Genomic DNA, 72089 nt, shown 5'->3' with positions numbered 1-72089 from the left:
TGCTTCTAAGCATTATGGACAACCTGCATTGGAAAAAGATAGCAGATATAAAGAAGTCATGGAATTTTGAAAGCCTAAGAATGATGCTTGGTCAACTAAGGTATTTTTTACAAAAAGAATACAACCTACAAAAGGCGACAGAGGTGAAAATGTCCTTGAAGACAAACTGGATCGAACAAGTGATGCAAGCCACCAAAGTGAAACAAGAAGAGTAGAAATAAAACAAATATTGGCAAAGGAAGGTACACCCATTGAAAGCATGAAGTCATCAGCAGGTTATGCATATTTACCAGCATTATTCTACATTCCATAAAGAGTTCCCCTTGAGACTAAAGAAAAAGCTGAACCATCAGCTCCAAGAAGTATCAGCCCAAGCCAGAGGAGTATCAGCTAGAGCCAGAGTAACATTATACCCATCTCGGTCAGAATCTTATTTTATGCCAAATCTCAAGTAGTAAATCATAAAGAATAAAGAACTAGATTATATATGTATATAATTGGCTTTTATGGCAGTATGGGCCAGATCTAAGCCATGCATCCAAGCAACAAGTAGAAGGTCAGATTATATTGTTAGTCAAAGCAAATAGTAAAGTATCTAAACCAGAGTATATTTTATGGTAGCGTCATCACTTGATGTAGTGGAATATGTATATACAAAACCAGATCTAAGCAAGATATCCAAGCAACAGGTGAAGGTTAGATAAAGGATCCCCTTTCAGAGACGTAAAAGCTAGGTTAGAAAAGTTTTTAGCCAGAGCTAGAGCAGAGCCATAGTCAAAGCTAGCCATAAAGCAGGCTACTTCAAGCTTTTACTAGATACAGCCATTGTATCTGTATGAATATGTTTATCAAAACTATATCAAAGTAAAGCATCCAAATAGCAAGGTCAAATTCTTTGTAAGTTAAGAACAACCACCCTATACCATAATACCATACCTCATTTAGTTAGTAAAAGTATCTAAAAACCATCAGCTCCGAGAAGTAGCAGCCCAAGCCAAAGAAGTGTCAGCCAGAGCCAGAGTAACACTATACCCATCTCGGTCAGAATCTTAGTTTATGCCAAATCTCAAGTAGTAAAGCATAAAGAACTAGAATATGTATGTATATAACAGGTTTTTTTTTGTAGTACGGGCCAGATCTAAGCCAGGCATCCAAGCAACAAGTAGAAAACTAAATCCATGTCAGTCAAAATTTCCATGTTAAGAAAAACCAACCTATACCATAATACCATACCACATTTAGTTAGTAAAAGTATCTAAAAACCATCACTTTGAGAAGTATCAGCTCAAGCCAAGGAAGTATCTGCCAGAGCCAGAGTAACACTATACCCATCTCGGTCAGAATCTTAGTTTATGCCAAATCTCAAGTAGTAAGCATAAAGAACCAGAATATGTATGTATATAACAGGTTTTTTTTTGTAGTATGGGCCAGATCTAAGCCATGCATCCAAGAAACAAGTAGAAAACCAGATCCATGTCAGTCAAAATTACCCTTGGGATCAAAGTAACAGCTGAACTTTCAGCCCATAACCAAAAAATTGATAAGTAACGTCCCTAGTCAGAATACTTATTCATTCCTTACCCTACTGATTAGCACCCTCATAGTCATCAAGTGATTTGGCACTCAGCCATGTTTATACTACCAGTATTTTTCCAATTTTGAAAAGTTTGAACCTATAAAGAGTCAAAGGAACATGCCATGGAAACCTTATGAGATACATCACATCATCCTCAAGGTTATTTTAAAAGCATTATCAAATATTACATCCATTTCTATGAGCCAGTTATTAAAAAATGGTACACCTCTCATACAAAGGTAGTGAGCATGATTCCTTCTCAAAAAATTACACCCCAAGTACTACAACAGTCAATGCCGATAAAAGCCAATGTCAGTACAACAAAAATCCCGTTTAGTCCAGCATCCAAAAGGGTCACAAAAAACCTTTGTAAAAGAACTAGAATGCTTATATATATTCCATGGCAGCATAACCATCAACACCACCAATATTTCAACCTTATACTCACCATCAGTAAAAAACCACAACAGTATCCATATTTATGCCAGATTTGATGCCATTTTTTTGTACAGTAGCAAAAAGCTAAGTGTGTGTGTTGTCAATATCAGGCATGAAGTAAAAACCAAATTCTTTTGCTAACTACAAATCCAAATGGACTGTTCTTTCAATAATCTTAATGTCAAGAAATGGGTTTCATAGTACCAAGCATCATTCCTACTCATTATATATCAAGCAAAGGAACTCGACCTGAGAAGAAGCAGAAGCCAATGGTTGGAATTCCAAGACTTGCTTTCCTTTCACCATAGTTTAATACACTCCAAGCTCCACCACTTATGCACTAACCCTCAGTTACACACAAAGAATACAAAAGCTAAGTGAGGGAGACCCGCACCTTCTATATTGTTGTTGCAGAATAGGCCGAAATTCCACAACCCATACTTAGAGTCCTGCAGATCACCTACGACCATGCATTCGGTGGTGGTAGATAGCTTTGAATGGCCCATGTGCTTTGCTAGCATCACTCGCTACATATGTGATGCTTCCCAATTGCGCCGGCAAAATTCGCGCGCTATAGAGTTTCACCTAATTCTCTCTACTCGCTCTGAGTATGTCCCAATTTATTAATGCTCACTAAGTGAAAAAATACCTTAAAGGGATTTTTTAAGCCTAGTTACACACGAAGCAGGTAATATTCTCGGCCAAGGAAACTTTAATTTCCCCATTTTAAGTTAATATTCCTTGACATTTGTGTGTGTGTGCGCGCGCGCCCACCCTATCCCAGACGCCATACACAATGGGTTGGCAGTAAGCCCATTGTGTATGGGCCTATTTCCTTGTGAAGTAGATGAGTGTGACAAAAGTCGAGTATGAAGCATTAGCAAAGATGTGCCAAGTCAAAGTGTCCTTGAAGAGGGTAAAGTCCATCTTATCAACACAATATCTGATATTGTCTTCAAGAAAGACATTACTCCTGTAGGAGTTTTAAGGCTTTGGTAGCCAGTTTGAAAAAATTATGGTTGTCATTCATAGTCTATCACTTATATAATTTATGCTTTTTCTCCTGATCCCAAAGGAATCCTCATATGTGTAATTTGTTTAAAAGTAAGTTGTTCCTAAAATCGTCAGAATAAAGTGAATTAAGCATCCAAGTACTTGAAGCGAGGCTTTAGAAATAGGCTCCATATGAAGCTCTAACCCTTGAGATAGTGCTAAGTTCTACATAGTTCATAAAAAGTTATTTAGAGAAATATACCACCAATGGTGAAAATTGGTAGCCTCTTCAGCGTTCAACCGACTAGGAGAACCTATAAGGGCTGTGTGAAGAGAGCCCCATCCCTCAAGGATCAATCCAAGGTAAAAAAATCTAGGACAGACATCAAGGGATTAAAATATAGTAACTAGGTATTTGAGTAGTATCAATACTATTCTTGGTGTTAGGTGTGTGCGTGTTTCAATAACAATATAACATATACACCAAAGAATCCTTTCGAATTACAAAAGACACTAGAAACTATGTCAATGAAAAGGTGCCCATTCATAGTACAGAACAGGCTTTGTACACAAGTGTTGAAATCAAGGGCAAGAAGATATAATAGTCAGTCATCTTCAAGCCAAGGAACTTTGAAAACCATAGTTGAGAAGGTATACTCATCTGCATCCATGGAAACAACACAACAATCAATTAGCATTGGCACCGTATGCAAGTGATGCATGGGTATCCCACATGTTATAGTTGTCACCCAACTAAAAAAATTTCAAAGATAAATAATAAGAAATGTGAAGCTACTCATATATTCAGAGATGTTTTCATATACAAGGGGGGAAAAACCATTTGGAGCCCCTTTAGCTTTGCAAGCTCTCATGAGATAAGGCCAGACCATACAGGCCACTGTCTTACCCCCCACAAGTGTGTCAACCCCACTATATATAGGGTCATACACCAGATATTCATGCAAAACCTTTATCAATACACCGCCTTTCAAGGTCATATTTAAGAAATTACAACTTATTAATGCTTCTTTACATGCTTATAGCCAACCGTAGAAATACATTGACAAATATCCCTAAACTCGAAAGTGTATTTAACCAAAGTCATAGACACTACATGCATATGATAGGAAAAAACATTTCCTAACTCACAAGGTAAGTAAAAAATCAATGTTGTAAATACAAAAACATCTCAACAGAAGTTGCCATTAAAGTACCTCTACCGTCATATGCATGAGAGTTTTCCCATACCAACACGTGAATCACAACCCATCAATTAGTTCAAATAGCAATCCATTTCAATGCCAAAACGTCACTTGACATTGAGTCAGAGCAGTCAGCTCCACAATAGCTTGCTTATCCTTGCCCTTTGCCATAGATCCAGCACTTAACATTACCCCTTGTAGGTAAAACCTTCACACTTCCAATGTACAGACAACAACTCCTTAAAAAAAACATGCAACCAATGCTAAGTGAGCATGTCAAGCTCATGTTTTTATAAGGATGGAGCAAATAGCCACCATCTTTCACAACCATATGGCGGGCCCGATTTCAATAGGGGGATGGTGCAGCAGCACCGCCTTGTACAGAGAGAGAGGGGGGGGGGGGGGGAGAGAGCACGCTAAGGGCACAGTATTGCAGACCCGTCAGGAGGGAGCCACCTCACTATTAAGCAAAAGACGACATCCTTTATAGAGCCAGGTAGCCCGCCGCCCATAAACCCTTTAATAACTAAGGGTTAGGTACCATTAAGGTACCACCTCAAAAAATATTTTCTAGTGAATTTAAGCCAATTATTCACCAAAGGTACCCCAGGTCAATAGTTCCAGCAATTTATACTAGGGAAATGGAAACACGCAAGAACCAACCATATGAGTGTGTGTGTGTGTGTGTGTGTGTGTGTGTGTGTGTGTGTGTGTGTGTGTGTGTGTGTGTGTGTGTGTGTGTGTGTGTGTGTGCGCGCGCGCGCGCACGCGCGTGTACCAGTACTAGTGTAGTCCAATAGTACTAGTAAGTCCCAGTACCAGTACTACCAGTACAAGTATAGCAGTATAGCAGCATCAGTATCTATAGTGTATAGTGTCATTAATAGTAGTAGTATAGTCCAGTAGTACCAGCCATCAATACCAAAGGTACTCCAGGCCTAAGCTCTAGTGAGTTATACCAGGGAAATGGAAACACGCAATAACCACCCATGTGTGTGTGCGCGCGCGCTCGTGCGCACTAGTATTAGTATATACAGTGGCACTAGTATTAGTATATACAGTGCCAGTACAACCAGTCAGTACCAGTACTAGTATTGCGGTATAGTAGTGTCAATGTGAGTATCAGTAGTGTATAGTGCCATTACTAGTACCAGTATAGTCCAATAGTACCAGTCAGTACCAAAGGTACCCCAGGCCAACAGTTCCAGCGAATTATATCAGGGAAATGGCAACAGGCAATAACACCACGTGTGTGTATGTGTGTACCAGTACCAGTACTAGTATAGTCCAGTAGTATCATTAAGTACTAGTACTAGTACCAGCATATACAATACCAGTACACCACACCTACCAGTACTAGCTTAGCAGTATAGCAGTATCAGTATCAGTATCAGTTGTGTAGAGTCCCAGTACCAATACCAACATAATCTAGTAGAACCAGAAAACAAAAATAACTCCATGGAGATGGTTGATCAAAACCCTCCTTCACAGGTTGGTGTCGTACTCATTTTGAAAACAACCATTTGGATTTTTTTTGCTTTCTAAACTTCAAAAAAAGTTGTTCGGTAAATAACTTTAAAGCTAAGGTGCTGGTACAAAAACTATCGTTTTTATTTTTGAAAAAAAACTACTCTCATTGCCTCATTTGATCTGCCAATCGATAGTGTACTGTGTAAATCTAATTCTTTAGTTATGGGGATCAATGGAGAAATATGGGATCCTTTCCCCCTTGATTTCATATGGTCTTTGTGGTTGGGTTTGCTCAGCCTAATTCCTAGCATAGAGTCGTATAGCATGTGGAAACTAGTTCTGTGGTTACCAATTTCTATGAAAAATACTCCCGAGTAGGGAAGTCGGCTGTGACATTACTAGCCGGCATAAACGTGTTGCAGATTGATATTTTGGTTTTTATAAAGAAATACTAGGCTTGCACTATAATATTTTTCTTACTTGGCTATTGAGAACTTTTCTTTCTAGACATGGTTTTTGATTAATGCACACCCTTGTAGTGCTCCTTTCTCATTCCCGATCTATATGCTACAGGATACTCATGTTGAATGTTTTAGTTCTACTACTTTTGATCACATAAAAAGTTTATTGGTTACCAGGCACTTTCATGTTATGTAAGTGACTTACAAAAAACTTAGATCACTTAATGATTCACCTTTCTTATTGTGCATGCACTTTGAAACAAGTTTTTTTTATCATATACCATAGCCTACCTGACTGTATCTAGTATTGTCATATTATTTAAAGAATGGGCTAACTTATACCATACTTTTACAATAAAACTATATAGATCTACCTACCCGAGTGCTTTTGGTGTAGTACTACTTCAACTAGGTTTTTATACTTGAAATTCTGTTTTAACTACTCTCTCACAGCATTTAAAGCAAACTTTGGTAGATTTTGGGCATTTGTCACCTTGCTAGCACTTATGTATTAAAAGTTTGTGACTTTGACAAAAAGAACAAAAAGACCTCACATCTTAAACCTCTCTGGGACAGTAATTTGGGTTAAACACTTGGATCAGAAGGGGTAGTGGCCTGCTGATCAAAACTTAACCTATTTAAATAAATGTGATCAGTTTTTTTTAAAAATGGGGATATTTACTAACTTTATTTATAACCTATGATCTCATTTGTTGATCTGAAGGAGTAATGACCTTAGGATCATAAATTTTTGAAAATGAATTAAAAGAAAGATACCCTTTCAAGAGATACAGTGACACTTCAAACAATATTTGATGGTAGGGTTAAGGTAAAAATATTTTAAGTAGGACATGGATAACAACTGATAAGTTCGCTAACACCTGTAATACATATTCAAAGCTAACAAATATGTTGACTCATTTATATGGATGTAGGTGAGGACTCTGTCTTTACTTAGGGTCTTCTTGGCTTAAAGTTGTTGTCCGTCATTGGTGCACCTAATCTATTTCACTCTAGAAACTACTACTCTTGACTATCCTTTGTACAAAAACATTAGAATGATATCTTATTCTCAATGTAATGTGCAAAAATCAATCAAAGACTGAGTCGTTTTTGTGCTTCTCTCTGTCCCTTGTCTAAAGCTAGCTGTCTTTTAAACTGATATATTCTTTTGTGTACAAGTATTAGTTTAAAAACAGCAATAGACACACGCACATGCACACGCCATCCCTGGCTAAGGCCTGCTTACTAAGTCCAAAGCCACGGAGACACACACACATACATAGAGGAGTTTGCTCGCGGGTGAAAGAGTGAGGAAACTGATAGCATAGAGGTGATGTGACAAGTTGGTGATAGTAGTCCTCTTGAGGGTTTTTCCCGAAAATCTAAGCTAAAGAAAAGAGCTAGACCTGAAGAGATAGCTGAAGAAACTGCAAGCAACATTTGTGGTTCCCCAAAGATGATGGATGATAAAGCCGATAGCACCAAAGGTGAAAAGAAAGCCAATCGCTCAAGAGCTTGAAAAAAAATGTGTTGAACCTTTCCTATCCTACCCAAGTTGTGTATTGTAAGCAAGCAAGTGTTGTTGTGCAGATGTTATGCCTTTACTTATTAGTGTTCCCATACCTGTTGTGCTCTTTACTATTTTAGCTATGCCATTTTGAAAACATATTTTGCTTTGAGCCTCTTATGGCTGACATGTAATTTTTTCCTGTTTTTCAAATGCTATCATTGTTTCATTGTAGAGGAAGAGAAACGTGCATTAATTGCATCGTCTGATATAAATGCGGACATGCAATGGCAAAACGTACAAAAACAGCGAGCCGCAAAAGCCAATCAGTTAAGAAGACAAAAAATGGAGACTGAAAAGTGGCTTGACCACTATTCACAACGTGCCCATAGAATTCATGAGTGCCTAAATTATGTTAATCCAACTAGAGAGATCATATATGTTGAATGTTATCCTCTACCAGATCCAATTTGGGTGCCTAAGCAACTGTGTGAGAAAAGCAGGCTCTTTTAGTTGATCTCAATGGTCTTTTTGTGAGGAATGTAGAGACTCGCTACAACGAACAACCCCTTGCATATGCAAATAAAATGAAAAAAACAATGTAGAGCATTACGGAAAATATGAACTCCAAAAGGGCCCTTTAGGGTCAAAGATGCTTTTGGAATATACTCTCTACACCAATGAAAATAGGCGTGTGGCCAGGGTCCACCAGTTTTTGTATTTTTTTAAAGGCCATAACTTGAGCAAATAACTTTCAAATTTGTCGGACAACAGTACATTTGGATCGCATTGCCGAGCTCTTTCCATAGATATGCTACATGATATAGTTTTAAGGTATGTATATATGGGCTATCCATGCACCCCCTTTGTGTCTTACTGTTGACTAAAATCTGATTGGTTGCTCTTACAAGGCCCTTTGGGGGTTCATATTTTTATAAATGGATTAGGCAACTTCTGTTTTGTTGCAAAAATACCCACAAGTTTCTAGACTTCAATTCTTCATTGTGTATATATGGAGCACAAGCATGCATCGAAGGTCACCAATATTTGCAGGACTGTTTTTAAATTACAGATGCCAAAGATTTTTTTGTTTTTCCTCTCCAAATCAATGCATGTTGCAACCTTGGCAAGTCTGCAATAAACCTATGTTTTTGAAAGACTGACTCTTTTTTTAAATCGGGCCTTAATGGCATCACTAACTCTTATTGTAAAATTAAAACCTATATAAAGTCATTTGATGTTGGAAGTTAATGATGATATAACCTTTTCATCATCCAACGTTGAGTTGGGAACTCACTTCTACTATTCCATTTTTATGTGATGAAAAATGATGTCTTGTATTGGGTCTCTTGTTAAGTAGCACACCTAGTTTTGAAGATAGCAAGCATGGTATGCTAGTTAGCATCTCTATATGCTAATTATTATACAGTACATACTAGCTAGCATACACTATATAGTAGTTAGCAAAGACTGTGTGCTAGTAAGCATATATTGTATGCTAGTTAATATACACCATATGCTAGTTAGCACATACTATATAGTTGTGCAATGTGCATTGTGTGCTAGTAGGCATATATCCTGTGCTCGTAAGTATATACTATATGCTAGTTAGTATACACTATGTACTAGCTAGCACACATTGTATAGTAGTTAGCATATATTGTGTGCTAATAAGCATATATTGTGTGCTAGTTACTATATACTATACTAGTTAGCACCATTGTGTAAAAGTTAGCATGTAGTGTATGCTAGTAAACATGTACTATGTGCTAGTTATATTATATTGTGTGATAGCTAGCATATACAAACTGCTAGTAGCATGTACTATATGATAGTTGGCATATACTATAAGTTACTAATTTTATAATGTATGCTAGTTAGCGTACTTGAACTTATCACCGCATATATCATTTTGAGTGAGCTTTATTAGCCACAGCACAAGTATATTGGAAATTTTATTAGCCGCAACAAAAAGTATAGCCACAAGCTACATGTAAAATAGAAGAAGACCACGAACTACATGTCAAATACAAAGGGACATGATGTTATACATTGTTTCATAATCTTCTGAGATTTGAAAGTATGAAGGTGTATGCATCCTCTTGCTTGTAATACAGCCCTTGCACAACATAAGAGTCTTTGTCCATCACGTTGTTCCATTGGTCAATATAACCCTATTTTTTCTTTTCTTTTACTGCAATGCACTTTACCAAGTAAAAGTCTACATTCTCATAATTGGTTATAGCATCCGAAATCACTGCAAAAGTATCACCAACACACACAGCACTACTTAATACATCATGGTGGCCTTTGTGTGTAAATTTTCCATATCCAATGATCTGTTCTTCAAGGGTACCATCAACCGCTTTATCATCTTCATCCAATAACATCACAAGGTGATACTCCCAAGGTTGCACATGAGATTTGTTACTGCATTGATTCCAATTTCAATTATCACAAAAGCATGCCAATGCAATTGTGGCAATGGAAGTTGGATCTTGTAGGTTGTGTGACCGCAAAAATCATGCAAAGTGTGAGACTTCTCAACCATGGCACAATTCCATGCTCCATTTGATAGGTTGGCTTAGTATTAAGCAAACACATCTACAACACATTTTAAATTGGCCCCATTAGGCTTCGGTTGTTCATGTGTCAACAATCTTTGAAGTACGTACACCTGCACCGTCATGTTCTCCCTTGCCATGTCCTAATCCAAAGAAGAACCAACTCATCTTCATTCCTGTCAATTCAACATACCTTGCAACAAAATAGAAAGTCCTAGCAACCTTAAACTATGAGACGATGCCATCTGACCAAAGCCAATGTCATTTTGGAGTGGCACTCTGTTTGTAATCAATCACAATGTAGCATAAAACAATGTTGAACAAACAAATCTAATATGAACAAGTGGATTGTCTTGACTACTTCCCCTTCCCTACGGTAGTAAGTTTCATGCACAAAAATGGTTACTTGATTGTCAATGCATATATTGAATCTCATTTTGCTCCTTGAACGCATAGTTTTTTACAAAACCTACAACCAGCATCGAGAAATCTAAGACTGAATTCGTGTGCTTACCATTGAACGATATAGTTATGTTTGATGAAAACCTTGGGCTTGGTTTGCAAGCGTTGAAGAAACTCCCAACAATAGCTCAAAATGATTCTAATGCTGAGACAATATGAGAGAGAGAGAGAGAGAGAGAGAGAGAGAGAGAGAGAGAGCACTATTCAGAGAGAAAAATGTAGCTCACATCTAGGCAACATATTTCACACCACATTTCTTACCATTTCCCATCAAACAGTCCCGTTGTGGTAACTAGCATCTATCTGCTTCGGACAAAAAAGTGTGACCTTTGCATGTACATTTGCATTGGACTTCATGCAACCCGAATGATTGAGACTGCATATTGTCAAATGTCCTTTATAAAGACATTTGCACATGATATTCACAATAGCATGTGTATCTATCTTTCAACCACCATACAAAAAATGACAATCTCTTCCAAAACATTCTCAGACCAATTTTGCAATCTGGATGCTTCTCTTTAAATTTGTAGTAGAGCTCAACCTACAAATATGAGAGAAGTTAGAAGGCTATTTGTGTGCTAGCTACATCTAGTATCCTAACTAGCACTTATCCATGGCGACTTATTTTCATGTTGTATACCTTTTGGAGCCACTTACAAAGCTTAGATTGCACATCCAGTTCATCCGTTTCAGCATTCCTACAATGTGTGAAATTCTAGTCTAATGTATGCTCCAAACAAGATAACAAGCCTCCTTTTACCGTAACACCAATGTAGATGCTAGGTAACAAGATGACAAGCCTCCTTTCACCACAATACCATTGTAGATGCTAGGCAAGAGGGCACCATAACTTCCAAAGAACGGATGAATTGTGATGCTGCCTAATCTTCATATGCAAAAGTATCACCTAACGGACAACAAAAAGAGCCCTTATCAATAAGAACAAAACTTGGCCTTGTCATTTCATGACACAATGATCAAGAAGCAAGCCAATAATCAAGAGCACAAAGTGTCCTCTCCTCTTGGTATCAGTTCCAAGACCCCTTCATGCACATCTTCTCGGTTTTTTCTAATATAAACTCCCTGGTAATAGGATTCTGGAGCTCGATGGCTAAGTCTGCCAGAAACCTAACATTCAAGATCTTCAAAACTGGCCCAACTGACCTATCCCCAAAGTAAAGAGTTGGTGTAAAATGCTTCCTCAAATGTTTGCATGAAGACAGCAAAAATATAATCTGCAATAGAATCCATAAAGGATTTCATTAATTGGTCACCTTGCATTATGCTTTCTAACATCACATCAATTGGTAGTGCCCTAAGGTTGCATCGGCACCACAAAAAGGAGGTCATCCTCAGCAATCTTAACATCATAATAAATGGAAAGAGTTCCCATACACTCACATTCCCAATCAAAAGACTGATGCAATGCAAACCCTACATCTAAATGCTTGGTCTTAAAGCATAGGGATTCCACTCATCTACAAAATTACACACCTGCACACACAGTATTTCGTGCCCAAATAATTCAATAGTCACAAGAGCCTCTCCATTTATCACATTCCGGCTGATAGCAAGAGATTAGCTTGCCAAGACGAAATGGAAAACAGAGACCAAAACCTCATTAAACAAGTGTGTATGAAGCAAAGTTATCTGAATTTTTCCACACTCGCAAACATTAAAAGAGAAATAATAGAAAACATCGAAAAAGAGATAACAGCAAGGCAGATTTGCTAGACTACAGGAAACACATGCATATTTGAACATTTATGCTTATAAACGTGTGCATACGATATTTATGTTTATACTTTCGTTTTATTTACATCTGTGTATGTGTGCATGTACGCACCTTCATAGGCTAAGAAAAGTTGGAACTTCCGAACTAAACATTTGTGGCCATAACCCCCAAGGCCAAAAAAGTAAGACACAGACAGTGAAGCAACACTAATTTGATCTTGAAAACGAACAATGTGGTTGCCTACCTAAAACACAGCAATCACTTCAAACTAGAGGCAAGGTACTCAACAGCTGAACCTCAATGCTCGGCCAAAAAATATAAGTAAAGCCTACAACGAGCTTCATAACTTCCAACCGCCCTGCGTTTAAAACTTAGAAGAGAGAATATTGGTCACCAATCCAAATAAATCGAATTCCACTACATTCAAAACGTAACATTGACCATGTGCTTTTGAAAGCTCACAGAATATTGCAGCCTATATCTTGCACCAACATTGTCATCGCTTTTTCCTTTTGCACAGCATTGATAAGTAGTAGTTCAGAGAATTTCTCTCGTTGCCTTTTCCCTGAAATCCCCAATCTTCACTTCAGTAACATAATTCAAGATCAGTAAGCACAATCCAGCTGCAAAAAATAGATAGAAAAACTACAAACAATCCATAATAACCTGCTGTTATTAAATAGCATGTCCACCCCAAAATAAACCGGAAAGACGAAGATAGGAAAACCCAAGTTACAAGGCATTCCTTTTTGCCTTGAGAAGAGCCATATAATATAGACCATCGGGCTTCAGCTTTAAATAAAACCACGCGTATTAAGGTTGATCACATATTGTACTTTTTTACACAAGCTATATTGAAACCTTGTCACTTAGATGAAAGGAAAATGAAAGTACTGAGATCACACCTATTGTTATGACATGATAGACTCTGCTTACAGAGTTCTAAAATTTAGACCTTGTGCTTCAATGAAGAGAACAAAACATTTGAGTACTGATCACAATTTCTTTTATAAAGACGGTAAGGATCCGAAGTAAAGGGCGAAGGTGCAAAGCTGCGATTCTCTAATATTACACAAAATCTTTGAAGAGGACCTCCATGTGGAAGCAGATGAGCCCTCCCCACTATAGCTCAAGAATAGATCCTCAGAATTTTAACTAAAGTCAAAGAAGCGAAGAAAAAAGGAAAGTGGACAAACAGAGGAGGGAAAGCAAGAGATTTTATTGCCACATCCCCTAAAATAAAAATATTTTGTGATTTCATGATATCTATTTTCTCTCACGTATGAGGATAGTAATAATACCCCTTGTAATTCATGGTTCCCATTGTTGGAGACCCTTCAAACCATCTTTAGCTTCACTCTTTTTGTGTGCCAGCTTCGTAAGGAATGTACAAAAGAACGGTGTATCCAATCTACCCTATAGCTCGATGTCAGCCTCCAAAGGAGCTCTCCTTCTCTCTCACACACTCACTGATCATCTTGTATTTTTCGCCTCTGGAGTAATTGAGTTGTCGGCTCTCTCTCTCTCTCTCTCTCTCTCTCTCTCTCTCTCTCTCTCTCTCTCGGGATAGTCTCCTACAACGTTAAAACTCTCTTCTTCTCGGGTGTGTGTGTGTGTGCATGTGTGTGTGTGTGTGTGTGCATGTGTGTGTGTGTGTGCGTGCTAATAAAAGGAGGAAAATGGTATAACCTTTCTATCACTCAAGTGTGGTAGATTGGTTATGCCATTTCCCTCTTGAATAATAGGTGTTAAATTCAACTCTCCTCGTCGGCTAGATCTCTAAGGTCTCTTGGGATAGTTTCCTACGACGTTAAAACTCTCTTCTTCTGGCGGGTGTGTGCTAATAAAAAGAGGAAAATGGTATAACCTTTCTATCACCCAAGTGTGGTAGAATGGTTATGCCATTTCCCTCTTGAATAACAGGTCTTGAGTTCAACTCTCCTCGTCGGCTAGATCTCTAAGGTCTCTTGGGATAGTTTCCTACGACATTAAAACTCTCTTCTTCTTGGGTGTGTGTGTGCGTGTGAGTGTGTGTGCTAATAAAAAGAGGAAAATGGTATAACCTTTCTATCACCCAAGTGTGGTAGATTGGTTATGCCATTTCCCTCTTGAATAACAGGTCTTGAGTTCAACTCTCCTCATCGGCTAGATCTCTAAGGTCGGATAGTTTCCTACGACGATAAAACTCTCTTCTTTTCGGGTGTGTGTGTGTGCGTGAGTGTGTGCGCTAATAAAAAGAGGAAAATGGTATAACCTTTCTATCACCCAAGTGTGGTAAATTGGCTATGTCATTGCCCTCTTGAATAACAGGTCTTGAGTCCAACTCTCCTCGTCGGCTAGATCTCTAAGGTCTCTTGGGATAGTTTCCTACGACGTTAAAACTCTCTTCTTCTCGGTGTGTGTGTGTGTGTGTGTGTGCTAATAAAAAGAGGAAAATGGTATAACCTTTCTTAGTTCTATCACCCAAGTGTGGCAGATTGGTTATGCCATTTCTCTCTTGAATAACAGATCTTGAGTTCAACTCTCCTCGTCGGCTAGATCTCTAAGGTCTCTTGGGATAGTTTCCTACGACGTTAAAACTCTCTTCTTCTTCTTCTTCTCTCTCTCTCTCTCTCTCTCTCTCTCTCTCTCTCTCTCTCTCTCTCTCTCTCTCCGCCCGCCCCGTAACTTTGCCCTAGCTCGTAACTAACACGCATGCACAGGCTGTCATTCTCTCCCGCTGCTGCCCTCAACCTCCCCCTTGGCGAGGGGCAGCCCTGTGGGGAGGGGTTAAACCACAGTCTCGCCCTTCCCTCAATCCAGCCTGTGACCCGCTCACCCAACGTCCTGCTCCTCTCCGACCTACTTCTCCACAAGCTTCCAGCTCCTCTGCGACCAGGGTCTCCAGATGTTTTAAACTCGTGACGTGCAATGAAGTGGTTAGTATGTCTCTGTTGATACTGGCACACTAAGTAACCTAACTTCGCCCCAAGCTCCACCAAAGCCCGCCCATGGCCACTCGAGCCTCATCTCGAGGTAAGCCTAGTTTTGCAAGGGTCGTGGCAACTCCCCCAAAAATGGACAGCTCGCCCACCTCCAAATGGAAGTCGAAAGACTTCAGAAGGAAAACGATGAGCTGAAACAAAAACTTACGGCCTTCGAGGCTCGGCTCGCCGTGGTGGAGAACGGCAAGAAGGAAGAGTTACAACATATGGAAGTTAAGTTTAATGCAGCAAAGCTGGAAGTAGAGACAACCCTCATCAAAGAGGTCAAGACTCAAGTGCAAGAGGTGATCTCCAGCAAGGTGGAAGACCGTGTGGCATCCACGCTACGCGAACGACAACAACAAGAAGATATCGCCCTCAATGTTCGCATTGGCGGGCTCCCAAGCGACTGGAAAGGGGAAGGGGACCTCAAGTTTCACGAGTCCCTGGCCCGCCTTCAAACAACACTCCCCATGGTACAATGGGATCCAGCAACAATTACCTCATCGCACCGACCATGCAATCCTCACTTTCAAGACCAAAGCGGACCGAATCAAACTCCTTGAGCTCTCAAGGACACTAAAATGTGGTTTGCAAAAGACCTTACGCCCGCCCAGCTCAAGAAAAAAGAAAAACTGTGAAAGATGCGAGAAGCGCGCAAAGCACGGAAATGGGGCAGTCTATCAAGGAGGTAAAGCTATTATCCAGGAGTTTCGAACTCCCAAAACAGCTCCCTCCTCACCTCCTCTTTCATAGTTTTTGTTCATCTTAGCTCCCCCTTTCTTTTTACCCCTCACTGGACCCTCAGTCCTTAACTGAGAAGTTTCTGTATGCCACACATGCAAACCGATCTCCATGCCCAAGACCACTTTGATTTCAAAACGGTTAAAAAAGGCATACAGAAACTTGCAAATGGGAAAGCTCCGGACATACTACACTTGAACTCAGAAATGCTTAAATGGTCAGGTATGAGAGCAAGAGAGTGGATACATAGAATGCTAAACCAAGTCATTGTTCAAGGGCTACCCGAGGATTGGCAAAAGAACTGGATCAAAGCACGTTACAAAAAAGGGGATGTAAATCAGCCTACCAACTACCGTACCATTATGGTAGGATCTTGCATGGCAAAGCTTTTGGGAAGCATCTTAGAACAAAGCATAAGCACATGGGCGGAGACAAATGGAAAACGAGCAAAAGAACAAGCAGGTTTCCGACCAAAACATAGCACCATTGATCACCTTGTTTCACTTAGAGTATTAATGGAAGAGAGTCGGCTAAAGGGAAAAACATTATAATGTTGCTTTGTAGATTTCACCAGACACGGTCCCGAGAATGGGTATATGGAAAAGGATGGAATGCATAAAAGTACCGATGCATCTTAGGAGTGCAGTAGCACATCTCTATGACAGAGTCATATGTCAACTAAAAACACACGAAGGGCTGTCCAAAGCTTTCTCGAGCAACATGGGGGTCACACAAGGATGCCCTCTCTCCCCTACTCTTTTTGGATTGTGCATTGATCAAATAGAAAGCTTCCTCCCTCAACTAGAAGGGGATGAACCAGCCATCGGGATGCTTACACTTCTCATGCTCATCTATGCAGACGATGTGGCTCTTTTCGCCCATGACATTACAGATCTACAGAAATTGGTCGATGCGTTACATGCTTTTTGTGAAAATGTGGGTCTATCAATCAATGTAGACAAAACAAAGTTCATGATTGTAAAGACTCGTAAGATGGATATCCACGCCCCCCTCATGTATCAAGGGAAACAAATTGAGAAAGTCAACAGTTTCAAGTACTTGGGGATTGACATCCCGTGCAACTATGCTTGGGGACAATGCGCACATAATAGAATTGACATCGGCCATGCCAAGTACTATCAATTTGAAAACATGTGCACACAAAGGAGCATAAAAAGATGGGAAATAAAATCGACCATTTTTGAGACATGCGTGGTGCAAGCCATCCTCTATGGAGTGGAAATTTGGGGAGCAAGCATTTCAGCCCACAAATGGAATGAAATTGAAAAAATTCAGAAGAAGTTTCTATGTAGACACATGGGGGTCAAAAAGACGACACCATACTCCGTGCTACTCTTGGAGACAGGCAAGAGACAACTAGAAATGAAAGCATTGCAAAAAATGTACACGTATATCATGAAGGTCAAAGCGATACCTACTACTCGAATCCCCCGCATTGCATGGGAAACGGGATGTGCGCCACAAAAGACAAAAAAAAAAAAAAGCAAATTTCTGTCATCGAGCCTCATACACGACATTAAGAAATGGTTCGCTAAATGGAATGTAGAGGCATATGTGGACATGCTTATTGAGGAGGGCAAGGAGGGAGAACACATGCTGAATTTTGACATTGCATTACTAAATAGCCTCCACACCGAGTGGAAGACAACGCAACACCGCTCGAAATTTGAATACTATTGCAAGCATGTCAACACAAAGTATTGGGTAGGCTATAGCACAAACCCAATGGAAGCCCAGCCCACATACGAACACCCATGCCCCACATGGCACGAAGAGCCATTTCTTTGATGCGCACAAGGTCACATATGCTCAAAATAGAAACAGAGGGCTGGCTGAAAATTGATGCTTCTAAACGGATATGCACATCATGTACAATGCAAGCTCCCGAAGATGAAGCACATGTGACATTGGAATGCCCAAAATACGCTCACATCCGGGCTAATTTTCAACCACTTCTAAGTGGTTGTTCTACCTTTGCGGACCTATTATCCAAGACAGACCCCTCCCCTACAGCTCTCGGAACATACCTCACCTGCATACTTGAGCACCAAAAGACACTCATAGGAACACAAAAAGAGAATAACACACACCACACCATACACCCCCGTGAGGGGAGACTATGTATCACTTTGAGGTCCCATGGGTCATTTTTGGCCCCCCGCGGACGTTAATACCAAATCAAATCAAATCTCTCTCAGCCCGCCATTGCACACACAATGGAAGGCTTTTGAGAGGAGGAGACCAACACTAACACCGCAGCCCGTCTCACCCAAGAGAGAGAGGCGATGGCTTCGCCTATGAATAAACCGTCACGAAGACAATATTCATGGTCACAAACAAGGAGCTCTCTATCGTCAAGAAAGAGTGGAGGAATGGAGGACACAGATGGAAGAGAATGGCGAAAAGAAAAAGCGGCATTTCTTCGAGCGAAAGCGAAAGAGGAAAGACACTGGCAATAAGAGAAAAGCACCTTCACAAAAGGATGCCCTTCTTAAAGCAACCATCACCCCTCTGCAAGACACCAAAGCGCGAGTGGCAGCAAAAATCCTTGCCCTCATGAACGAACTCCTCGAAGTCAAGATGAGACGCTAGGTTGAAGGAGAATTTCAGACCTCCATCATGGAAGAGTTGACCACCATAAAAGCACAAGACACACCATTCAAGAAGAGGAAGAGCAACACAAAAAGAAGACATCTTCATGGGTGGAGGTCATTACAAAGACACAAATGAAGGGAAATGACGTTGAGAGATGGATCGAAGTAGCTAAGAAAGGGAAAGGTAGGACTTACCTACCACCACTACTCCCATCCTTATCAACATGATGCTAGAGAAAGAGCAAAGGCCACATCACATGTGAGGGTTGCTGGCCTCAAAGATCGGGATAATGCAGGGAAAGAAGTGAAAGAGCTCATGGGATTGATGGGATTGATACACCGACACACATAAAAGCATAGAGAGTAGGTAAAAAGAATGGGAGCAATGGGGAAACATCAAAGGAACGAGCTCTCATATTGCACTTCCCCTCTACTGAGGTGAAGAAGAAAAGGAGGCCTACCCTAAAGAAGACCAGCATTTTCCTTGGTGATGACCTTACTCTTTCACAACTTGCCCACATGAAGGACGCCATGCCGGAAATTAGGGCAACAAGAGAGAAGGGGAAGATGGCTTTCTATAGGGATGGGAGGGTGGTGGTTGTAGAGGGACCCTCTACATGACAGGGTGAGACCTATGGGACCAAACTTAAGATAGCAGCTTGTGTCACAAATTGATGACGCGGCAGCCTGCAGGACCACAGAATTGCGCCGACAAGCTGACTGTACGAACAGTCCTAGAAAACGCACCGAAATTTGCGCTGGCACGTGGCAACTGTACGGACGCCACAAATTGCGTTGACATTGCTGACGTGGCACTTCCTATGGATTTGCGTAAATTGCACTGGCTGATTTATTAGCAGCTTTTGGGGCTTAATGCTTTTGAGTAAGAAGCTTTTAAAATAGAGATTTTTGGGGCTCTGCTTTTGGGCATCCCTTGTACCAATAAATAAGTGGGCTAGGCCTCACTTCTCAGGGCATCTGGACGAAGAATCTGAGAGAGCGCATGCCTACTCTATTGTACTTTAAACACAGATTAATATAAAAAGAAATACCGAAAGGGGTGCAAGTCTTTGGGGCCAATACCTCTGGGCACGGAGATTTTAAAGTTGTGAAGTATTTTAAGTGATTCTCTCTCGTGTCGCGACAGAATCTAGAGTTGGGAATTCCAAGTTTGTTACAGTGGTATCAGAGCGCGGCCGATTTCTCTTCTACCGGGCAATCCGATCCTTTTCTCGCGGCACTTATGGATTTCAACAAGAAACATTCGACTTCTTTTGCATCTGCAAATGCGGGAGGAGATCACGAAGAAGATTCTCATGATCAAACACAGGAAGAGTACGGCCCACCTCGGCCTACTCAGTTCGAGATTGAAGAGATGAAACGTCGACAACTGGTTGACGAGGCAACAAAGCAGATGTTTAAAATTGCGAAGGATCCGCAATTTGCAAAAATTTTGTCTCAGCAATCCATCGCAGAAGTACACACCCAGTGGCAGAAGGCCACAGAACCACCCATCAAACCGGCAATCAAGAAATCTCGGTCTTTCGGAGGATGTTTACAGAGCAAGAATTACAAGAGTTGGTTCAAACACAGATCAGCCGGCAAACAACAAATCCAGAAAGCACGAGAAAAATCACAAGAAAGGAACTGACTTCCCGCGTTATTTGGGTCGTCAATCTTCTTTTGCATCGGCAAGAAAGTAGAAGAAGCGTGAACGATTTGAAGGACTACCCACTTCTTCTTCTTCTTCTTCTTCTTCTTCTTCTTCTTCTTCTTCTTCTTCTTCTTCTTACAGCTCTTCTAGCTCTTCTAACTCAAGCGAAAAAGACAGAAAAGGCAAAAAGCGAAGCAAAAAGCAAAGCTTCGGAAAGGGCAAGAGAAAGGCAAAGAAGCCTAGATTTCGCCCAGTTTCTGACAGTTCTATAAAGGAGTCATCCTCAAACAGTTCGGACTCCGACAATCACATGTTTTATGCAAAGAAGAAGCATTTTTACAGAGCCAACCAATATGACTTTCTCGAAGATAAAAGCAAGAAAGTAAAATAATTCAAAAAAGGTAGACAATCGATTAAGTTTGACTCTTTTTTTGGATTCCGAGATGCTCCGAGGGCTTTGGCCTTCATTCAACAATTTGACATAGCTTTCTCTGGACGGCATTACTCAGAGCACTCCAAGATTCGGAGGGCTAGATCTTTCTTCAAGGGAAATGCTCGAACATGGTGGTCCACTCTTCTTCTGAGGCAAGAAGCTCCAGTTAAATGGCTGGAATTCAAAAGGCTCTTTATTTCTTCTTGGCTGACTCGAGAGTACGAACGAGATATACGAACCGCTTGGAATCATCTTCGGATGACCAAGGGAGATTCTCTGGACGCTTATTGCGAGAGATTTTGGAACTCTTTTCTACCAAACTCTTCATTTAAGGTGGTCTTGTTTAAGGAGCAGATTGAGCGGTTTTGTTGCGGACTTCCTACAGAGATCCGAGACTACTGCTTGGATCTAATTCTATTCAAAAATTGATGGGTCATGCGAAACGGGGTTTTGCGATACATTCGAGAAACTTGACTTACCCCACTGATGAGAGCTTGACTCAGAAAACCCAACAAACTTCTAACAATGAAAGTAGAAAGAGAAAGAGTTCCCAAGAAAAGAAAGACGACCCTGGCTCACTCTTCGAGAGAGGGCCAGTTACATCAAAGAAGGGAAGTCTTTTGGATGTGGGGAACATGGGCACGTCTCCGTGAAGTGCCCTAAAAAGGCACAACAAGAACAACATGAAGACAGGCCAGAGAGTTCGAGAGCAACTGAGGAACGTGGCAAAAAAGGCAAGATGAAAGCAAGACTCGTTCCAAATTGCATGGGTACTGACCCAAGCATGATTGATGAAAGTACAGAACTTTGTTGCGCTTGGGGCAAAGTGAAAGATCAAGAAGCCTTGATTTTCTTTGATGGAAGAACCAAGGCCAACTTCATTTCACCTGAATTAGCAGCACGGGTCGAGATTACACCCGATCGGATGGGATCACCAACAGAGGCAATTCTAGTGGCACCCAGACAAGACATAGCCATTACACCTGTCATTGGCAAACTTCAGTTGCATTGTCAGGGGTATTTGGGACACGAGGACTTTTACATAATGCAGTTGGAAGGTTGTGACATCCTCCTCGGAGTCCCTTAGTACCATAAGAACAACTCTGTGGTCGATTATTAGGCGAAGAAAGCGACTTTGACTAATGAAAAGGGCCGAAAAATTGTACTTGATGTGAAACTGAAAGGCTTCAGCCGTTTCCAAATTAATGAAATCCAGTCTGTTTGTTTACTCGATCTATTTGAAAGAGTTAAATGATGAACACAAAGCGAATATCTCTGTACTTGATAAAGAACGCCAAGATTTTCTCCACACTCATGCCGATTGCTTTTCTGAGGGCCTGCCAGGCGAGTTGCCACCATCTCGTCATGAGGATCATACCATTGATCTGATACCTAGAAGCACACCATTGAACCGGCCACCTTATCGTGTTAGCCGAGCCTAGAATGAAGAGATTATGAACCAAGTGAAAGACCTCTTGGAAAAGGGTCTTATCCAACCGAGTGCTTCATCTTACTGCTCTCAGGTGTTGTTGGTTTTAGAGAAAGACGGATCTTGGAGAATGTGCATTGGTTATAGAGCTCTCAATAAAATCACCATCAGGAACAGATTTCCGATTTCGAGGATCGATGATATTCTTGACCGATTACAAGGATCCTCTTGAAAAGCGGATATCATCATATCCGAATCGCGCCAGGAGATGTCTACAGTATAGCTTTTCGGACGAGCTTCGGTTTATATGAATTTTTGGTGACGCTTTTTGGCCTTACCAATCCTCCAGCAACTTTCAATTGAATGATGGATAGGATTTTCAGAGAGTACAGATCTTTTGTTGGCACTTTCTTTTATGGCATTAAAGTCTTCTCCAAGGATGAGGCAGAACATAAACACCATATGCTGCTCGTCTTGCGAGATCACAAGTTAGTAATCAATGCCAAGAAGAGTAAATTTTTCTTACCGGAGATACACTTTTTGAGACACATCGTCTCAACAGCAATAGTACAGATGGACCCGGCCAAGATTGACACTATACGTGATTGGCCCAATTTGAAGAATGTTCATGAAGTTAGAAGTTTCTTGGGCTTAGGTTCATTAGAAAATTTGCAGAGGTTGCTTCCCCTTTGCACATTCTGACACAGAAAGGAGTCCCTTTCTCGTGGGGACCCACAGAGGTGACTGCCTTTCAGACTTTGAAAGAGAAATTGACTTCGGGACCAGTATTGACTTTGCCGGATTTGCAAAAGTCATTCGAAGTATATTGTGATGCTTGTGGTCGTAGTCTGGGTGCGGTCTTAACGCAAGAAGGCCATGTCATTGCCTATGAGAGCCGATTGTTTTCAAGGCCGGAATTGACAGCACGGATTTATGAGAAAGAGCTTTTGGCGGTTATCCATGCTATTACTCAGTGGCGACATTACCTACTTGGAGCCGATTTTACGGTCTTCACTGATCATCAGAGTTTACGCTACTTCTTGTCACAGAAGAAGCTTTCGAAAAAGGAAATGCGGTGAACTAACATCTTGTCGCAGTTTCACTTCCAGATTGTCCATGTACAGAGACAGAAGAACTTGGTGGCAAATGCTTTGTCCCAGAAGCCGTTAGTCTTGGCTAATTTCGCGATTCATCATAGAAGCTTCAAGGACATGGTCAACCAGTACGCCACAGTTTTTCGGATGTATTCACACGAATACAGAATGGGGAGGTAGTAGCGGGATATTCCATACGGGATGGCTACTTGATGAAGAAAACGATGTTGTGCGTTACACAGCCGTTGAGGGAAAAGGTTCTAACTGAATGCCATTTTCCACCATTTACGGGTCACCGCGGCATTGACACCACCTTGAAAGGTGTGGAGAGTTACTTCTTTTGGCCGAGACTCAAGAAGGATGTGAACGACTTTGTACGCAGTTGCTTGGTATGCCAGAAGGTCAAGTTTGACAGGCATAAAGCACAGGGATTGTTACAACCTTTACCCATTCCCACCCGCCCCTGGGAAAGTATTGCTATGGATTTCATTTTTGATCTCTTGAAAACACAGAGTGGGCATGATGGCATTTGGACTGTCATCGACAGATTTAGCAAGCAAGCTCACTTCGTTCCAGTGAAGAAGACAGTTGAAACGAACACAGGGAGTGGATCTCCCATCTACACGGACCGCCTACAGACGCGTCGAACGAACCACCCAACCATAGCCACCATCCGGCAGCTCCCCCGTGCTGGGCCAGCATCCGAGGACGTAGACGTGCACCTGTAAGACGGAGCGTCCCATACCACCCGGCCTCACCTCCTCGAGGTGACCTCGCGCACTCCTTGTAACAGACTTGGACACTCCAAGTCAAGAATCAATCGCGACAGCACCAAATAACCACTTCAAAACAATTCACAAATCACAATAGATTTGCATTGGCCCGGCGGAGTTCCGTGCCTAGAGATATTGGCCCCAAAGACTAGCGCCCCTTTCGGTATTTCTTTTTGTATTAATCAATCATCAAAGTACAAGAGAGTGGTTAGGGTTTCACTCTCAGACTCTGCGTCCAGATGCTTTGAGAAGTGAGGCCCTCACCACTAATTTAAAGGTTACAAGGGATGCCCAAATGCAGAGCCCCAAAAGCTTCAAATCAAAAGCAATTGCTCTCTCTCTCACAAAGAGTCAAAACTTGAAAGCAAAAGCATTCTCTCTCTTTCTCATATTGTAGAGAAAAAGCAAATTTGAGGGGTATTTTGGTAATTTTCCCAAAAAAAAGGGAAAATTACCAAAATACCCCTCTAATTTGAGGAAATTCCCAAAATACCCCTCAAATTTCAAAAATTCCCAACATACCCTTGTATCTATTTTGGTTGGAATGTTCAAGATTTTCTAATCTTCATTCGTTTTTGACAATTGAGATCCGTTTTTGAGTGCTCAGCATGTAATTTGTCACCAGTTACCGTCGCAAAAAAGGCAACTATTTCTAAAAATAATGAAGCAATTCATCTCCAAAGCCTACGTAACCAACTCAAATTGTAGTTTTAGCATCTTGTACGAGAGACAATCACTCTTCTTGTGAAGACCTACAGAAAAATTTATTTTGAGAAATTTAGTCTCACAACCAGGGGTATTTTGGGAATTTTGGAAAATTTGAAGGGCATTTTGGGAATTCATGACAAAATATCGGGGGCATTTTGGGAATTTTTGAAATTTGAGGGGTATTTTGGGAATTTCCTCAAATTAGAGGGGTATTTTGGTAATTTCCCCAAAAAAAAATTAGCCTCCACGATTTCCGGAAATTAGGGTTTTTGGCAGAAATTAGGGTTTGCAGGAATTTTAGGGTTTCTGTTGTCCGCCACGTCATCACTTTGTGACATACCCCCCTCTTGAAAGCATTGTAATCGACCACGATTACGCCTGCAAAACCGACAAAAGCCATAAACCGTCTTAGCAGACACTGACTGTTAGTACCTACGTACTAGGAACACACATCTAGCACATGTACAAAATCGACAGTCACATCACACGACATCACAGGACATCACAGGACATCACATGACATTCAACATTCATTCGGATCTTAGACCATGATTTATCGGCAATGTAGCTAGCAATCACATCTAGGTCCAATCGGGACCTCATCGATGTCCGATTGACTAACCCCTATTGCAACCATGTCTATCGGACCAAAATGCTGCAGTCATTTCGTCTATCAGTTCCTGCACTCACAAGAAGTCAAGAACAAATCAGTATCATTATCAGGAATTCCATTTCATAAAGTCATCCAGCAGAATACTGTCAGCTCTCAGTATCCCTGAAGCTCAAAGAGACATCAGTGACTTTAGTATCAAAATCAAGGCATCTGTTGACAAAGGAGCGGAGTAACTCCCCTCTTGTGCATCCCACTGCACCAGATCTCCGGCCAAGCTGAATTCTGGGTTCCGTTTGGAGTAGACTATGCTAAACCAAAACATCGAGGTAAAGTTTCACAATCTAAGGAGGATTTGCTAGGTCCTCCTCCTCCATCCACTTCGCATCAAATGCAGGAAAGTTCTTGAATTTAACCAAGAACCGCCTTCGGACTTTACCCTTATTCTTCGTATCGTTATGTGCCAAAATTTGTTCAGGAACAAGGATCTCCTCGTTTTCTTCCACTTCGGGTTGCTCATCAGGCTCCCCATCATCAGGCACATTACCCTTAACAGGTTTCAAGAGACTCACATGCAATGCATTGTGAATCCTCCAAGTATCTGGCAGTTTCAATCGGAAGGAGACATCATTTATCTTGTCAGTGATCTGGAAAGGTCTGTAGTATCGCATACTAAGCTTTGGAAAAAGCCTCTCCTTTCCCTTTTTCTTTCGTAGGCGTGCCTTCTCAAAACGTAAGAGCACCCAATCATCCTCCTTCAATTTCAAGTCGCGACGATGGCGATCCGCTACCTTTTTCTGTCGTTCTTGAGACTCCTGCAAAGTCTCGCGAACCTTGGCAAAAGCCTTATCCAAATCTCGCGAATATTCATCCGCTTCAAAGATCTAATCTTTCGTGCTCAGGAAGGATGGAACCTTCGCAGCACTTTCAACAATCTCACATGGCGTCTTCCCCCGTCGAAGAGTGTATCGTGTTATTGTAGGCAAATTCCACCAAAGGTAAGTTCTTTTCCCATTGAGTCTTCTGATCCGAGATGCAAGACTTCAATAAATCTAAAACCACTGAATTGGCAATCTCAGATTGACCGTCAGTTTGCAAGTGGAACGATGACGAGAACTACGACCGTGTGCCAATGTTCTCCCAAATTGCCTTCCAAAACAAACTCATAAATCTGGGGTCTCTGTCGGAGACAATCGTCTCACACGTGCCATGTAATCGGAAAATCATCGTGATCATTCTGTGTTCTCGGGAGATCAAAAAAATGAAATCCATTTCAATATTTTCCCAGGGGCGGGTGGGTATGGGTAAAGGCTGTAACAATCCCTGTGCCTTGTGCCTGTCAAACTTGACCCTCTGGCATACCAAGCAACTGCGCACAAACTCTTCCACATCCTTCTTGAGTCTCCGCCAAAAGAAATATCTCTCTACCCCTTTCATGGTGATAGCAATGTCACGGTGACCCGTAAAAGGTGGACAGTGGCATTCAGTCATAACCTTTTCCCTCAACGGCTGTGTAGCGCACAACATAGTCTTTCTCATCAAGTAGCCTTCCTGAAGGGAGTATCCCGCTACTGTCTCCCCATCCCGTATCCGTGTGAAAATATCTGCAAAATCTGTATCTGTGGCATACTGATCGACCATATCCTCGAAGCTCCTATGATGTATCCCAGAAATAGCCAGAACCAACGGTTTCCGAGACAAAGCATCTGCCACCACATTCTTCTGTCCTTGCACATGGACAATCTGGAAGTGGAACTATGACAAGATGTTCGCCCACCGCATCTGCTTTTCCGAAAGCTGCTTCTGTGACAAGAAGTAGCGCAAACTCTGATGGTCTGTAAAGACAGTAAAATCCGCTCCGAGTAGGTAATGCCGCCACTGAGTAAGAGCATGGATAGCCGCCAAAAGCTCTTTCTCATAGATCTGTGTTGTCATCTCCGGCCTAGAGAACAAACGGCTCTCGTAAGCTATGACATGGCCTTCTTGCATCAAGACCGCACCCAGACTACGACCACAAGCATCACAATATACTTCAAATGACTTCTGCAAGTCCGGCAAAGTCAAAATAGGTCCCGTAGTCAATTTCTCTTTCAATGTCTGAAAGGCAATCACCTCTGTGGGTCCCCACGAAAAAGGTACTCCTTTCTGAGTCAAGGTATGCAAAGGGGAGGCAACCTTTGCAAACTTTCGTATGAACCGCCTGTAGTACGAACACAGTCCCAAGAAGCTTCTAACTTCATGGACATTCCTCAAATCGGGCCAATCACGGATAGTCTCTATCTTGGCCGAGTCCATTTGCACTCCTGCTGCTGACATAATGTGTCCCAAAAAGTGTATCTCTGGTAGGAAAAATTCACTTTTCTTTGCATTAATCACTAACGTGTGATCTCGTAATGCCTAAAAGACTTGAAGCAGATGATCTCTGTGTTCTGTCTCATTCTTGGAGAAAACAATAATGTCGTCAAAGAAAGTTAGCCTGTACTCTCGAAAAATCCTATCCATCATCCGATTAAATGTCGCAGGAGCATTGGTTAAGCCAAAAGGCATCACCAAAAACTCAAATAACCCAAAAGTCGTCCGAAAAGCTGTCTTGTAGACATCTCTCGGCGCTATCCTGATCTGATGATATCCACTCTTCAAGTCAATCCTGCTAAAGCACGAGGATCCCTGTATCTTGTCGAGTATATCATCGATCCTAGGAATCGGAAATCTGTTCTTGATGGTGATTTCGTTGAGAGTGCTATAATCGATGCACATTCTCCAAGATCCGTCTTTCTTCAAAACCAACAACACTGGAGAGCAATACGGTGAAGTACTAGGCTGGACAAGACCCTTTTCCAAGAGGTCTTTCATTGGGTTCATAATCTTTTCATTCTGTACTTGGCTCACACGGTAAGGTGGCCAGTTCGGTGGCGTGCTTCCAGGTATCAGATCAATGGTTTGATCTTCAGGCCCTCTGAAAAGCAATCGGCATGAGTGTGGAGAAAAATCTTGGCGTTCTTTTGATCAGGTCAAAACATATTCAACCTTTATCCATCGTTCAGTTCTCTCCCAAAAGAATGAGTAAGAAAATGAAGTTCATCAAGTACAATCTCTAAGCCCTTCATTTATCAAAGTCGCTTTCTCGGCCCGGTAGTCAACTATGGCGTAGTTCTTGTGGTACCAAGGGATCCTGAGTAGAACATCACTAGCGTGCCCTGAACACCCCTGTCATTGCAAACAAAGTTTGCCAATGCTCGGTGTAATGGCAACATCCCATCCGGGTGCCAATCGAACTACCTCCGCTTGTGGCGTCAGTCTGTCGGGCGTAATTCCAAATCGAGCCGCCAATTCCAAGTGAAAAGAAGTTGGCCTTGGCTCCTTCAAAAGAGCTTCCTGATCCTTCACTTTGCCCCAAAAAGGCGGCAAAGTTTGTACTTTCATTCATTAGATTCGGTGCAGGTCCCACGCCATGTGGTACCAGTTTTGCTTTTCTATGTGCCTTTTCTGCCACGTTCCTCAATTGCTCTCGAACTCTCAGGCCTGTCGTCGTCTTTATCATTCTGTTCTTTCTATGCCTTTTTAGGGCACTTCGCGGAGATATGTCCATGTTCCCCGCATCCAAAGCACTTCCCTTCTCTGATGAAGCGAGCTCTATCCTCAGGAGTAAGCTTGGGTCGTGCATCCTTTTTCTCTGGGTTGCTCTTTTTCTTTCTACTTTCATTCCCAGAAGTCTGTTCGGCTCATTGTGTCATGGCCTCATCTGTGGGGTAGGTCAGACTGCGAGAGTGAATGGCAAAGCCCCGCTTCCCATGACTCATCAGCTCCTAAATGGAAGCTGACTTCTGTTCCAAGCAGTGATCTTGGATCTCTGTAGGTAGACCCAAGGTAAACCGCCCAATTTGTTCTCTGAACAAGATCTTCTTGAATGAAGAGGCGGGTAGAAAAGAGCTCCAGAATCTTTCACAATAAGCATTGATTGTATCTTTCTTGGTCATCCGAAGATGGTTCCAAGCAGCTCGTACATCTCGTTCATATTCTTGCGTCAACCAAGAAAAAAAAGCTTCTTAAATTTCAGCCATTTAACTGGCGCAGTCTTGTTTAAAAGAAGCGTGGACCACCAAGTACGAGCATTCCCCTTAAAGTAAGAGAGAGCTCTCCGAATCTTGGAGTGCTCTAAATAGCGTCCTCCCGTTGAAAGCGATGTCAAACTGCTATATAAAAGACAAAGCCTTCGAAGCATCTAAGTATCCTGAAAAAGTATCAAACTTGATCAAGTGGCCACCTTCCTTAAACTCTCGAACTTTCTTGCTTTTATCTTCGAGAAAGTCATACTGGTTAGCTTTGTAAAAATTCTTCTTGTTCGCATAAAAGTTTCCGTCATCGAAATCTGAGCTGTCTGTAGACGAGTCCTCAGTAGAACTGTCAGTCTCTGGGCGAGATGTAGCCTTCTTTGCCTTTTTCTTTCCCTTTCCGAAGCTTTGTTTCTTGCTTCGCTTTTTACCTATCATAAGCATTCCCATCAGAATCAGTTAGGGGAATTTTCCAGTGCATTTAGCCTATTTTTCCTATTTTTGACATTTTTCACTTATTATTTTAAGTGACTTTCCAACAAAAGTAGGTAGGGCAATTTTGCTAAGTTAATATATAAGCAAACCCAAGTTAGCACTAAAGGGCAGAAGAGGCAACAGGAGCTCCCCGCTCAACAGGCATCTTCTCAACAAGAACCCGCAGTACCCCGCAAGCCTTGGCGATTTCCCTCTCCAAGCCCTAGCGTTTCAGTTTCCCCCATCGCCCACAGTTCCCTGGCGTTTTCAGCATTGCTGTGTCGCCGCAGTCCCAGATTGGCCAACGTTTTCACTAATGCTATCAGATCAGCCTAGCGTTTTGGTCTTCATCAGCACCTCCCACAGTTCCCTGGCGTTTCCAGTTGCAGTCATCGCCAAGCTTCCCATAATGCTTAGAGTTTTTGCTAACGCTACCCCTTTCTGCCAGCGTTTTCATTTTCAGCCGTAAATGAAGCATTTGCAGCAGCGTTTTCAGCATTCAAGACAGTAGCAGATTCAGCCCCAGACCTTGCAGAAGATCCCCAATTTTCAGCCCTCAAAAACGCAGCCAAAACAGTCATTTTCAGCCACTGAAAACAGTCCCAGATTTTCAGCAGGTAGCGTTTTTGGACAGCCGTTAAAAGCTTGCAGATTTCAACCGTAAGTCGTCGTCGTCACCGACATAGTCCCAGGTTGCATAAGTCCATTGCATCGTCATTGTACCACTTTGTGCAATCATAAGTAGACCACTCTCGCCGACGAGAGTGGGGCCTTCGGAGGAGGGTTTTACAACGTCTCTGGTGTCGTATCTCTCTTCTCTCTCTATCTCTCAGTCTCATTCACTTGCACGCACAGTGTCCATTCACTTTGTTTGTGATCATAGCACTTTCCATGAAGAACGGAAGGCTCTCCCTTCCATAAGAACTAAAAGGAACCTTGAGCACAGTTCGGAGCACTCATCTTGAGCAAAGCGCAAACAATCATTCCGTTGCACCTAACATTGGTATCAGAGTTTTGGCAGTGTTCTGTATCACTCAAGGAAAGAACCACCAAAAAAAAAAAAAAGCTTGTTGCGGTCGCACGAACCCGAGTTCGTTTGGGCGCGTCGATTCCTAATCGTGTTTTTGAAGAGTGACAGGAATCCCAAGAAAGAAGGGCTTGTCCAACCTCCCCTTGTGTCTCTTTTCACTCATTGAGAGCGGACCATGCACTTAGCGGCCGGCCAATCGATGTGAGGTGGGAAAAAGCAACCTTGGTGTGAGCGCAAGGCCGCCAAGGGGTGCGCCCGCAGAAAGGAGTAGAACTCGGGTGAAGAAAAGATCCTTCTCAAACGCGATTTGCAAGCAAAAGAAAACCTCAAGAACCTCAAGAACCAAGTTCCTCGTGAACTTAAGAACCAAAGATCCTAGTGCATGGTCGTCACCCAAAGCGGAATGGATACTTCGCATATAGGTGTTGAGCATGAGAGAGGCGACAAAGGATTCTCCCTACCAGGAGATTTTTCCAACCCTCCCCCTTCACCATCTACGCCACGAGTTGTACTAACTCCTATGGAGATGATGGTCAAGTCAATGATGGACAAGTCAATGATGGACATGATGCTGGCACAACAAGAAGCGACTCGCATTGCGATGGAACGCAATGGAAAGAAAAATACAACAAGAAGAAGCGACTCGCATTACTTTGGAACGCACTGAAAGAAATGCAATACAACAAGAAGCGAATCGAGTTGCGTTGGCACAACAAGAAACCAATCGCTTTGCTTTCGAACACGAGCGCGATGAACGAAATGAACGAAAAGCAGAAAGGGAGGTCGAGCGTGAAGCTCAAAGGGAGCTACGCACTCAAGAATTGCTTCGACAAGTGCTACCCTCGAAGACCGAACCACCCAAAGATCACGGGAGTTCCTCAAGTGGCGCAAGCCACGATGCGGATTCCAACCATCCCATCACAGAGAAGTTGACTTTCAGTAAGTATAATGGTAAGATGGATGCTATGGTTATTCATTCTTGGTTGCATCAATTTAATGCGTATTTTGCGACAACTAAGAAGACAGGAAATAGCAAAGTTTTGACGACAGCTATGTACCTTGCCGGTGATGCCATCAATTGGTACCACGCATGGCAAGAGGCACAGCTAGCCACGCACCTAAAGGAAGCCGACGAATTCACGCCCCTTTCCTTCAATTGGGCTGATTTCCAAGACAAGCTCAAGGCGCGGTTTATGCCACCTCAGTACCTCGCACGATTGAAGGACGATTGGCGCGCTCTCAAGCAAAATGGTATGGCGGTTATGTCTTTTTCTAATCGTGTTTTGCAACTAGGTACCCAATTACGCAAGTCGGACGATGAACGCAAAGAGACATTCTTTTTTGGATTAGACGACTATATCAAGTTTGATGTAGAAGTCTTCGATCCTATCGATCTCAACAAGGCGGTAGCGATTGCTCTCGCACAGGAGATGAAGCACAACAAGGGAAAGCCTAAGGAGAACAAGACTTCCACAAGTACCTCGCAGACTTCTCAGAACCCTAAGAACGGTAAGAATGGTAAGAATGGTAACCTCTTCTAACCAATCTTCCAACAGTCTCTCAGAAAAGAATTCTTCCAATGAATCTAAGGGTAAGGCTAACACAATTGCTAAACCTAAGCTTACTCCAGATGAAAAGGTAGCACAAGGAATTGTAGGAGGATACATTACGTCGGAAGAGCAAAGCACTTATTCTAAGGAAGGTCGTTGTTTTCATTGTCACATTAAGGGTCACATAAAAAGAACAAGTCCTAAGCTTGAATTGAATGAATCTAAAGAATCCACAGAATCCACTTCCTCTGTCAATGCAATTAATGATACCACGAGTGTACCCCAAGTTTCTCATGACCCTCCCATTGATGATTCTACCATTAAATGTTATGGTCGTACGCCGGGGTAGCGTTTTGTCATATTGTTTAACTCAGGTAGTATGCATGATGTGATCAGTCCCTCTCTTGTTGAGAGAGGCCGCCTCGAAGTTAGTTCGAGATCTCTTATTGAGGTCTCTGGCTTTGTTCCCGATATGGACGCTCTCATCACGAAGGAGTGCCTTGATGTGTTGTTTGCAATTCAACAAGCTGTCTTCACCAGAAGATTTGTTGTTTCTTCTCTCTCAGGATGTGATATGATTTTGGCCATTAGATGGTTTCGTGATAATAACGCTCTCATTGATTTTGAGGCTAACACTTTAACTCTCAATGCCAAAAGTCATTCTCCTATTGTCATTCATGGAGAGGACATTGTTCATTCTCCATCTCTCATTGCTACTATCCAAGACAAGATTGAAAGGATTCAGGAGAAAGAGACTCTCTCAGTCTCTTTTTCTCCACAGCATGACACACAAAATTTGCATGATTATGAGAAGCATGATGATTTGAATGATAATGATTTGCATGATGGTTTGGATGACAAAGACAAGCATGATGTTTTGCATAATCAAGATGTGATTTCTCACAAGCATGATGAGTTGCATGAAGAAGATGTGGTTGTTCACAAGAATGATGAGTTAGTGGATGCTTTTTCTAGCAAAGCTCACCTCGTAGCAGATTCGATCAATCAAGAAGAACCAATCTTGGCTTTCGAGTCGAGGTCCAAAGAATCCCTTCACGAAGAACCGATCTTGGCTTTCGAGTCGAGGTCCAAAGAATCCCTTCACGAAGAACCGATCTTGGCTTTCGAGTCAAGGTCCAAAGAACCCCCACAGGACGATTCGATCATTCACGAAGAACCGATCTTGGCTCTCGAGCCGAGGTCCACAGAACCCTCACAGGAAGAATTTTCAGCCATGGAGATTCTTGAAGAAGAAAGAAGCATGACTCTCGACGAAGTTGAAGCATTGAAGGAGCCACAAAAGATTGTCGCTTTCGGCGCGGCCCAAAGAAGCAAGCGTTGCAGACCTTTATGAAGTTCAAGTACCGCACGACCCACACATCCGAGTGGGCCGGCGAAGAGTCCCTTCCAGGATTCCGAATGTTATTGGCGATCTCCCTTGACGCCATACAGTTCGGTACCAGTACCTCACTTTAAAAAGGAGGGGATGTCACGTGACACATCCAACCCTATGTGTCCGTGCACAAGCTACAGCATGATCAGGGTTCAGTCAGTTCAGTCAATTTAGATTTAGAAGTGATCTGGCACTTTTGTGAGTCTATTCGTAGACCGTGCATGCCCAGTCACTTAGTGTAGATGCATATCCTCTGGTTGCACACAGCATGATCATAAGCATTTCCATCAAAATCAGTTAGGGAAATTTTCTAGTGCATTTTGCCTATTTTTCCTATTTTTGACATTTTTCACTTATTATTTTAAGTGACTTTCCAACAAAAGTAGGTAGGGCAATTTTGCTAAGTTAATATATAAGCAAACCCAAGTTAGCACTAAAGGACAAAAGAGGCAACAGGAGCTCCCCGCTCAACACGCATCTTCTCAACAAGAACCCGCAGTACCCCGCAAGCCTTGGCGATTTCCCTCTCCAAGCCCTAGCGTTTCAGTTTCCCCCATCGCCCACAGTTCCCTGGCGTTTTCAGCATTGCTGTATCGCCGCAATCCCAGATTGGCCAGCGTTTTCACTAACGCTATCAGATCAGCCTAGCGTTTTGGTCTTCATCAGCACCTCCCACAGTTCCCTGGCGTTTCCAGTTGCAGTCATCGCCAAGCTTCCCATAATGCCTAGCATTTTTGCTAGCGCTACCCCATTCTGCCAGCGTTTTCATTTTCAACCGTAAATGAAGCATTTGCAGCAGCGTTTTCAGCATTCAAGACAGTAGCAGATTCAGCCCCAGACTTGCAAAAGATCCCCAATTTTCAGCCCTCAAAAACGCAGCCAAAACAGTCATTTTCAGCCACCGAAAACAGTCCCAAATTTTCAGCACGTAGCGTTTTTAGACAGCCGTTAAAAGCTTGCAGATTTCAGCCGTAAGTCGTCGTCGTCAACGACATAGTCCCAGGTTGCATCAGTCCATTGCATCGTCATTGTATCACTTTGTGCAATCATGAGTAGACCACTCTCACCAACGAGAGTGGAACCTTCGGAGGAGGGTTTTACAACGTCTCTGGTGTCGTATCTCTCTTCTCTCTCTATCTCTCAGTCTCATTCACTTGCACGCACAGTGTCCATTCACTTTGTTTGTGATCATAGCACTTTCATGAAGAACGGAAGGCTCTCCCTTCCATAAGAACTAAAAGGAACCTTGAACACAGTTTGGAGCACTCATCTTGAGCAAAGCGCAAATAATCATTCCGCTGCACCTAACACTCTCTCTCTCTCTCTCAACCTTCACTCACGGTATCATTCTCTCTCTAGTCTCTACACATCTCTCACATGAAGTAAAAGGAACCTTGAGTACACATTGAGCACTCATCCTAAGCATTCACCATCAATCACTTCCATTGCACATTACGCAGGGCTTGTCCACTCTCTCTTCATCTTCTCCCTCTAGCGTTTTTCTCTCTCCTCTCTCCCTCACGTGTTCCCTTGTCACCACACCTTTTGTTGCACTTTGACATGCTATCAGACCCAGGACCGATGACACCTAGTGGATCCAGAGCACGAGAGAAAGCTGTTTGAGACTGCATTTTTAGCCACCAAATGGGCGACTTGTGGCTGCATTTCCATCACGGAGACAGACCTTCAACCACCATTTTTACAACAAGAGAGGGCTGACTGATCGCTGCCTGCTATTGTTTTGTCACAAAGAGCCCTTATGTACCTGCATTTTCAACCAATAGACGCTGCGCTCTGACAGACATATCTCCAACATGTTCTTTGTGGGCAATTTGCTGAAAGGCAACAATAATAAAGAAAGGGGCAAGGCAAACCTGGTGTTGTGTCCCAGGTGTTGATCACTCTCTGCAAAAACATTCTAGCTCCTCTCTCTCTTTGTGTAAACCCCTACATTGTTTCATAGATCACATCTTTGTCCCATTGAGCTGCAGGGATCTAGACTACAGTTTTTGGTTCTATAAGGTGTTTGACCACCCTTTGGTGTTCCCATATGACGGTTTCACCATAACAAAATCCACATGTACCCGCCCATCTATTTTGATTGTTGTCATTATCACCGTTGTACATTCATGAGACTGCTAAATTCACTAGTGAGAAGAAACAGATGCAGCGCGCCACTCTGCCAACATCACCACCAGGCTAACTCTACTCTAAAGCTGCGTGAGGGTTATACCTCCCCATCATGTTAGTTCTGCCCTGTTTAGTATCCAAAAGCATGGCATTGTTACGATGACACTTATATGGAAATTCATTTCAGAACTGATCCCATTGTGTTTGTGAGCAGACATACAATGTCCACAAACCTCTTAAGAACTCTAACTCACACTCTCTCTCTCTCTCTCTCTCTCTCTCTCTCTCTCTCTCTCTCTCTGCAATTGGAAAGGAAGATAGATACATCGTTCTCGTAACAAGCGTTGAGGGCGTCTCGCTGTTTGGCGCACCGATCAGCGTCATGGCTGTTGCGGGGGAGGCAGTTAAGGAAGTCGAACATTTCCTGCATGCAAGTTGTCGTCCTGCCCACTTTGCTCGGTTTCACCCGAGAGAAGTAGTATTTCCTCTTCGCCATGCTGTACAGAAAAGACCTCGAGCTCGAGCGCTCTCTCTCTCTCTCTCTCTCTCTCTCTCTCTCTCGTGCGCGCGCGCACACACGCAGTACACTACCCTAGCGAAACTGAGGCACAATTTTACCTGAGCGCTGGGTCTAAGGATGTGGTCACGCGGGCACCTGTCATCACTTATCAACTTATAGGTGGTGCAAAGGGGCGATTACGGAGCGAGCTCAATGGAGTAAGATTTTTTTTTTACTTGGTGAGCCAAAGGTGCTCTTTCCAGTATCTGGATGCACAAGGCTCCACGTGGCATTAGTAAAAAATTCCAGCTCATATAAAAAAAAACGTAAAACGCTGCCATGAAAAGCTCTACGTCGACAGAATAAAGCGTTGTAGGAGTTCGAAACACTGCAGAGCAACTTCAAGTCCGCAGAGCAATTTCAAGACCGCAGCAGCCATGTCGTCAGCAACACTGCATCAGGTCCGCAAGTTTGCCAACAGAGCTTTGCTGAATAGCGCTGCAGGAGTTCGGAGCAGCTTCACGTGCGCAAGTTCGACAACTTCAATTCGTCAACAGAGCTTTGTTGAATAGTGCTGCAGGAGTTCGGAGAAGCTTCACGTGCGCAAGTTCGACAACTTCAATTCCCGTCAGCAACCGTGCTTCAGGTGCGCAAGTTCGCCATGAGAGAGAGAGAGAGAGAGAGAGAGAGAGAGAGAGGTTGTGCCTGTCGCCATGAGAGAGAGAGAGAGAGATTATGATCATTAAAAAGTTCTGAGCAGCTTCACGTGCGCAACTTCGACAACTTCAATTCCCGTCAACAACCGTGCTTCAGGTGCGCAAGTTCGCCATGAGAGAGAGAGAGAGAGAGAGAGAGAGAGAGATTGTGCCTGTCGCCATGAGAGAGAGAGAGAGAGAGAGATTATGATCATTAAAAAGTTCGCCATGACAGAGAGAGAGAGAGAGAGAGAGAGAGAGAGAGAGAGAGATTATGCTCATTAAAAAGTTTGCCATGACAGAGAGAGAGAGAGAGAGAGAAAGAGAGATAATGTCTGTCGAGGCACTTGGGATACGCCATGGGATTAGATCCTGGCATTCTGTGCAAGCGGGAATTGCCAATGATAATCATCATGATGATGGTATCGCGCTGAAGCAAGAGATAGAGAGAGAGAGAGAGAGAGAGAGAGAGAGAGAGAGAGAGACAGACAGATTATGCCTGTCGAGGTGAAGAAGAGGTGGGAGTTGGCGGCCGAGTGCACGTTGGGTAAGCCATGGGATGAGCTCGTGGCATTCTGTGCAGGCAGGGATTGGCAATGATAATCATGATGATGATGGTGTACAACAGCGCAATAATACTAATGATGGCTGAGGTAAACGTGGCCATGCCGCGTGATAAGGAAAGCAAAGCAGAGCAGCGTAAGTTGATGAGAATAATCAAGCAAGATGCCGTGTGATAGAGAGAGAGAGAGAGAGAGAGAGAAAGAGAGAGAAAGAGAGAGAGAATTACGCCAACTGATTGGAATCTGATATCTTCTGTTCCAATAGCAGTAGAACAGACCTTCTCTAGTCAGTGAGGATACATAGGATTTTGCCGATTGATCATCGATTCAAATCTGGCATCTTCTATTTCAATAGAACCAGATCAAACCGATGCCATGTGTGTGAGAGAGGGAGATTCATGCCCGTGTCTTTTACTGTTGACTCGATTCCAGATTATGCCAAATACCATTGCATGAAATCTGCCATGTTACATTTCCTTGCATGCCCTGTATTATGCTAATGCGTATTTTGTGTCCTGCAGGGAGAACATATACTCACAGCACTGGACATTTGGATTGCAGCACAACCGTTACTCTAGCTGGACTACACTGCAAGGTTCGTTATTTCCATCCAACTCCCCATGACTATGCGTTTGCTTGGCGCAACACATAAACGCTACGGGGCAGGGCACGGCTTCCGTTTCTTATAACTTTTGGAGAGACCACAGTGCCAACTCTCCACCATACTTTTGTATGGCACTTCTGCATGCCGTGCACTGTTTACTTAATATCTTCAATTTATGGCACTTCACTACAAGATGAAATGTTTAACTATTCACATTCCTTTTCTGTAGCTCGAGCCAAATATCGGCGTGTAGCTTGGACAATCCGAAAACATTTGTACCACATTTCACGTCAATGAAGCACTTCATTTTAAATTGCAGTCATTGATGCTGTATCGATTTGCTTGTTTTAGAATTTTGTAGCTTGGTTCCTTCAGTTTCCTTTACTTGCATACTGCTTTCATAAGTATACAATCGATGTCGACCAACATCTATATATATATTAATTTTACATACAACTCTTTGACTAGTAAACACATGTAGTATATTGCAATCATAAATCCAAGTTTTTGCATCTTCACTTTTCACCTAAACAATTGATGCCATACTATATTTGTCCTTATTTCTCCCATACTAGGTATCAATATGAAGTTCCCAAGGCCTGCAAGGTTATAGTCCAAGTGTCATGATGCCAGGAAATGAACTGCAGCCAAGTTGAAAGCAGCTCACCGTCCATATGCTAGGTCATGGTTTGAAATTACTTTGCTATATAAAGATTGGATCATGCAATGTGACATCCTCGCTCACAATCTAGAACTATGTCCTTCTTGCGCAGTGACAAACCTTACGTACAACGACAAACGAGGCCGTGAGACACATGAAATAGACAGTCCTGCTGCACTCACTTCAGTATTATTGTTGAGCGCTTTGGAACACGCAGAAGTCAAATACTCATGGACGACGTGTACTTCTTGTAAAACAACTAATTCCCATCAAAGATATATTGCCATTCATGCACCTGACTACATAGAGCGTATTCTCTCTGCTCGACAAATACACACACAACTGCTTAGCATTATAGATGTATCAATCAGTGTGACAAAAACTACACATGCAATAGCACGAGGATCACTAGAGCGGAGGTCATTACTAGATAACCCACTAATATCTTGGTCGAGTGCTGCTAGTCGACACTCTACAAGTCATGAGCTATCCTCCTCAAGCATTTCAGATGTCCTGGCTTTCAATATCAAGAACAATCCCATATTGCAGAGATATAAGTGCATGGCCGAACGACCACACAAAAGAATAGGGTTATGCATATTGTCTGAAGAGGTTCTAGGAGAAATAAGCTGTCGTCATTCAGAGGTACAACCCTTCGACTTGATGGAGCAAGCCCAGAATGAAAACAGCTTCTCGATTTTGGCAACATTGGCTGAGCCATCTAGACGACACGCATATACTACATACAACACACATGAGTTTGGTTCCATACAGCTCCGTAACGGAAATATGCTTCTCAATCGTGTTGCTTCCTTCATGTACAATGGCTTGCCAAGCCGGATATCAGATTTCAAAGACATCACAATAGAGTCAGCTCTTTTTCCGTTCTTCTTTCCTTATGGACATGGCCAGTACAATGGGCAGTTGATTCAGTGACTACATTCGAATGAGAATTTACACTCTATTCTCTTTGTATACATTGTACAAGCCATACCTCCTGCTAATGTACCAGCTGAAACAAGCAATTTTGATCGCGAACAGTACAACAACCACCATTCTGCAGAGAGATATCGACAAGTACAAAAGAGCACACAAGAATGCAAACGACGAGGAAGCCATAAGGAACATATTTCGCTTCAATCTCCCAGCGACAATTGCTAGCAGTCCATCCTGGCATAGACGTTCATTAAAGGATTTGATCACCATGGTTGATGCATGGGGTTTGCCAAACATATTCATTACTTTCACAGCTGATGAAGTGACCGCCACAAAATGGAATGAGATCCGTACAATCGAGATGATAGCTCGGGCATTCAACGCTGAGTTCTCTTGGAAAGATTGTCCAGTTGAATGTGCATTGCTCTTCCACAATCGATTAAAACAGTTCATGAATCGCTATATCTTACACGGAAACCAGATCCTGGGCTGAATTCATCACTACCTTGTACGGTATGAGATCCAAAACAGAGGATCCCTTCATGCCCATGTCATCCTATGGGTGGATGAGAATGACATCGAGCAAACAGCATCAGAGATTGCCGCTCATATTCCTATTTCACTTACTGATGAAATACATGCAAGCACACTTCGTGAGCTCGTCCTTAAGAAACAAATGCATGTATGTCACGATGCATGTCACGTCCACAGCCACAACGGCAAATGCAAGTACGGATTTCCATACGACATTCAGCCAAATCCGTGTCCATCTCTAGATTCCCATTCCTTGAAATGGATGTACTATCGACCAACTCACGATGATCGGAATGTGGTTCCGTACCATTCAATTGTTCTTCTACTTTGGGGCGCTCATATGAATATCCAACGTGTCACAAATTCATCTTTAATTATCTACTCAAGTACACAATGAAGACTGAAGATATTGGACCATTGAACATATCTGCAGAAGCGGCCACCAAATTGGGTTTGGAAGGCCTCGACAAGATTAAACTGCAACTGATAGCTGTTGCTCTTTTGACTAAGCCAATTTATGCCACAGAAGCTGCATTGAACTGCTTACAAATTCCAGTCATAACAAAAAGCGACGCTGTATTCTACATAGAACATATCATGTCCAAATCACACAATGTTGTGATGCACCCTGTTGATTTGTATTGTGCTAGACCAACCACCCTTGAAACCTTGACATTCTTTGAGTACCACAAAAACCACATTATCGAAAAACGTCGGTAAAGTGCACAATCTACACCTTTGTTGGACAACTATGGCAATGCCATTAAACATCAGAAAAGATTGGTCAGGTTCACTGAATACCATCCAGGACACCACACAGAAGCCTTCTTCTACAACATCTTGCTACGTCATGTATGCTTCCGAAAAGAGACAGAGCTTCTATCAGCTGATAATACAATGGGATCTTACTTCGTAGAGTGTCAAGCAAGGGATTTGATCCAAAGCAATGAGGACTTGGAGATGTACATTACAGAGTACACACAAAGAAACATGCTAGTCAATGAACAAATCGATCAGCTTGTCCATATGATACTTCAAAAAATTACATTGCGAAGAGCAAATGAAACAATTACATCTTCAACAGATAATGACCCAGGCATGGACCACCATCGACTGAAGTCACTAGCCATATTGAAGGAGCTTGCTGCTGTAAATGACTCAGAACTCACAACGGAACATTCATATATATACAACAAATTGTTGAATGCCAAGAATGGCTTGCATGTCGTCACAGGGACACCGGGGAGCGGAAAAACACATCTTATCAGATATTTGACATACGAGTATGTCAGACGGAACATGAGCGTCATACTTGCTGCATCGACTGGAGCTGCAGCAACAAGACTAAGCAGCATTGCATCTACAGTCCATTATCAATTCAAGATACCAACAAGAAATCAACAGTACCCTCTCTCTATTCATGAAACTGACGAACGATATTTGGATATAAAAGAAGCAGATATTATAATCATAGACGAGCTGTCTATGTTAACACGGACCACTTTTGACCTTAATGTAAGACAGATTGTCAATGTAAGAAGCGGCACATTGACAGATCCCTTCAACAACACATGTATTCTCTTGCTCGGTGACCTTGCACAGTTGCCCCCAGTTTGTAAACACGCACGGACCTTTGTGAAGCATGCCATATCACAAGCTCGGTGCACTGGCTGCATGCAACTTTCTACAAAATGTCATGCTCCGTACGGCATGCAACAGACCCTGAACTCCTCCAATTCTTGATCATTATTCGTGAAAGAAGACCAACCACAGATGAGATCAATTGTACCTTGGGAGCATGCATTATAGATGAATCACATGTTCATGACTACATCAACGACTCCACTACAATAATTTGCACTCATAGATCAGACGTCCAACTCTACAACAACCTTGCCTTGAATAAGTTGTACAATCAAATTGACATTACAAAAGTTGACCTGAAGACGAACGTAGGTAACATAAATGTACTTCAGCAATGGCTCCTAGACCCTAAGTTCAACGAGCTGGACTCAATCGCAATTGGGGCTCGTTGCATGATCACTGAAAACATCGACTTAACAATCGGTGCAGCAAATGGTGCAACATGTACTGTTGACGCCATAACGCATAACAACGAAGGTCAACTTATATGTATCGTTGTTCTCATTCATTGCACCGGTAAAAAGATGACACTTCGTCGAACAAAGCATAAACGAACTGCAGTCAATGGCGCATGGTTTCACAAATCCACATTCCCCTTGACACTTGCATATGCCATGACTGGACACAAGGCACAGGGTGCAACAATTTCTACCAAAGTTATTCTTATCTTCAGAGATGCATTTGCACCGGGGCTTGCATACGTCATGTTATCGCGAATCACAGATCGTCGCAATCTCCGAATTCTCAATCTACCGACTCCTGATATATTTCGCCTTGTTCCACTCCATGTTATACACGGATCTCATTTAAAATGTTTTGGTGGCTAGTAAATCGTGTACTCTAATTGTTCATAAAATTTCCATATACCTTTGTTTTCCAGCATCTGTGCAAAAAATAATCTATAAAAATATAACTGATGTCTCAAGAGTTTTTCCATTTTTTTGGTGGCTAGTAAATCATGTACTCTAATAGTTCATAAAATTTCCATATACCTTTGTTTTCCAGCATCTGTGCAAAAATAATCTATAAACTGTCATTAACTTGCAATGCACTCTTTGTAGCGTTTTCCTGCGCTCTACTTTTGTTCTGATTCTTATGAACACTTTCTCAGTGCTTCTGCACAATTCTACTATTGGTTTTTCCAGTATGAACTCTAACCATGTCATCATTGCAGGCAACATAAAAAACGAAGAGGATAAAATGAGCAATTCAAAGGTATACTGCTCTATAAACCATATCACATTATGATCCTGCAATGCACACAAAATACTGATCGCATTTGTATAACCTTGCAGAGACTTGTTACCCTTTTCAAGCAAAACATTGCCTCAAAGAAAAAACCCCAAATCGAACCACGTCAGTATCCAACAGAGAGACAAACGCACCTACTTAACCTGGCAGGTTGCCGGCCAGACACTTACGTCAACAGTTTTGCAAGCTAAGCTGAACTGCGATTGTTAATAGACAGATTCGTAAAGCAACTCGAACAAAACAAGAGCATGGGTATTAAAAGAGCAACAGGTCAGCTCTACACACATGCAATTTTCTCTTTTTTTCCCTTCTTCTCATTGCTTTAAACATTAAAAAAACATGCTTTTTTACAAGGAAAACAAATTTGTTTGTCCCTTCTAATATTCCTTTTCTTTCTAGGTCTAATGAAAGAGATCATTTGCAAACTATCTATAGAGATTGACGTGCCCGAGGATCTCATGACAATCGAGGATGGTAATTGTCTGCTTCAATTGAAGACACCAATAAAGCCCTACATTCTTGAGATGTTGCACTATGGCTACGATGTCGCGCTCGAGGACCTCTTGGATACAACGAACAATGACGCAAGTGAGATCTTCGCAAGCTTCAAGAGACAGTGCAACGACGAGCCACCATCAATTACGGAACAAAAGCTGACGTGGCAACACAACAAGGATGTTTACAAAGCACGCTTTGGAAGTGACTATCCATACGCTTTCATCAACATCGACAACCCACCCACAGGTGACACCACCATGAAAAAAAAAAATCAAGAAATACCCCGCTCGATTATATAGTCTAATACTGTCAAGCTTCAGCATGCAATCTTACATTAATCCTGTTTCTTTCTTTCTTGCTTTTGCTGTGCAGAACAGGACAACAAGCCTCAAGTTCTGCTTCTCGACCACGACAATCAACCGAGCAAAAAACAACGGACATTGAATACACAATCTACTCCATCACATGCCGCCAAAACTGACGAAAGTACATAGGTGTCACAAACAATTTTGAAAGACGAAAGGCAGAGCACATTCGACAACCACCTTCAAAAATGCGATCCGACGTTAATCGCTACCAACCATTCGAGGAAAACTTCATTTTTTGACATACTTTCCGTCTCCAAGAATTTACATGTAGCACGTGCATTAGAAAAAACATTCATCAATACACATAGTAGTACAAGTTCATTTGGATATAATATTCTACGAGCTCATCCCCCTCACTGCAAGAAATACATGTTCTTGAAACAAAAAAGAAAGATCTAAATTATCCTTGTCGCTTTCGTGCACGTCTCAAAGAAATCTGATTTTTTCTGTCCGCTAACACAACATCCTTTTCCTCTCTTTTTCGTCAATTATTCTGCACAAAAAAACAAGTAAACATTCGCAAGACTCCCATCAATTAGTATTACTCATATATTGTTAAGAAACTCATATCAATCTCTATTGTTCCATATTTAAATCAATTTTGGGTCCTCCCATTTAATCTTTTAAAAAAAACAAGCGCCATATTCTCGTCACAAAGAAAAAAACGTACCATTTCTCAAAACTACATATGCTTTTCACACAGTGCGAGCATTGGCAAACTAGTCATGCTCCTTCTTCTTTCATATGCTAAATGTCAATTTCGATATGTACTACTGTATTCTATAGATGTTACATAGCAAAGGCCCACCAAGCAAGACTAGTTTAATCCCACCACCACTACCGTCTTAGCACCCATCCCCCTTTTCTCTCTCTCTCTCTCTCTCTCTCTCTCTCTCTCTCTCTCTCTCTTCATAACTCTCTCTCTCCCCCCTGCCCTTTCCTCTCTCTCTATCTTGTTGACTTAAACTGAATTACTAATCGAAAGACAAGAAGTTTAGTTGTCGTCCTCTCTCTCTCTCTCTCTCTCTCTCTCTCTCTCTCTCTCTCTCTCTCTCTCTCTCTCTCTCTCTCTCTCTCTCTCTCTCTGAGAGGTCGCGAACTCTAACGCCTCATGCTGTCCTCCCCTGGGCGAGGGGCAGCCTTATGGGAGGGCTTCTGAACCCAACCCTGCCCTACACAAGCCTAAAGACGAACCAACCTAGCCATGCTCCGCATCAGGCCTTCGACAACGCACCATGGTGCAGGCGTTCTCCTGCTTCGCAACCCGCCCGGGCCTGCTCACACAGTGAGAGGCTCTCAACACAAGATTTTGCCCTCTACAGAGCCCGCTTTTCATTCTTCTCTTCGCTAGTGCAGCAACGTGACAGAAATGCATACATGGGGCTTGCTCACACAGTGAGAGGCTCTCAACACCAGGCCAGTATAGCCAGCTTCTCTACTCGTGAGGCCTTATTTGACGACTCCGATTTGAAAAATCACAAGCACAGCGTCCCACGGGTTACAAAGAGCCCAACTTCTAGGGTTTTTACATTGTTCACATAGCACTTAAAAATTTACCCACCGAGTCATGTCTTCCTTCAACACGCCGACCCCTAGCACACGTAAGATTTTTCTTGTTGTGGCAACTGCACCCAGGAAGGATCCCGCCGCTCACCAAGATGCGAGGATCACAGCCCTCGAGGCTCAGATCCAAGCACTTGTTTTGGAGAATGATGCACTCAAACAACGCTTGAATAAGCTCGAGGATGCGGCAAAGGAGAACGCAACTCTACTTGGCAAAAAACACGAAGTTGAAGCTTCTCTCAATGAGACTGTCAAGGCGGCTCAACAAGAAGCAAATGCGGCAGCGCATAAGAAGATTGATAACGAAATCCAAGCAGCCTTACAAGAATGCCGGCTACAAGATTACCTTGCCCTCAAGATCAGAATTGGAGGACTCTCTTCACCATGGTGCACTGAGGAGGACACCCTCGAAGAAGCCATCACCAAGCTTAATGACACTCGTCAACTAATCAACATCGAGCCCAACATTGTCTCCTGGATCAACGACATGCATAGGAATATACCACCTGGCCAATGTATCCTCACTTTCAAAAATAAAGAAGAACGGACAAGGCTGCTACGCCAATCCTACCGCTTCAAGGGGACAAAGCTTTGGATTGCCGAGGAATTGACTACAAACCAACTCAAGCTTAAAGCAAGCGAGTTCAAAAAGGTGTGTGATGCACGTAAACAAGGTAAATGGGCAATCTAGCGTGGTAGTAAAGCCATCATTCAGGAGTTTCGAACTCCCAAGCCAACTCCTCCTCCACCTGATTCCCCTTGGGGTTTTGCTCTTGATCTTATCCTTTTTTTCCTTCCCCCTTGATGGACCCTTAGTCCCTAACTGATATGTATCCAACGCCTTCACTTCAAAAGAATAGATGTAATGTTTTTTTTTGGTCCCATAGGTCATATCTGACCTTCGTGGATGATAATTCATCTCTCTCTCTCTCTCTCTCTCTCTCTCTCTCTCTCTCTCTCTCTCTCTCTCTCTCTCATGCTAGCTTAAACGTGAATTATAGATCACAAAACAATAGGACAAAAAGTCCATATGTGGTCAACTCAAGACATTCATGTTATAGAATTGATATTTTATTATTTATTGCAGTTGACAAGTGGAAAAGACTAGACCCAGCTTGGCCTATGCGAATGGATATGTATATCATGTACATTTTATTATTCAAGTGCTCTTTTTTGAGCTTTGGCCATTTATGACCGGCCGGTCAATTTGTACTCATTTTGACCATTCAAGAAATCTATAAGTTAAATACGTACAAGAGGGAAATGGTCACTCTTGCACGGGGGGAGATTGCACCCAGTGTCTGCGTTGCTCTTCTCTTCTCTCTCGCCGTGTCGGCGTAGCACTCCACTCTAGGAGGGCAGCCACGCTCCCGTTTGTAGCAGTGGTATCAAAGCGGAGGCTACGCTCCCACACTGAACAATCTGAGAAGCAACAGCTAAGTGGTTTTTCTTTCTTATGTTTGCAGATTCTGCTAATTGCTTCACTTAATATTGATTGCATGATGCAATTAATGTTTTTTGGTCGAAATTTAAGAGAGTCCCTTCTTCATCGCCATAATTTAGTGCTTGTTAATGTAAATATTGTGTTAATTAAACACAGAAAAAAACTAAAAATCATGTCGAGATGATTAGTTACGACAAAGAGGAGTAATACATAGCATTTAGTAGGTCGATATTAAGGAGAGCAGAATCTTACTCGAGAGGGCTTAGCAACAGTTTACATTATAGGATTACGAGGCAACATTTCAAGGTTTTACAAAGGTTAAACGGCTTAGACAAGAATATCGAAACAAAAAGATTAAGAATTCCAAGTGAACTTTTGATGCTCTGTGTAGACTTGAGCCCGGGATGATGAAGAGGAGAGAGTTATAATCATAATCCTTAGCAGGAAGCAACGCATGCCTGCTGTGGAAAAGCCCCATATGCGGCTGCCTTGGTCGCCATTGCTGGAGGAAGAATATAGGCGTTCACTCGCTGCAATTATTGGAGGTTGGCCTTACTAAAGTACCGCACAAGCCAAGCCTGGTAGTAGTCGTCAACAACTGGTGACCTCCGTAAGCTGCCATGCACGAACCTCATCCTTCCATTAGTGTGTGGAGCACAAAACCTACGGGTTTGGAGCTGCCAAACCTCACCTCCCATTATTTTAGTTGGCTTGCACGCTTTGATATTGTTTCACTAATATCGTTCTGCAAGAATTGCATGCGCTACCGCCTCAGCGTGACCACTAATACCCGCAGTGCCGCCACAAGATTTTCTCTCTCTCTTTCTCTCTCCCTCGCAACTTTCCCCATGCAGCCATCGGCTTACCCTCTTTTTTTTTTACTAGCAAAACACACGCTCTCTATCTCTTCCTATCCCCACTGCAAAGTTCGACCAAGCTGGGCTTACGCAGTCCGAGAGCCGGCCACTTCTGGGGTGCTTCTTCCCTGCCGCATGCAGGCCACAACTGCGCTAATCTCCTTCTCTCCCCCTCTCCAGTTGTGCACATGGAGCAACAAAGGCTCCACGGACAGTTAGCAGTAAAGCTAACCACAAAATTTCACTGTCTTTAGCTCTCTCTTTTGCTTTACTTTACTATGCCGCCATGCAGCCAGATATTAACCACCCGCCACTTCAGTCCTCGCAAACAGCTCCCACACACTTCAAACCGCATGTCTTTCTCTCTCCCCCTGCCAACCAGTGGCGACGCCATCAACTCAAGCTGCCAACCACTTTCGCACGACAGGCTACCCAGCACCTCTGCATGCACATTATGACCCCAAGCAGTGGCCACCCAAGCTACCAACTACACACCTCTCTCTGTCTCTCAACTGTAGTCGCTCTCAGATTCTTGGAGTCTTGGTGCATGCAGTTCGCCAACCCTAATAACAACTCATGGAGTCCATGCCGACTTGCAGTTCGTGCAGTTTTTTTTTAAAGTACGCAGTTTTATTTGTTTTTTTTTTAACGCCACACACACAAGCGGTGGTCAGTTTTTCCCTCAGCAATCCAACACTCTTCTCTCTCTCTCTCTCTCTCTCTCTCTCATGGATACCCATGGAATGCGGGGGTTGGCATTGATGAACTAACAAGCAAAGCCGATGTTGTACTTCTTGTTGAAACTTGGGAGCATGATACACAAAGGATTAACGGCTTGGAGGATTACAATGTACATTCATTGATGTGGTCAAAGAATCTCAAGCAACGAAGAGGACAAGGAGGGTTAGCATGTATGGTTAAGAAAGGATTGGAAGATTTTGTATCAATTGTGAAAGATGACAAGTACAAACGTTATGTATGGCTGAAAATTATGACACCAAAAAGAGCACCCATTTTTGTAGCCGGTTGCTACATTCCTCATCATGATTCTCCCTTTTATGCTTGCATGGATAGAGATCAACCATTTTCTGATTTGGAAGAGGACATTGCTTATTTCAAAGGTGAAGGTGATGTTATTGTATTTGGGGATATGAATGCTCGCACAAAAACATTGCAACATGATACTCAACAATTTGATATGCCATACATTTCAAGGAGTTGGAGGAAGTTCACTTGTATGATCGTACTTCAATGGATGAGAAAGAGCCGGATCACTATGGAAAGTTACTTTTACACATGTGTAATAGCACGGGTATGCTCATTGCCAATGGTGTATCTTTGTGGAGTGGAACCAATGGATTTACATGTAGGAGACATAATGGGGATAGTGTGATTGACTATATGCTACTCTCTGAAGCCATCATGTATCGCATAAAGAGTTTTATGTTTGGTCAATGGACCCCGGAATCCGACCATCTCATCTTATGTATTGACCTTTCATGTGGAGAAGCAACTAAGCATGATAATCTCAGCCAAAGGAAAGAGAAGTTATCACTATGTATGGATTTCAAACGGGCACCAATGTACATTGAAATGGTTGAGCAAAAATTATGGATGACAAAGCTTCAATGTGATGCACCATTGGAAACTAAATGGGAAGCTTTCAAGAAAGCTATTTGTTCTTGTGCGGAAGAATGCTTTGCCATAAAGCATCTCCATGGTATCAACAAAGATAGATCACGCAAAAGGTGGTTTGATAAAGAATGTCAAGATGCTCGAAAGTCCTTGATAAAGCTTGATGCAACTATGGACAAAGACAACTATCAAAGTCATTTGCATACATACAAGGCATTGATTCAAAAGAAGAGAAGAAGATGGGAAGTAAAGCAACAAGAATTTCAAGTCCAAGAAAAGGCACATGCATGTGGAAGATTTTGGAGAAACTTGAGAGGCAAGCGGGTTGAGAATTTTGGTAACTTGAGTCTAGTGGATATGTACACACATTGTAGGCAATTATATGAGCAAGCAAATACTGAAAAAATTCCATTTTATGGTTCACTCCCATGTATGCCGTCTTTTTTTACTATTGAGGATGTATGCGTTGGGCTTGAAAAGTTGGCCACTCGCAAAGCGGGAGATCTTCAAGGTATCAAGCCGAAGGGGAGATTTTACCCATGAGTGGATGTGTGATATGTTCAACCTTGCACTTCAACATGGTATGCCTTATGATTGGAGTACTAATTGGGTTAAGCCTTTGCATAAAGGAGGGGATGTAAAGAATGTAAGCAACTACCGGACTATAATGATTGGGTCTCTTATGGCAAAGTTGTTTGGGTGCATAATGGAGATGAAATTGAGTGATTGGGCTGAAGAGAATGACAAGCGTGCAAAGGGACAAGCGGGTTTTCGTCGATGCCATAGCACCATTGATCATCTTGTCACTCTGCGTGTTCTCATGGAGGAAAGTCGGTTGAAAGGCAAGCGATTGTATTGTTGTTTTGTGGACTTTAAGAAAGCCTTTGATATGATTCCACGTAACAATTTGTGGAGAAGGATGGAAGAACTCCAAGTGCCAAGTGAGTTTATGCTTGCGGTTTCTCGAATCTATGAGAAGGTGATTTGTCAATTGCGCATGGGAAGAGAAATTTCAGAAATTTTTGTAAGCACTATTGGGGTTAAACAAGGATGTCCATTGTCACCAACTCTCTTTGGTCTATGCATCGATCAATTGGAACAAATGGTACTTGACTTTATGCAAGAAGAAGGCATTGAAGAGGTCACTATTTGCAATGCGGTAATCATGCTTTTGTTGTATGCGGATGATGTAGTGCTTCTAGCACACACTTTAGAAGATGCACAAAAGCTTATGGTTGTCCTTGAGAACTTTTGCTTGCATAGTGGGCTGATTGTAAATGAATCCAAAACAAAGGTTATGCTTGTGAAAACCAACCATAAGGAGAAGCCATGCATTGTGTACAACAACGAGACACTTGAAGTTGTTGAGAGCTTTAAGTACCTTGGCCTTGAGGTTCCATCCAATCACAAGTGGCATGAATGTGCTATGCGTCGTTTGGAAGCGGGAAAGAGAGCATATTATGTATTTGAGAACATGTGTAATGCGGGAAACATCAAGTGTTGGGTTCTCAAGAAGTATCTTTTTGATGCATTGGTGACACCGGTTCTTCTTTATGGAGTTGAAGTGTGGGGCAGGAGCATCTCAAAGTCTACTTGGAAAGAGTTTGAGAATGTCCAAAAGCGTTTTCTTACAAACTTTCTCCAAGTTAAGACACAAACACCATATATGCTCCTACTTCTTGAGTCGGGATCTCTTCCAATTGAGGTTATGGGCATGGAAAGGGTTGTGGAGTACATGATAAAGATGCGTCAAAACCCCTCACATCGACTTCCTACAATTGCATGGGAAGCAAGCAAAAAAGTTCAAAAGACGCATAAAAGCAAGATCTTGAGCACGGGATGGATGCAAGACATAAAGAAGTGGTTTGGGAGATGGGATGCATTACACTTGCTACATGATGCTTCAATTGACTCTCAAGTGAATGAAGCTTTTCTACAACGCCAATGTATTACGGGTTGGGAGAAATCCGGTGGGTCACGCTTCATACATTACACCACCTATATTGTCCCCAACTACAAAACCATGTTCTTTGCTGAGAGAGGAAACCATACTCACACTTACATGCTTGAGCCTATTCCCTTGTATGCGATACGCACTATCGCAACAATTCGGCTAAGCTCCCATTTCCTTCGATGCGAGATAGGGCGTTGGGGCAATGGAGAAGAGTCAAATCGATTGTGCACATTATGCTCACTGCAAGTTCGAGAGTCTGAGTACCACACACTACTAGAGTGCTCAGCTTTTGATGACATCCGAACTTGCTTCTCTCACATTTTCAGCCATAACTTAGACCTACACACTTTCCTCTCCCAACCAAAGTGTGGGCTCTCCATTGCGACTCTCATCACTACAATTTTGGAGCATCGAGAGTCACTCATTAGCCATACACATACTACATCACATGTAACTTTGGTCCCATAGGTCATATTTGACCTCCGAGGACGATAATAAAATCTATCTATCTATCTATCTCTCTCTCTCTCTCTCTCTCTCTCTCTCTCTCTCTCTCTCTCTCTCTCTCTCTCGTGGCGAACAAGATTTTCTCTCTCCCTCTCATGAATGAGAGGCAACACTAGCTTCTCCAAATTTCATCTTTTTTTTTTCTTCACTTGCCTACTAGCACACAGTCAGCGCAGGCAAACACCGGGCTTTAGTCCTGAAGGTGGACCGCTCACTGCCAAGGCATTGGTGATATTGTTGATAGCCTACAAGGCCTGTTTTTTTGAAGCAACACAAGAAATAACCTTCCCAGTGCTTGAATCCGTAGCTAACGCCCCCTCTCTCGGCCGCCCTTCTCTGCCAAATTTGACTACCACAACACATGCATCGTCGGCCCCGGATAGTTGCAGCAATGAATTGAGCAAGCTCTTCAACGTAAAATAATCATCTTTTCTCCGATCGCCAAAGCGAAAATGTCATGGTGGTTATTACTATTCGCACTTTGAGTTTATTCAATTGTCTATATCTCTGTCTTGATTGTCATTACTCCAATGTTTTCTTTTATCATGATCCTCATATGTTTTTGTTACATGTCTCTAACTCACTTACGGATTCACACGTACGTATGCAACCATAATGCGCATATCTCATCACCTTATTTTGTCCACTCATTTGACAGCTTCAATGCTAACATAAGGTCATATAGTTAGAATGAAATTTTATCCCCTTTATTAGCTTCTTCCTTGGACCGACTTTTTAACCTTCGTCTTCTTCTCACATGACCCTCCTCTATACTACTTGTCATTTCTACCTTCATCACAACTCTCATTACAAACTTTTCACCTGTTCAAACAATTAGTGGGTGCTTCAATTAGTTTTACAATTGATCAGACGTCATTTTTTACCCTTTGCTTTTGAAGATTACTATTGTAGATAAAGCTTTGACTATTTGTTTCATGTCAACGAACTTCCAGTCATCAACATCCTCCATGTGCAATTGAGTTCAACGTGTAGCCTTTTATACAATGGTATCCTTAGAGTGGACATGTAGTACTGCTCTTCTTTTGACATACATTGCATTATCTTAAACAGGCTGCCATTCTATTACATACCATATTTTCAGCATTAAAGTACCACATTTTGCAATTGTTAGCTATACTTTCGTGCAGGAGTGATAATGACAGCCCCCCCCCCCCCCCCCCCCCCCCCCCCCCCCCCCCCCCCCCTCCCCCCCCACTTGTCTCCATCAAATACGTCATTCCTCTTTTCTTATTTCATTTCTCTCCATTGTGTTCTACGTTGAATACTCAAACAACACTACTAAGGACATGGCTTTTGATTGTATTGAAAGGAAATTTCATTGAGATGGTTTGTCAATAAGCTATGCAGCTACTCATGTGAGCTAAGGTGCTTTGAGTTAGTGAACAAAAAAATTGTAAGTACTCTACTACTCAACTAACTCCAATGTGGTGTCACACAGGTAGTCAATGTTTTGTTTTTTATGTCTTGTCTAGTCCATTGGTCACATGCACACAAATCCGCCGATTTAGGCAGTGTGTAAATGCTCACCTTGGTGTAGATTCGCCGATTTAGGCAACACCAGTCATTTGTGCAGATCCGCCGATTTAGGCAGCACACTGAAAAATTGCAAATTCACAATGGTAAATGCAGATCCGCCGATATAGGCAACATTAGTGCAGATTTGCCGATTTAGGCAACACACTTTATTGGTGTAGACTCGTCGGATGAGGCAACACCGATCACAAAATCATGCTGCAGTGGTGGTTGGCCACCACTGTAACTGGTATGATTTTGTTACCCGGGTTTAGAAAATAAAAGATATTTTGGAATTGGATTTGGAATTGGTATATGATGATTTTCTGTTGTGACAGTATTTCTGAAAGTGAACTTGAGATTGATGAGAATTGATTTATACAATGATGAGTGTGACCAATGATATCCTGATTCATCAGGATATGACATATACTACTTATTCTAGTGGTATGGGACACTAGAATAGGTAGTATATGGATGACGACAGGCATGAGCAATGTTGTCTAATTTTATGAATTTCTTACTATTTGATACAGATTTCTAATCATTTTTTTGACAAGTATTGTTTGCAGATTTTTATCTTCGCAACTGAGGACAATTGCTTTTCAACGGAGAGGTATGTTATAGAATTGATATTTTATTATTTATTGCAGTTGACAGGTGGAAAAGACTAGACCCAGCTTGGCCTATGCGAATGGATATGTATATCATGTACATTTTATTATTCAAGTGCTCTTTTTTGAGCTTTGGCCATTTATGACCGACCGGTCAGTTTGTACTCATTTTGACCATTCAAGAAATCTATAAATTAAATACGTGCAAGAGGGAAATGGTCACTCTTGCACGGGGGGAGATTGCACCCAGTGTCTGCGTTGCTTTCTCATCTCTCCTCTCTTCTCTCTCTCCGTGCCGGCGTAGCACTCCGCTCTAGGAGGGCAGCCACGCTCCGGTTTGTAGCAATTCTCATCAAAACAAAACATTTATGTGATCGTAAAGTGGTCAAATCAAAACTGTTTTCTTGTTTAATGGGTGTTGATGTATATACATAGCATGAAATCTCAATACACTAGAGATAGATAGATAGTTCTATTATCATCCTCGAAGGTCAAATATGACCTATGGGACCAAATGAACATGTCACGTGGTGTGAGTGGAGGTCATAAGTGACTATCGATGCTAAAAAATGGTTGAAATGAGCGTCGCAATAGGGAGTCCACATCGTGGTTGGGAGAGGAAGGTATGTAGGGAGATCTCATGGCTAAATATATGGGGAAAAGAGGACCTAATGTGGTCAAAAGCTGAGCACTCAAGTAGTGTGTGGTACTCACTCTCTCGTACTTGACGAGGGCATAAGGTGCAAAGTCGATGAGACTCCTCGCCAGTGCCCCAACGTCCTGTCTCGCAGCGTAGAGAATGGGAGCTAAGATGAATGGAGGCAATGGTGCGGATCACACTCAATGGGATGGGCTCAAGGATGTAGGGATGGGTTCGGTTACCTTGTTCAGAGAAGAAGAAAGATTTGTATTTGGGGCAATGTGTGTGGTGTAATGGCTAAAGCGAGAACCTCCGGATTTCTCCCAAGTCGTGATACATTGGCGTTGTAAGAAGGCCTCATTAACTTGCGAGTCGATCGACGCATCCTTGACCAAGTGACATGCATGCCATCTTCGAAACCATTCCTTGATGTCAAGCATCCGCCCCGAACTTAGTATTTTGCTCTTGCATATCATTTGGACCTTTTGACTTACTTCATATGCGATTCTAGGAAGTCGATACAAAGGGCTACGTTGTGTCTTAAGCGTGTACTCCACAACCCTTTGCATGCCCAAGACCTCAATGGGAAGCGATCCGGACTCAAGAAGTAAGAGCATGTAGGGTGTTTGTGTCTTGACTTGGAGAAAGTTGGTGAGAAAACGCTTTTGGACATTCTCAAACTCTTTCCAAGTAGACTTCCCGATGCTACTACCCCACACTTCCACTCCATAAAGAAGCACCAGTGTCACCAGCGTGTCAAAGAGGTACTTTTTGAGAGCCCAACACTTGATCTCTCCAACATTGCACATGTTCTCAAATGCATAATAAGCCCTATTTCCGGCTTCCAAGCGACGCATTGCGCAATCCTTCCATTTATGATTGAATGGAACCTCAAGGCCAACGTACTTGAAGCTCTCTACCACTTCAAGTTGTTCATTGTTGTATACAATGCATGGATTTTCGTCATTGAGGATCTTTACAAGCATAACCTTGGTTTTGGATCCATTCACAATCAGCCCGCTATGTAGGCAAAAGTGTTCCAAGACACTCATAAGCCTTTCTGCATCTTCTAAGGTATGTGCCAAGAGCACTACATCATCGGCATAAAGCAAAAGCATGATCACCACATTTCCAATCTTAACCTCTTCTATGCCTTCTTGTTGCATAAAATCAAGAACCATGCATTCCAATTCATCAATGAGTAGCCCAAAGAGGGTTGGGGAAAGTGGGCATCCTTGTTTGACACCAATGGTGCTTGCAAAAAATTCTGAAATTCCATCTCCCATACGTAGTCGACATATCACTTTTTGGTAGATGCAAAGACTGCATGCATAAATTCTCTTGGCACTTGAAGGCTTTGCATACGTCTCCAAAGATTTCCTCGTGGTACCATGTCAAAAGCTTTCTTGAAATCCACAAAGCAACAATACAACTTTTTTCCTTTCAATCGAGACGCTTCCATAAGAACTCGAAGAGTGACAAGGTGATCAATAGTGCTATGATGCTTTCAAAAACCTGTTAAGCCAAGTGAATGTTTGCCGTTCTTTTCAGCCCATTCACTTATTTTCATCTCCATGATACATCCAAATAACTTTGCCATCAAAGAACCAACCATTATAGTGCGATAATTGTTCACATGATTTACATCTCCTCCTTTGTGCAAAGGTTTGATCCAATTTGCACTCCAATCATGAGGCATGCCATGTTGAAGAGAGAGAGAGGGGAGGAGCGCGAGGTAGAGAGAGAGTGATAGTGAAGGAGAGGAAGAGGGGGGTTAGAGGAGAGAGGGATAGAGATGAGAGTGAAAGGTAGAGAGAGGGAGGAAGAAAGAGACAGATAGACAAGTACGAGGTAGAGAGAGCTGAAAGGGAAAGAGACTGAGGAGAGAGAGACGGAGAGGGTCGTTAGAGGATAGAGAAAGGGAGAGGAGAGAAAGGTTGTGTGTGTGTGTGTGTGTGTGTGTGTGTGTGTGAGAGAGAGAGAGAGAGAGAGAGAGAGAGAGAGAGAGAGAAATAAAGTGAAGGAGAGTAATAGGTAGACAAAGGTAGATTGAGAGGAATAGATGGTGGAGAGAGAGAGAGAGAGATAGATAGATTGAATTATCATCCACGGAGGTCATATATGACCCATGGGACCAAAAAGGAGCACTACAACAATTTCTTCTTAGAGTGGGGCGTGATACATATCAGTTAAGGATTGAGGGTCCATCAAGAGGGTAAAGTAAATAAAAGAGAGAACAAAACTTAAGGGGGTTCATCTGAGGGGATAACCGGCTTAGGATTTCAAAATTCCTGGATGATCGCTTTGCCATTTCGGTAGACTGCCCATTTGCCTTGTTTACGTGCTTCATGCATCTTCTTGAGCTCACTTGCTTTACTCTTGAGTTAATTCGTGGTCAATTCTTCAGCAATCCAAATCTTTTTTCCCTTGAGAAGTCGAGATTGGCATAACAGCTTCATACGCTCATCTTTGTCCTTAAAGGTGAGTATGAAATGTTTGGGTGGCACATGCCTATGTGTGTCGTTGATCCATGAAATAGTTTCGGGGTTGATGTAGACAGGTTGAAGAATGTCATTTAGCTTGGAGATTGCTTCCTCAAGGGTGTCCTCGCTGGTGCACCACGGTGAGTGGAGCCCCTCAATCCTGACCTTGAGGCCGAGCGATTCTTGTAGTCGGCATTCATGTATGGCCGCCTGTATCTTGCTGTCGATCTTCTTATGTGTTGCTTCATATGATTCTTTTTGTATTGTTTCCATGACAGTCTTTGTGAGTGAGGTTTGAACCTCCTGTGTTTTTGCAAGTAGAGCTCGGCTCTCTGCCTCCTTTGCGTCTTTGAGCGTTGCGTAGATGTTCTTTGAGTTTCTCATTTGCCCCAGTGAGTTCTTGAATCCGAGCCTTAAGGGCTGTGAACCTTGCTTCTTGGCGGGCGGTAGGGTCCTTCCTTGGTGCTACTGCCACTGCAAGAAAACTCTTGCATGCAGTGGGAGTGTCAAACGACGACATCGGAGCTAGTGATACCTTCTCTAGTTTGCAACTCTGTCAATCTAAGAGTGTGGTGGGCGCGATTGAGGGCTTACTTTGATTTGAAAATAGGTGAAATTAAACCTTAATCTAGGCTCTATGTAGACGGGTCAGCCTCGGGTGCAGGTCAGCACGAGCTTTGCGGGAGGCGAGCACAAAGGCCACGGGACAAGGCGTGCACTACGAGCTGGGAAGCGGCCACTCGCTGCCAAAACTCCACGAGCAGGAAAGCGACCACTCGCTGTTGGAACTGTGAAGAAAAAATGCCATTGTTGCAGGCTGTGTCGACCTACAGCAGGGCTGCGGGGCTTTGGCTCGGGCAGGGCGGGGTTGAGAGTTAACGCCCCCCACAGGGCTGCCCTCGCCCAGAGGGAGACAGGAAGGGTCGTGTAGGGTTAGGTGAAGGAGTACGAGCGGAAGTGCGACGTGAGAGAGAGTGCGAGAAGAAGAGCACGACGATATGGTGAACTCGCTCTACTGTAATGTGTAGAGCATAGTGAGTTCTTATTAGGTTTTTACAAAAGAATATGTGTACATACTTGGCGGCCCGCCCACTTACCTGGGCGACCACATTGGGCTTTATACCCCAACAACCTCCCACTTAAAGTCCAATGTGGTACTTTAAGTGTGAGAGAAGCTACTATACAAGCTAATATACAAGAGATGTGGAGAAGTGATGTACTACCCTACACCTAATTGCTTGCGAAAATGCGCAAAGCTCTCTGAGGGAAGTCCTTTTGTAAGTAGATCAGCAGGATTTTCTGTGGTGTGAACTTTGACAAGCTGAGTTGCTTATCCTCGAGCATTTCCCTGATGAAATGATACTTCACATCCACATGCTTTGTCTTTGAGTGATAAACTGGATTGTGAGCCAATTGTATAGCACTTTGACTATCACAATATAACACAGGCATCTCTTCTTTGATTCCCAAATCTGTTACTAGTCGATTAAGCCAAATTGATTCTTTGCATGCCTCTGATGCTGCAACATATTCAGCCTCTGTAGTAGACTGAGTAACACAATCTTGTAATCTAGAACGCCATGATACTGCTCCACCAGCCAATGTAAAGACATACCCTGACGTAGACCTTTGGTTGTCTAAGTCACCTGCATAATCTGAGTCTGTAAAACCCTTTACACTTAGCTCCTGACTCCCATAGCATATACGCATACTCTTTGTAGCTTTCAGGTATCTCAATATTCCTTTCACTGCCTCCCAATGTTTCTTGCCTGGGTTTGACATGTATCGACTTACTACTCCCACTGCAAATGCAATGTCTGGGCGAGTAGCAATCATTGCATACATCAAACTACCCACTGCAGACGCATATGGAATCTTATCCATTTCAGCCTGTTCTTCCTCAGACACAGGACAATCTTGTTTGCTAAGTTTCACATATGGTGGCAATGGAACACTTAGTGCCTTTCCCTTCTCCATATTGAAACGTTGCAAAACCTTGTCAATATACTCTGTTTGAGATAACCAAATCAACTTCTTTGATCTGTCTCTCTCAATGCGCATACCAAGTATATGACTTGCCTCACCCATGTCTTTCATGTCAAACGATTTTGCCATCTTTGACTTCAAAGCTGAAATTTCTTCCAAGTGCTTGCCAGCAATCAACATGTCATCCACATACAAAATAAGGATCAGCCAACTACCATCCTTAGCCTTCTTTGTATATAGACAATGATCGAACTCACTAGGTTTGTAGCCTTGAGAAAGCATAAACTTGTGGAATTTATGGTACCATGCCCTCAGTGATTGTTTTAAGCCATAAAGACTCTTTAACAACTGGCATACCCAATCTTCCTTGCCTTTCTCAACAAACCCTGCTGGCTGCTGCATGTAAATTTCCACATCTAAATCACCATGCAAGAACGCTGTCTTGACATCCATTTGGTGCAACACCAAATCTAATATGGCAACCAATGCAAGAAAGCATCTCAATGTAGTCATCTTGACCACCGGAGAGAAGACTTCATCAAAGTCAATGCCTTGTTCTTGCTTAAAGCCCTTGGCAACAAGCCTTGCTTTGTACTTTGGCTGACTATCATGAGCGGTGATCTTATACCTGTAAACCCATTTACAAGGTAGAGCCTTTTTGCCCTGTGGTAATTTAACTAGCTTCCATTTCTTGTTTTTATGCAGAGCTGTCATCTCTGAGTGCATGGCCAATTGCCAATTCCCGGAGTCCTTCATTTGCACTGCTTCCTTGTAACATGAAGGCTCATTGCAATCAGTCAACATGACATAGTTCATAGATGGAACAAACCTATCAGGAGGTCGCGTGACACGTCCAAATCTACGCACAATAGGTGGCTCAGGCTCAGCCACAACCTGTGGTTCCACTCTATCCTGTCGTTGCTCCTCTTGAGCCCTGACATTTTGTCTTGCATGTGCAGGTCCATCTTCTTGGAAGACAACTCTTCTAATCTCCTCAACCCTCTCTGGTTAAGAATGATATTTGGATTCATTAAAGTGAACATCATTGCTGCGGACAACCTTTCTGGATTCGGGATCCCAAAGTCTGTACCCCATCTCACCAGAATTACCATAGCCTAGAAAGATGCACTTTCTACTCTTTGGCTCAAGTTTGTTCCTAAATTCCTTTGGAACGTGAGTATATGCCTCACAGCCAAAGACTCTGAGATGCTTGTATGAGGGCATTTTGCCTGACCATACCATCTCTGGCACTGAATCCTTCTGCAAAACCTTGCTAAGAGATCTATTTACAAGATGAACAACTGTTGATATAGCTTCAGCCCAAAACCCATTTGGCAGCTGTGCATTAGACAACATACTTCTGACCTTCTCTTGTATGGTCCTATTCATCCTCTCAGCAACACCATTTTGAGGAGGATTGTAAGGAGCAGTAAGTTCACGTTTTATACCTTTTGACTCACAAAAGTCCTGAAAGGCCTTTGAAACATACTCTCCACCATTGTCAGTGCGTAAGCATTTAAGCTTCTTGCCACTATGATTCTCCACAAGTGTCACAAACGTTTTGAAAACACTAAACGCTTCATCCTTGTGCTTGAGAAAGTAAACCCATACTTTCCTCGAGTAATCATCTATAAATGTCATAAAGTAAGAAGCTCCCCCTAGAGATAGGTTAGGCATAGGTCCACACAAATCACTATGAACAAGTGCCAACTGTGTATCTCTTCTACTGCTTCTATGCTTATGTGGCTGCTGTGTTTGCTTACCATACAGACAATGTTCACAGAATTCAAAATCATTAAATGAAAAGCCAGGCAAATAACCAGAACGAGACAAGATTTCCATTCCCTTCTTGGACATATGTCCTAACTGGCTATGCCACAAAGAAACGTTCGGCTGCTCGGTTACATTGATTACATTTTTAGAGACATTTGATACATAAATCATGTAAAGTCCTCCAGACTTTACTCCATGTGCTACTGTCATAGAACCCTTGGATATCTTCCACATGTTCTGTCCAAAAGTGGTGACGTAGCCAACATCATCAAGTAAACCTGTGCTGATCAAGCTCTTTGTAATTGCGGGAACATGTCTCACATTCTTCAGCGTGAAAGAAGAGCCATTCTGAAACTTCAATTGAACATCTCCAACACCTAAGATCTCACATGTCTGCCCATTGCCTAGCCGAACATGATCTTTAGTGGTCACATAAGAGGTAAACCACTCCTTGTTTGGAGACACATGAAGTGATGCCCCTGAGTCTATAATCCAGTCACTCAGTGCATTTCCATCAGATGCTGTAAGAAGAGCTGAGTCCATTGTATTCTTCAAGAAGTAGATGTCTCCTGACACTAGACTATCATGCTCTGCAACAGTGTTTGTCACATTTATTTCTTGAATCTTCACTGAGGACTTGTTCTTCTCACCATGGTCTTCAACTTTCTCTTTGCCTTTTTCTGCTTTCCATTCTCTGCAGTCTCTTTTCATGTGACCCTTCTTGCCACAATGGTAGCATTCTATGTCACTCTTGCCTTTAGCACTGCGGGACTTGCTACGAGACTGATTCCTCTTTCCACCTTTGTACTTTTCTTTGGTCCTTCCCCTGACAACTAAGGCTGTTCCTTTGGCTTTGTCCATTGTCTTTCTATTGGTTTCTTCAGTAAGCAGACTTCCTTCTACACCTGCTATGTTGAAACCATATGGAGGTGCAGAATTACTCAAAGCTGTGCGAAAAGTGTCCTAACTTTCCGACAATGTGATCAACAGGAACATAGCTCTAACAGGTTCCATCAAACTTGACACCTTGAGCTGACAATTGACTATAGATTGTGTTGAATTCATTCAGATGATTGGACATAGGTGTCCCTTCTTTCATCTTCAAGTCAACAAGCTTCTTAAGCCAGTATACCTGTGAAGCTGCACTCTGCTTCTCATAAAGATCACTCAGCTTTAACCATGCTTGATAAGCCGACATCTCGTCTGCTACATTGAAGTAAACGCTTTCTGCCAAAGTTAGCATAATGGTAGAAAGTGCCAATTCATCCATTTCGCTCCATTCATCTTCGTCCATATCTTCAGGTTTTATCCCCTTGAGCTTTATAGGTTTTATCTGATTCTTTTGTACCAACACTTGCCAAATCTGCTTCTTCCACAATGGGAAATTGGTTCCATCCAGCTTCTTGATATTGTAAAGAGCAGTGTCCTGTGATCCAGCCATAGCTACGCTTCACAGTAGTTTACTTTCCTGGGAAAAATTCGGCAGAGTTTCCCTTGTAAACTGACCTCTAAACCAATATCAACCTGTCAAATGAACCAAGAAAGCTTCAGATTCTGCATAAATTTCGGCAGAGTCTCCTTTGTAAAATGGCTCTGGTGTACTCAAAAACAGATCAAAAAACAGCTCAAAAAACACTGTCTCTCTGACACTATAAGCTGTGGGTAAACCTGTCCTTCACATGTACTGTCTTTGACTGTCTTGTCACTGTCCTGTAAGCATAGACTGTGACAATGCCTCAATGGTAGTAAAGCAAAGATGCAATCCCAACTGTCTAACTCACAGTCAATACATCCTAGCTGCCTATCTAAGGGTGCTCGAGGGATCGCTCCAAGACCTGTATCACCGAAAGGATCTCAACATTCGAGAATCCCCCAGCTCAATAAAACCTCACTCGACCCTCAACAAAGGCTGCAGTAAATCTGACAGTACATAGACTTCCCACAAAGTCATACATCCACAAATTTCCCATTGTATGCTGTAACCGCTGCGGCGGTTGTTTGCTGCGTGACTCACAGCCAGCAAACCCTCAACAGACATACATCATCTCTGACAATACATCCCATGTGGAAGTACCTGCAGTGTCAGGATGAAATCTGGAATATCAAGCAGCAAACACAAGCTACTTGATGAACTAGTGGATGTCGCCTACAGTCTGTGTGTAGATACGCCCGTGTGTATGTGACACGCCTCCAAGAACTGTGAGCCATCCTTCGATGTGTAGACAGCCACAAATCAACACTCTGGGAGTGTCGATATCCTCAGCACCTGCAGTCGTAGGTCGAAAACCCCAAATTTGCAGAGTCGGATCTGCACCCGCTGAGACCACGTAGTCGAAAATGGCCTGCGCAGAACTTTGTCGAAGCCGAACGGTAACCGAGATGACCTCAGAATGAAATTCTGAGCACACCGAGCCCTATGGGCATACCCACAAGATTTGGGGCCGTGTCTTTGCCTGTCGAATTTCACTCCAATTTGAGCTGGTGACTCTAGCCTCCTGCAGTGCTGTCCCGAGTCTCGATCTGAGCTCTGATACCAGTTGAAGGAGTACGAGCGGAAGTGCGACGCGAGAGAGAGTGCGAGAAGAAGAGCACGACGATATGGTGAACTCGCTCTACTGTAATGTGTAGAACATAGTGAGTTCTTATTAGGTTTTTACAAAAGAATATGTGTACATACCTGGCGGCCCGCCCACTTACCTAGGCGACCACATTGGGCTTTATACCCCAACATTAGGTTTAGAGAACTGTAGAGAGAGAGAGAGAGAGAGAGAGAGAGAGAGAGAGAGAGAGAGAGAGAGAGAGAGAGAGAGAGAGAGAGAGAGAGAATGCGGGGGGAGAGGGAAGAGAAGGGGGGTGGGACAATAATCGGGGAGAGAGTGGAGAGTTATTAAAAAAAAAAAGAGGGCGAGAGAGAGAGTGCAAAGCTTAAACCCAAAAAAAAAAAAACTCCCAAAAGCACTAGCAATAGCGAAATTGCTATTTCTTTTAGGAGGATTTTTTTGTTTTGGTTTAAGCCCCCTTCACTCCCTCTCTTTTCCTCTTTAAAAAATAAATAAATTACACTTCACACTATCCTTCTCACAATTTTTAACTCCCCCCCCCCCTCTCTCTCTCTCTCTCTCTCTCTCTCTCTCTCTCTCTACCCTTTATTTCTCCTTCCCTCCCGATCCGGGCCTCTCCCCCCTCTCGATATTGCTCTCTCTCCCCGCTCTCCCTCTCTCACTCTCTCTCTCTCCCTCTTTCACAAAAAGCCGAGAGGCACAAGCGATATTGAATGGTGGCAAGGGTGGACACACACACACACACACACACACACACACACACACACACACACACACACACACACACACACACACACACACACACACACACACACACACACACACACACACACACACACACACACAGATGGTGGGAAATGGATCTCACTGTGGGACGACGGGCAGGGTGCCTAGGGGGGAGAGAGAGAGAGAGAGGGGGGGGGGGGGGGGGGGAGGAGTGACGGGGGGTGCATCTCACTCTGGGACAGGAGGGAAGGCAGAGAGAGAGAGAGAGAGAGAGAGAGAGAGAGAGAGAGAGAGAGAGAGAGAGAGAGAGAGAGAGAGAGAGAGAGAGAGAGGTGTTATAGAGCGACAAGGAAAGAGAGATGAACAAGGGAGTGGGAGAAGAGGAGGACCTTGAGGAAGGGAAGGTGGTTGCTAGAGGAGGAGATGGAGGAAGGGAGGGCGGTTAGAGGAGTAGATGGAGAGAAGAGAGGGAGGATGTTGGAGAAGGAGGCTAAGGAGGAGGAGGAGCAAGGGAAGAGGAGGAAGCACATGGGCGGTGAGAGAAGGTAGGGAGGGCGGCCCTCAGCTCAAGGGGAAAGAGGTGACAACAATTGGATCCAATGACCAGCAGCTAAGACAAAAGCCAGTTCGTCAGAGAAGAAGAGAAAAACAACAATATACCCTCAAATAGCTCCAGACAAAAGTGCACACTACAAATAAGAAGCAGTCTACAGACTCTCTAGCACAAAATGTCATTGACCTAGCAAGTACTGTAGTGAGCATATTGGCCCACAGATAAATCTAGTAGTAAGAACAATCAAAGTGGACTCGTATGTACAACCTAGGGTCATGCATCAACAGACCAGACTACTAGGAAGGATCATGTGCCTGCTAGCACATCTGCTGAAGCTCAAAGTGGGGTAGAAAATCATACATCAACTCAGATGGTTCAATTGAACAAGTTACAATGGTTACAAAAATAGCCCTTGAAGGGGAGATTGATTATGAAAAAACTAGATAGTGCATTACTGCCTTATTCCTTTTGTATGCTTGTGTATGAAACTAATCAAATTGATCAGGATACAATAATTACAAAGGGTTGTGTAGCTACCATTCAGTGAGGATGGAATACAATAGTGAATTCCATAGGGAAACGCACTAAGGCGGAAGCTGATGAATTGAAGAAGGAAAAAGTTGAATTGAAAAAACAGATACTGCAATATCAAATTGATTATACAGAATGCCAAGACAATCTCTACCCTCCAGCAGAAGATAGATAGTTTGATGAACTGATAGTGCAATAATGGAAGAAGAGAAGAAGGTCATTGGAGTAGACAATAGAAAGGTTCAAAATAATGTTGAATAGCAAAAGGGTTGCTTTTAATACATTTAGTAAGACGCACATGATGAAAAAGACCATACTCGAGAAGTATATTTATCAGCCCCTCGTTGATATCAATGATATTGATGGAGATCTCACTTTGAACTTCAAAGATCTACAAAAGTTTGTTGAAACTATCCGGTGTGATTTATAGGACAAAGCTGAAGAATACAACACCACTCTGGTTAATGAAGCGCTTATGGGATATAGGGAAATCAGGACCAAGTCGATGAAGATTATAAAAAGGACAAAGGAGAAGACCTTGAGGATAATGATGCAGGTCCTAGTCATCAAAAGGACTAGGAAAAAGATGACGATGATGAAGATGATAGCCCACATTCTCCTCCACCACCAAGATCAACATTAGGGGGGACATGGACCAATGGCAAACAAGGCTTAGATGAAGAAAGATGGAGAAGCTGGTGGTAAGACATAAACAAAGGAATAGAGGGAATTGACCCAAATCAATAGAAAACCTAGCAGAGCAACCAACAACAATCTAGCAAGAAGCAATGTAGATTAGCAGTTTAAATCCTAGATAAAGGAAAGCACATTATTCCAGAGTCAGATTCAGACTCAGACAGAGACCCGAAATTCTTTATTGAACAGCTAGCTCTAAATAAGAGGCTGAGGAAGCAAAAAAAAATTCAGATTCAGGAGTTTTTGCATGATGAGATAATTTATTCTGATCTAGAGAGATTTCAAATGTTGTATGTTGGGGCTCAATGAATGGTAAAGCAGTGGCAACTGATCAAATATCATGATCAAACCACTTGTGAACTTCCTTCACACCCCAATTGCATGCAGGCATTGGAAAGAAATCCATAATGGTTCTTAATTAATAATGATGTGGTAGTTAATCTTCACATAAAGGAGCCTTCTATTGTGAATTTGTAGAGCCTTGGAATACAATTGAAAATGCTACCATGTGATAAAAACACATACAAATGTATGAAGGATATCAGGGTCCAAATCATAAGGTTGCATCTAAATGCCTCAAGTCTTATTAGAAGCTAGAATTAAATCCAATTAGCCTCTTCCTAAAGGATGGATTCACACCACTTTTGTGTGTCATAAGCTCACCAAGGCTAGGCTGGCCAGAGAAAGGAAAACCCTGTATGATGCAAATACCACAAGATGGAATTCATTGACACCCTATGAAGTAGAAAAGATGTCTGCAAGGAAGGAAAAACTTGAGCAAGAGGCCATTTATGGGCTTGTTCAAAAGGACAAAGCGGGTACTAATTCTTTGGGTACTAGTCCATCACTTCAGGCTCCATCTAAGGTTATTAGGAAACCCACAACAAAGAAGGCTCCAGATAAACAGAGCCGATGAACTCCAATATACAGCTAGTTGAGTCAGCTCACAAATAGGGAGAGTTGAAAGGCTTACATCAACTGGCAAGAAGGTAGACTCTGGCCAGTGGGTGAGCCATTCCAAAGGGACTCTAGAAGGGGATTGGGTAGATTCCAATCCATCTCTACCAGCATACGTGATTTTTTTTGGAAAAAAGGTGGGTGGATTCCAACAGATTTTTAGCAACATACTTGAAATTTTCTAGCAATTGCAATCCTTTGGCTTACAATATACTTTGTTCTAGTTTTACTAGTCTTATCTGAATATAATCCAGTTCCAATTCCAATCTATGTGTCATTTTCATTTCAATTACTATTTCTAGTTCCATTTTAGTGTCAGTATCTTTCTCTGATCTATTTTCTGGAGGTTGTCTGTCTGAACTGAACTAACTCTGAACCCAATAGTGGAATAGATGTCTGAAGAGATCAGCTCATTCTAGTAGTCGACATGGACTACCCCCATAAATTGCGGGTCACCTGTAATCCACTAGGCATCTTTTGTGGCATGCCACATATGCACTATCCATCCATGGGGTAGTCCACATGGACTGTCATGTGGATTTTGAGAGAGAGAGAGAGAGAGAGAGAGAGAGAGAGAGAGAGAGAGAGAGAGAGAGAGAGAGAGAGAGAGAGAGAGAGAGAGAGAGAGAGAGAATAGATTAGTGTGTGTGTGAGACATAGAGAGAGAGAGAGAGGATTCGAGGGAAGAAGAGAGAGTGAGAGTGGGGGGAGGGAGTGAGAGGGGGCTGGAAGGAGAGGAGAGAGAGAGTGAGTGAGAGAGAGAGAGAGAGAGAGAGAGAGAGAGAGAGAGAGAGAGAGAGAGAGAGAGAGAGAGAGAGAGAGAGAGAGAGAGAGAGAGAGAGAGAGAGAGAGAGAGAGAGAGAGAGAGAATAGATTAGTGTGTGTGTGAGACATAGAGAGAGAGAGAGAGGATTCGAGGGAAGAAGAGAGAGTGAGAGTGGGGGGAGGGAGTGAGAGGGGGCTGGAAGGAGGGAGAGAGAGTGAGTGGGAGAGGTGTATATATATATATATACACACACACATATAGATACCCCTCTCCCACTCGCGTGGGAAGAAGAGAGAGTGAGAGTGGGGGGAATATACTCTCTCTCTCTGTCCCTCTCTCCCCCCACTCTCACTCTCTCTTCTTCCCACGCGAGTGGGAGAGGGTATCTATATATATACATATACATATATATGTATATGTATATACATATATATATTTATATATACATATATATGTATATGTATATATATAGATACCCTCTCCCTGTATATATATGTATATATACAGGGAGAGGGTATCTATATATATACATATACATATATATGTATATATAAATATATATATGTATATACATATACATATATATGTATATGTATATATATAGATACCCTCTCCCACTCGCGTATATAGAGTGGGGGGAGAGAGGGACAGAGAGAGAGAGTATATTCCCCCCACTCTCACTCTCTCTTCTTCCCACGCGAGTGGGAGAGGGGTATCTATATGTGTGTGTGTGTGTGTATATATATATATATATATATAGAGAGAGAGAGAGAGAGAGAGAGAGAGAGAGACTCAAAGCTACACTAGTATGGAAACAAGGCGTTTCAAACTTCAAACCTAATATTGAACATATGGAAAATTTTGATGTGTTCTTTCTTTAGATGGCTCATTTGGTAGCTACCAGCTCATTGTTGGCAAATTTCAATCAAATAGATGGAAGACCTATATCATATTTTCCAAGCACCCTAGAGAATGAGCTGGATATTATATTGATCACTTCTAAACATAGGCCAATAATATTGGTACATATATTTCTTCTTTTGAAAAGCTTTAATTTCCATACAAAAAAAATGCTTAAGAGTGTAACGATGAGAGTATATACCAAGACATTTATACTATAAATATGAGCAAAAATCCTCAAGGAAGAAAGCAGTCCTAGCACAAAGGAAGTCTGAAGCAGAGCTGCTCCTCAAGCACGCCCACGCGGGAAGTTTAGAGTGGGAATGGGAATGCAAAAAATGGGACATGCGAGAAGAACAGTATTCCCATAATTATGTGCAATAAGTGACCCATCCCTCCCATACACTGATTGGTTTACAATTTAGTATTCAAAGTAGTGGACCATTAACCTTTTAAATTACCCTTTTATTTTTAATAAGTCACATTTTCCCTTTCAAACTGAGTCTCTAGAGGTACCCCCTAAAAGTGGAATAGTGGTACCACCAATACGTGCTTTCACCCAAATGTGATAACATCTAGATAGCTACTAGTATTTTTTGGCAAATTCAACACTAAGAACATGCATAGAATTGTAGCTAAACTGCAGCACATGGATCAAAACCCCATAGATACTACTACAATTGTGTTGCCACGAAGTGCTCATATACCCTACGCAGTCCAACAAAACTGGAGGTAAAGGGGGTGCTTGGCAGCCTCGTCAAGTATTCTGCATCCAACTCGAAGGTGCAACAAAGTCGTCAAAAGGTATGCATGCATCTACTTTGCATTGTGTTTTCCATTGTTGCAAGGGCTGAAAAGCTGGTCTTTCAACCAAATCTGTTTCTAGTGCTTGCAGCATTTGAGAACCCGCGCCTATCTAGATTCTGCTAGTCGATCGAGGAGCTACATGAGAAGCACGGCCTCAGCCTAGACGGGAGGCTGCGTAAACAGCTCAGAGAAGAAGATATCCCTGATGAGGAGTGGTTGAATGTTTTCAAGTGCTTGCACAAGAAAAGCATGAAGCTATTTCTTCACCATGTGAGGGATGGTTTGTCGATGAGTGCAGGCTTTTGTATCAGAAGGTATATCAGGCGGCCCCATCCAATGATGAGCTGCTAGCAAAATTCACACTAGGATTCGTGTGTCAAGCAACATCAACTGATTCAACGACACGTCCGATTGCATGGGCAAGGTTTGATGGAGCCATCCTTGAAAATTGCAGGATGCAAAAAGGGGGGTTAGAGAGGAAGATCAACAAGTTCCATGTTGATTATGGAATCATCAACAAAGAACCATTTGTTTGTGACAGTGCCTTATTATCAATATTGACAACGTCAGAAAGCAAGTTGTAGGCACGCGAGGCAGTAGAGAAGCCTATGTATATTCAACATGTACTGGACATGGTGGAGGGAATCAATGCCAAGGAGGATGACCTGCTGCGGTGAAAGTGCAGTTGCATGAGAAGAGGGGCCGTGGCTCAGAAATGAAGGGTTGTTCTCTCTTTACAATGGCTTCTACACTGAGTTGGAGCAACTAAACAAGGAGCTGGAGGTGCTCAAGAACTCACCGAGTTTCGATCAAAGAGAGGTTGACTGCAAGGAGGTAGAGGTCACAGCCATCACCAAAATGTTGTCCAAAGCAGGGGCCAACAGTGATTTGGCTTGACTTAAAGAAAAGTTGGACTCCTTACAGGTGAGTTTGTTGCTCAAAGTGCAAGAAAAGTGTTTGTACTGCTCCAAAATTACTGAGAAACTACTTGAGCTATGTATGAGTGGTTATCATGCTAAATAAGGTGCATAGAAAGTGCTTAGAGATAGCTTCATAGTGCTTATGAGGTGCTTAGATAGTACTAAGAAGTGCTTCATATTGCTCCATGGAGCTTAGAAAATGATTAGAAGTGCTTAGACATAGCTCAAAAGTGCTAAGAGGTGATGCAACTCCTTAGATGTGCTTAACAGTGAAGCACCTCCTTAGCAGTGCTCAATGGTGCTTAGAAAGTTCTTAGAAGTGCATAGAAAGAGCTTCAAAGTTCTTACAAGGTCATTGGAAATTGCTTAGCAAGTGGTTAGAAACTGCTTAGCAAATGCTTAGGAAATGCTTAGAAGAGCTTCATAGTGCTCAATGGTGCTTAGAAGTGCATAGAAAGAGCTTCAAAGTGCTTACAAGGTCATTGGAAATTGCTTAGAAAGTGTTTAGAAATTGCTTAGAAGTCCTTCATAGTGCTCTATGGTGCTAAGAAAGTGCTTAGAAGTGCTTAAAAATAGCCTCAAAATGCTTAGAAACAGCCTCAAAGTGCTATGAGGTGATTAGAAAGCGCTTAACAAAGGTACAAAAAGCGGTGTAGCAACTGCTTAGAAGTGATTTACAGTGGTCAATTGTGCGTAGAAAGAGCTACAAAGTGATGTGAGGTGAGTAGAAATTGCCTAGCAAGTGGTGACAAAGTAGTGTAGCAACTACTTAGAGGTTCTTTGTAGTGCTCAATGTTGCTTAGAAAGTTCATAGAAGTGCTTAGACAAAGCTAAGAGAGCACTTGTGATTTAGAAGTGCTTAGTAGGTGCTTGGAAGTAATAAGAAAGTGCACGGAAAGTGCTTTGTAGGTGTTTCAAAAGTGCTTGCCAAGCATTATACAATCTGCTTTAAATTGTTAAGAATAAGTTGGATAGCAACATTAAAGCGCATTTAAGTCATCAAATGATCTTATTCTATGCTGTTGTCTATGCTATGGTTGGCAAGAGAGCAAGAATGCTTTGGGATGTGAATCACGGTTCTTGATGTCTCAAAAAGCGTTCATGGAAACAAAAATTCAAAATATGCAGCAAGAGAGTAGAGCCTTCATGGTGCCTTCACCACCTACAAGGGCCTCTTTTTTGAAATTGTTTGCACATATTGATGGCGAATGTGTGCATGTGGAAAACCCCTCTCAGCTAACCACATGGCATGGGTTTTCTCGCTAGAATATCAACATAAGTATCAACCATTTTTCTTTGTAGATCTGTGTAGCACCAGGTCAGAGTGCACCTACCCAATGTGCATGGTAAAGATTCTAGAGATT

General features: G+C 42.5%; 3 protein-coding genes across 3 annotated transcripts; 2 read left to right on the top strand and 1 right to left on the bottom strand.

Moving 5' to 3' along the window:
• Window positions 1–12694: 12694 nt before the first annotated feature.
• LOC147421948 (uncharacterized) lies at window positions 12695–36668 on the bottom strand. Its single transcript, XM_086503545.1, has 2 exons — window positions 36392–36668; window positions 12695–12979 (listed from the first exon to the last, which is right to left on the bottom strand). Exons 1-2 carry the CDS (start codon window positions 36560–36562, stop codon window positions 12911–12913), a joined length of 240 nt encoding a protein of 79 aa, XP_086359671.1. The 5' UTR covers window positions 36563–36668; the 3' UTR covers window positions 12695–12910.
• A 5926-nt stretch (window positions 36669–42594) lies between these two features.
• Window positions 42595–43029, top strand: LOC147421947 (uncharacterized). Its single transcript, XM_086502994.1, has one exon. The coding sequence runs from the start codon at window positions 42595–42597 to the stop codon at window positions 43027–43029; it is 435 nt and encodes a 144-aa protein (XP_086359120.1).
• A 268-nt stretch (window positions 43030–43297) lies between these two features.
• On the top strand, window positions 43298–44445 carry LOC147421946 (uncharacterized). The gene is made up of 5 exons (XM_086502468.1): window positions 43298–43417; window positions 43498–43562; window positions 43716–43723; window positions 43853–44197; window positions 44324–44445. The coding sequence occupies exons 1-5, from the start codon at window positions 43298–43300 to the stop codon at window positions 44443–44445; spliced, it is 660 nt and encodes a 219-aa protein (XP_086358594.1).
• Window positions 44446–72089: the final 27644 nt, after the last annotated feature.

This window comes from Adiantum capillus-veneris, chromosome 27 (genome assembly GCF_014529385.1).
Source record: "Adiantum capillus-veneris isolate H3 chromosome 27, ASM1452938v2, whole genome shotgun sequence".
NCBI lineage: Eukaryota > Viridiplantae > Streptophyta > Polypodiopsida > Polypodiales > Pteridaceae > Adiantum > Adiantum capillus-veneris.
Note: the sequence above shows the minus strand (reverse complement) of the source record. Positions and strands in the feature narration are given on the sequence as shown.

What these genes read in the sequence shown, in the direction of transcription:
- LOC147421948 (XM_086503545.1), bottom strand. Translation starts at nt 36,562, where the DNA reads ATGGCGAAGAGGAAATACTACTTCTCTCGGGTGAAACCGAGCAAAGTG. An exon ending in ACGCTTGTTACGAGAACGAT is followed by an intron (nt 12,980 to 36,391) that starts GTATCTATCTTC and finishes TGGGGATTTCAG; the next exon opens with GGAAAAGGCAACGAGAGAAA.
- LOC147421947 (XM_086502994.1), top strand. Translation starts at nt 42,595, where the DNA reads ATGATCACTGAAAACATCGACTTAACAATCGGTGCAGCAAATGGTGCA.
- LOC147421946 (XM_086502468.1), top strand. Translation starts at nt 43,298, where the DNA reads ATGAACACTTTCTCAGTGCTTCTGCACAATTCTACTATTGGTTTTTCC. An exon ending in ATAAAATGAGCAATTCAAAG is followed by an intron (nt 43,418 to 43,497) that starts GTATACTGCTCT and finishes ATAACCTTGCAG; the next exon opens with AGACTTGTTACCCTTTTCAA. An exon ending in CATCGACAACCCACCCACAG is followed by an intron (nt 44,198 to 44,323) that starts GTGACACCACCA and finishes TTTGCTGTGCAG; the next exon opens with AACAGGACAACAAGCCTCAA.